At 48.7% G+C, this 68370-nt stretch overlaps 2 protein-coding genes across 2 annotated transcripts in view; one reads left to right on the top strand and one right to left on the bottom strand.

The window, feature by feature from the left end:
• The window catches only part of HSD17B10 (hydroxysteroid 17-beta dehydrogenase 10), a 9850-nt gene extending 6289 nt beyond the window's left edge, over positions 1 to 3561 (top strand). Inside the window, exons 5-6 of the mRNA XM_078876599.1 lie at positions 101 to 209; positions 1480 to 3561. Coding sequence (XP_078732725.1) covers positions 101 to 209; positions 1480 to 1670 — 300 coding nt within the window. The 3' untranslated portion in view covers positions 1671 to 3561. The remainder of the gene's footprint in view (positions 1 to 100; positions 210 to 1479) is intronic.
• Positions 3562 to 7656: 4095 nt separating this feature from the next.
• Positions 7657 to 62986, bottom strand: LOC144947334 (SLIT-ROBO Rho GTPase-activating protein 1-like). The gene is made up of 21 exons (XM_078876598.1): positions 62455 to 62986; positions 34901 to 35096; positions 33838 to 34000; positions 32850 to 32912; positions 31518 to 31646; positions 24657 to 24785; positions 23422 to 23643; positions 22968 to 23069; positions 22209 to 22451; positions 21224 to 21308; positions 18099 to 18126; positions 17131 to 17233; positions 15756 to 15816; positions 14809 to 14886; positions 13942 to 14076; positions 12660 to 12765; positions 10978 to 11217; positions 10309 to 10379; positions 9471 to 9663; positions 8975 to 9152; positions 7657 to 8342 (listed from the first exon to the last, which is right to left on the bottom strand). Exons 1-21 carry the CDS (start codon positions 62525 to 62527, stop codon positions 8073 to 8075), a joined length of 2868 nt encoding a protein of 955 aa, XP_078732724.1. The 5' UTR covers positions 62528 to 62986; the 3' UTR covers positions 7657 to 8072.
• Between the last annotated feature and the right edge of the window lie 5384 nt (positions 62987 to 68370).

Raw genomic sequence — 68370 nt, 5'->3', positions numbered from 1 at the left:
TGGTCGGTCGCGAATGGCGTTTTTAGTTGCAGTGTATACGTCTGTCTCTGCGTGCATCTGCGTGTTTCTGCGCGTCTTGTCGATGTTGTACGATGCACAGGTTGGCCAGGTCGCCTACTCGGCCTCCAAGGGCGCCATCGTGGGCATGACGCTGCCGATAGCGCGCGACCTGGCGCCCCAGGGCATCCGCGTGATGACCATCGCTCCCGGTGAGGCCTCCAGAGCGTGCGCGATCGCATCTAAACACACCCTGTCTCGGAGTTCTAACGTCCACTCCTGGTCGTCCCCGATCCGTACGTCATCATCATCGGCAGCCGTGGTTGAGGCAACAATGATGTCGCGTGTAAAAATTAATTCGCAGAAACATCACGGGATTAGGTGGGTTACCCTCCCCGCCCCCCACCCCCCCCGCCAAGAAAGTCAGCGCATGACTTACAAAAAGTCACGCGCTGACTTTCAGGAAGGAAGTGCCCAATCCGACGTGTCGCCCACAGCCACTTCCAAGATGCCACTTTAAGTCTGAATTCAGATTCACGATTTCCATGGCCACCATGGTCAATCTAATTCCTGGATGAAGGCCTCCTCCCCCAAGCCGTCGCCATCTCTCAACAGTCCTTGCAGTAAACACATTGTCCTGCGGAGGGAGCTGGTAGGAACGTTGGGTTGCTCGGTCAATGGCCAGGGGCAACGACGGCGTGGTGTATTCCGCAAATATGCCCGACTGAGGGCGGGCACAAGCCGGCGTGAGTAGGTTAAACGTTAAGTTTTATAAGGGCACCACGGGGTGACCAGCCTCTCCCCACCCAGCCCCTCCCTCCCCACCCAGCCCCTCCCTCCCCACCCAGCCCCTCCCTGCACGACGGACGGATGGACACAATAATCCCCTGTGGGCTGGTGTAACCAGGAGGTTCCTACCAGTAAGAATCCACCCAGCACGTGCACTTGGACTGAGCTCACTGCTCCATCTCCTCTGCTACGCTTCCTTTTCTGGCTGCCACTCGGTTGTTATGCTCAAACCACCGGCCAACATCCCTTGCCGTCAGAATCAGAATCTGTATTTATCCTGGAGATATCTGATGAGTTATGAAGCCCCCTTTTTCACACGTGTCCAGTTTTCAGTGTGGTGGTTAGCGCGCCGCGCCACGAACCTGGCGACCTGGGTTCGATTCCCGCTCACGGCCAACACCGGTGACGAATATATGAACCAGTCCTGGGCCTCCCCTAGGTCGACTCAGCCTCGAATAAGTAACTGGTGCGCTGTGTAAACAACACCACTAGGGAGACAAAGGCGGCCAGGCGTAAAGCTGGCCACCCACCCTCTCGTGTGCCGTGCTGGCCCTCATAGGTGCTCGCTAACAGCACTTGCCAAATTCTATGAAGGCTATATGGGGGATCTTTGTTTTTTGTTTGTATGTATATCTGTTAATGTGTCTAAATACGTCTGCGTGCTTGTATATGCGCGTCTGTCCATCCTCCCAGGCTTGTTTGCGACGCCGCTACTCATGACGCTGCCCGAGAAGGTGCGCGAATTCCTGGCGCGCCAGGTGCCTTTCCCCAGCCGCCTGGGTGACCCCTCCGAGTACGCGCAGTTGGTACAGTCCATCTTGGAGAACCCCATGCTCAATGGGGAGGTCATCCGGCTGGACGGGGCCATCCGCATGCAGCCTTGACTCGCGAGGGGAGTGGTGAGGAGCAGGTGAAATCAAAGTGGACTTTCCCAACAACCTTGCCCCACTCCTCCATGCGACCCCTTTCGTTCCCCACGCAAAGTGGTACGGTCCATCGCAGAGTTGCGGGCAATGGGACCGCGTGGCCAATCGCATGCGAGCTTTGCAGTCGCGTGGGGCTAAACGAGCTAATTCGACGCGACCGCCGCGAGAAAACGGCAAAGCGGCCGTTACGTCGCGTCCGATTGGTTCGACGGGTACCATGCGATCGCTCCGCTGGCGTGCGTTTGGCCACCTACCGCGCGGTGTGCCGCGGAGATATTTTCATGGTTGCAGTGTCGTAGCAAGTTTGGAACGATTTGGCGGGATTGGCCGGGGGGGGGGGCAGGGAGAGAAAAATAGTTAACTCTGGACAGATTTTTTCTGGGTTACAGATGAAACCTTACTTACAAAACAATAACGATGAAATATCTCGAACGACGCTTTTGATTCATGAAACATGCGTGCGCGTCGCACATTAAAATAATGATTCCGAGCTTCTCACTCGTCGAGGGTCAGCGACTCTGTGGCTCTTGGCGACCCCGAAACACGTCGGCAAGTAAGCCAATCGACAATAGAGACGTGACGGTAATTGTTTTCATAGCTTTATTTACATAATTGCATTGTTTTATCCGGATCATCCTCTCCCCCACCTCAGCCATACCCCGGATGATTGAGAGGTTGCCTCTCTCCCTACCTACCTGTAATTTCAGCCACATTTGTACCAGGCAACAACCTCGTACGTCCAACATTTCGCTTGCTTTTGCGTGTAATTTCACGATTAATGTGCAACTGTGAACTGCTTAGGGATTTGCTCGTAATTGTCACGGGTTACTTTCGTTTCGCGAAATCGCCTTTACGCACCCTCACAAAGGCTTCATTAAATCGTCGATTCTCACTTGTAGAGTTACAAACATTCTAGTGGCTCGGGGTGTCACTGAAAACAAAATATGAATTAAAATTTTGGAGTTCACATCCCATCGAATTGTCAGAAACTCCATTATCAGTCTAAACTGCAATGCGATGTGGGTTTATCTAGCGTCGAAATACGACCACATCTCAAGATGCTGTATCGAATGTGGGCGTGTCTATTTTGTAGGGAAAAAGATGCAGTTGGTTCTAGGCAGAGAAAGGGAATCGGGTCTTGAGTTTCAACTTGAACAGGGCAGAGAGAGTCTGTGTGAAGTCTTGAGTATTTGTGCGATTCCCTGTCTCGGCGAATTGCATAAATCTATGAGTCTGTGTGAATCTATGGGTATCAATTCTGTGGGGCCTATTTTTGCGTGAGTCGACGTGTCTCTGTGAATTGTCGTATGAGTCTACGGGTCGCTACGTGAATTGCTCAGCAACCGCACCTCAACAGCAAGAACGGTCATCCTTGCACCAATTGTTGCCTCCCGGCGGTTTGGTTTTGAGTGGTGCCTCCCATCTGACTGGCCACCATCGATGTTACAAATTCAGTTGGTCGCTGAGTTCCCATTTAATTTCCATCCACAAAGTGCACTTCTCAGCACCAATCGCCGAGTTAAAAAAAAAAAAACGACATCAGTTGCCTTGCAGAGTGCATTTCACAAGAAATCACACACGGTGCGTTGCTTAAACACAACAAATAAATGCTTACCACGTTCCTCGGCTAAGCCCAATTTGGGGGAGAGGTCACGACCCCGAGGTTGGGAACTACTGGAGATATCGTGTGTCAGTCAGTCCGTCCGTCCAACGATTTTGACTTTGCCTTTCCCCCGTGAGCGTCGCTCCATCCATTGGCCGTGGTTCACTTCGCGCCAAGCGTTTCGCGTTCACGAATGATTTGTAAAGAATTCTTACAGATTAATAAAGCGATAAAAAATACTTGACGTGAAATATTCGCAAAGTTGTCTCTTCCTGGGTGAAACGTCGTGAGAATTGTTTTGTTTTATTTTTATTATTTTATTACTTCCCTTCTACGTGACTTTACCGAAAGAACCAAGAAGATCTTCCTGGGTGGTTATTTGTGGATTAGTAATTTACTCAAGATTTCGTCTTGTGTGTTCGACTTGGATAGGGATGCCGACGATGACAGTGGTTCTAAAAATGACGAGAAATCAAGACGGACGCACAACTAAACGCACCTATATACACAATGGCATGAAGTGACGGTGACATCACCACTGCTGCGCTCGTGCCAGGCACGGTGCACTTGGAGGCCGAGCGAAGTGTTGAATGGCTCCCTGCCAGCAGGTTACGGGACCGAGCCGGACTTTACGGGTTAACTGACCGAGATGATTGGCAAATGCTCCCCGCTGCTGGCAAAATGAAGGCTTCCCCCCCCACTCCCCAATCCACCACCATGCCCCTTTCGATGTCACGATGCCTCGCTCCTCAAGCCAGATGCTCGTTACCGCTCCATCTCCTCTCACAGTAAGGGTACAGCGATTCCCTCGTTTAACACGGCAGATGCGTTCCTGGAAAGTGGCGCATTAAGCGAGGAATTGCCGAGTCGCTGGATCACGTTTGCGCTGTTAATTCAGCCTGCAGTCCGTCCCATGTCGGGACAGAAAACTGAGATGAGGGTACGCCACCACCACCGTACCCTCATCATTCCGCGTACTGTATCGTACCGCTCAGCCACGCAACTCAAGAAGTTCGTTGGCGACCGCTCAAAGCGAATTACAATGGGAGCGTCCCGCGTTATAACGGACGCTTTCTGCGCTGTGCGAAGTGTTGCCTTCTGGAAGAACCAACCTCGTCACAGCGACAACGTGTTAAGAGTGTGAACACGTGATAGGCGAGGACTTAACCGTACACAACCAAACGCAAAGATTTTTGGGGACGCGGGCAAACACCGACCCCGTGGACCCTCGTTTCTGACCGTTGTGTTTATTTAAATATCACACTTTGCATTTTGATTATCCCTGAAAAAATCAAGTACGATATTAAAACGGGTCAGTCACAGCCAAAAGAGTCCACACGTTAAGCAGACGTTGGTCCTTGCCAAATATACAAATGTCAGTAATAAAATAATGGTACCTGAAAGCTCTGTATCAAACTTTGTGACTGTTATACAACCTGTTCTGTATCCTCGAACACGATGCCACATCATCATCAGCAGCAGCCTGAGCTATCCGCTACTGGATAACGTCCTTCCCAGCACCGCATTGGTCATGGGGCATGCTTGACCATACTTCACCACGCTGGTCAGTGCGGGTGCGTGAAGGGCGAGGCGCCCGGCATCTCGCCACTGATATCAGTCGCAGGCAGGAATCGAACTCGGGGCTGCTGGTTTCCTAGTGCAGTGCAGTGCAGTAACCACTGTGCTATGCCGTATGCCGATATGAATACAGCCACAGAGTCCCTATAGTCACAGTGTCAACGCGTCCTTCCAATAGGCCCAATGACAATTATCCGTGAATTGCGTTTACATTTCGAGATGCGCACGGTGCAGTTCACGAACGCGGAATAGCAACAGCAGCAACGAAAACCTTGACACACTTTCATCTTGGTAACCGGAAGCCAAGAAAATATTCCGGATATAAATTATCCCCAAGTATCGTTTTTTTTTTATATCGGCGCTTCATAATTAACATTAAGCGGTAACAAAATATAAATCCTTTTACATGTCCATATTTTTGTTATGGGCGCAGACACCCTGACAGCATTCCACCAACAGTGGATACAAAACATGTTTTTATTAATAGACGGCGGCCCTTCGACAGGGCGTTCATGGAATGTGCGGTGGTGGTGATGGTGGTGATGATGATGGTGGTGGTGGTGGTGATGGTGGTGATGATGATGGTGGTGGTGGTGATGGTGGTGGTGATGGTGGTGGTGATGGTGGTGGTGGTGGTGATGATGGCGGTGGTGGTGGTGATGGTGGTGGTGGTGGTGATGACGATGATGGTGGTGGTGAGTGGAATCTATAGGGTCGCCACCTGTCCTGGTTTTTCTCAGGATCGTCATCTTGTGCAGGAGGTAGCTGTTTGTCCTGGGAAATCTGTCAATCTTCCGAGGACATTGAAAGTCGTCGTGGTGTTTTAGTGAGTTTGAGTCTTGATGAAGTTAAGAATACACCCCTCAAGGCAATGCATTCACATGCAGTGCTCTCGCCATTTTGGTAATGACATTCGCGTTCGCTTCACGTGACGGACTCCACGTGTACCTAGCCCGGCACAACCACCGTGGTGACATTACTGACACTTAGTGGCAAATGTTGGCTGTTGTTAATGGCGAGTGGTTATGACAGTGATGGGTGGTGATGGTGAGGAGGGTTACGACCCATGTGGATGATGATGAGAGGAATGCCCCCACCACCCGGCCCATACGATCCGATTAATTGTTTGATTCAGGTCGCGATTCGTTCAATGTGCCGACTTCTCTTTTAAACAGTGGAGTTGTAGCACGTCGAGTGTCAGCATTAGAGGCAAAGACAAAGACCCCCCGTATAGCCTTAACAGACTGTAGGGGCAAGTGCTGTTAGGGAGCACCTATGAAGGCCGGAACGGTACACGAACGAGGGGGTGGGTGGCCAGCACCACGCCCGACCGCCTTTGTCTCCCCAGTGGCGATGTTTACACACCGCACCAGGTACTCATTTAAGGCTGAGTCGACCTAGGGGAGGCCCAGGACCGGTTCAGATAATCGTCACTGGTGTTAGCCGTGAGCGGGAATCGAACCCGGGTCGCCAGGTTCATAGCGCAGCGCGCTAACCGCTACACTACCGCTTCCCATTAGAGGCACGACTTTACTCACATGCACGCGATCAGATGCGTGCGTCTTCAGTTTAAGCATAACAATTCTTAAGTGAATTACGATGCCCCTGGTGGTGGTATCATCCATGGCAATTTTAGTTTTGTAGAAACCACGCTAACAATGACAATGAAGGTGATGACGCTGATAACGACCCTGCCGAAAATGGTGACGACGACGATGGCATCATCGTGCTGGGTGATGACGTTGATGATGATTCTGCTCATCATGATGGCGGATCAGCTGATTCTGCCACTGGCGATTGATGACACTGATTCCCAGAGGTGTGGACTCGAGTCATGTGACTTGGACTCGAGTCAGACTCGAGTCATGAATTTGATGACTTGCGACTCGACTTGGACTTGCATAACAATGACTTTGTCCCACCTATGAGATGTGGACTCGAGTCATGTGACTTGGACTCGAGTCAGACTCGAGTCATGAATTTGATGACTTGCGACTCGACTTGGACTTGCATAACAATGACTTTGTCCCACCTCTGCTGATTCCTTCATCACGACCGTCCACTCGGCGTGGGCCAACAATGACATTTCTGCCCGTGATGCCGATGTTGAGGATGCTGCTGCTGCTGCTCATACGATGGCACCGATGTCAGTGGTGACATCATGCCCACCATCAGCCTCTGTTATCTCTCCCCCTGCTAGGTGTGTCAACGATGATGATGATGTTCATCACAATCATAGTAATAATGATGATGATACTAACAATGACTTCCAAAAATAAAGATGCCGATGATGATATAGACAATGTCAAAGTCGGCGACATCACACCCTCGCTCTCCATTAACATTGTCAACTGGGCAGGCCAACGATGAAGGTGACGATGATGGAGTTGCCCATGTTAATGGTGACATAGACGAAAACGAACAACAATGGAATGCCATAATTACCACCCTCTCTTCACTTCTTCAGCTACCCAACTACGATGATAAAGTCACAATGCCAATAATAAAACTGCTGATGGCAAATAATTCGGACGAGTACAACGCCAATGTAACATAGGCCGGGGGTTCACACCCGGAGCGATCAGCTTCGCGAATCAGATCAGCAGCTGCTCGAAACATCGCAACGTTAAATTGCCCGCGACTGCTTTGTCCACTTCTGAGCAATGAGTTGCTCAGAAGTGGACAAGGATGTGTGAGTGGGTGTGGCTACATAGTACGGCCCTGCCCCTTGTCTGGTGACCCCCCCTCCCACCCACCCGACCCTGGTCAAGATCGTTAAAGTTATGAACTGGTAACGCTCTGCACAGTTGCCTTAGATTCCGAGGCGCGGGAAATCCGAGCGGGAAGGCTCGACGAGTGGGTGATTGTGCGCGGAGGAGGCCATCTCCACTGTGAGCAACCGGATGAGAAACCTCGCAACTGGCAACAGAGACGCAATTCCGTTGCGCGCAGCCAAGTTGCGTGCAACCGATTGCGCAGGCGCCGAGGACGCGGCTTAGCACCGGCCTTCCGCGACTTCCTCTTGCCAGGCGTGCCGACCATAATGACGGCGATGACGATGACAACAGTCGTGAAGTATTATGACATTACCAATGTCAAATATTAAGGTGCTCATCGCGCTCATAATTCTAACCCTGACGACGACGACGACTTAACTAACACCGCCGCCCCCCCCCTGATCACTTCTTCTGCTGACCGTGTCGCCCTGCGCGGTTGACGGCCGATGGCGGCGGTGGCCGGAACGTGGTGAGGCCGGGGGATACGGTGGCGGGGCTGTGGCCGGCGCCTTCGGCCGCCGCGGGGGACAAGGGGAGGGTGTCCTGCACCACGTCCGGCACGGCGAGCGCCGGCGGGAGGACTTGAGCGGAGCGCGGCGTCACCCAACGCTGGCGGTGGAGCGCGGCGTTGGAGGCGGAGGAGCCGGCGTGCGGACGGAAATCCCGCTTGTCCTAACGGGGGAGGAGGAGGAGGGGCAAATTGACAATGGGTTTCACGAGAGTGGTGGCTGTTGATCATTTTGGGATGGTGGCCCCCCCCCCCGCCCTGCCCCCACCCGGCCCCCCCCCCCCCGCCCCGCCGTGGCCCACTCCGCCCCTCCCCAAAATTTTACCCGGTAGGGCCCACTGAGCAAATATAGCTCCGTTTCAGAAGCGACCTGGCCACAAATGATAGCACAACGAAGTGGCTTATCGCATGGAAACATACTCTTAAGACGCGTGTTGTTGATTCTAAATGTGGAGGGACCCAGAGAAAAATCGCACGCGACCACGGGGAGACAGAGACATGCAAGCTCGAAATATCACGGTTGGGATCAAACGACCAACTGCATACCAAGCGGCACCTAATTAAGACCCGTGGTCTGTGACCACCCCACCACCCCCCCCTAGATTCAGAAACTGAATTTTACGTCGTGCGATCGAATCCAGATAAGACACGGATTCGATTCCAGGATTTCAGCATCCTGGTAACATTGGGATGAGTACTCCCACAGAGATACGTCAACACACACCACATTCGGATTAGCCAGTCATTCTTTCCATCATTTTCAATAATCAGAATCTCTGACCACGACTCCACTCACCTTGGCGTCAGGGTTGGCCACTGCCGGCTGCCCCGAAGTGACGGAACGGATTCCTCCGCCCGGCGACTTGGACTCCGGCTGGACCTCAGCATTACCGAATCCGGACTTGCCCTTCCGAGTCTCCGGACTGCTTTTATTCCAGTCCGGGGAAGAAGAGGCGCTGTGTTTATTATCGTCCCTGTAAAAAAAAAAAAACCCACATTACTTTCACGGTCATCACAATTAGCAGGTAGTCGGTATGTCGTTCCGTGGCCAAGCCGTGGCAAGCCGCGGGCAGGCTGCGGCGGGTTCGTTCGATGGTATCCGGCTGCGGCGAGTACATTGCGTGGCAGGCAGGCGGCGGCCACACGGCACGCAGGAAAGCGAGCGATGGAATTCCGCGTCGGGGGGCGTGCCAAGCCACGGCAGGCTCTGGGCGGGCACGCCGGGTGGGTGCCGGGTTGCGGGCGGCGACCCCCGCACCCCACTGCGAGCCGTGGGCGCTCGCCGGGCTCACCACGGCTCGACGTGGCCGGGGAGCTGCAGGTAGTCGTGCGGTACGGCGCCGATGCGGTCGCCCGAGCGCGCCTCCCACCACTCGGCGGAGGTGCGACGGAGCAGCTCCAGCTTGTCGCCCACGCGAAACCCGAGCTCCCGCTCGGAGCGAGCTGCGTAGTCGTAGCACGCCACCGCCACGCACGGGCACGGGTCTAGAGATGGGGGGAGGGAGAACGTACGCAGCACGTACTCACGTGAGCGAGCGTGTGGGCAAACGGGCACACGGACACATGTGCACACATACACGGGTGGGCGAGTATTTACACTAGGAGACATCTCCTTTACCAGTGGCGAAATAGAGTAATAGGTTTTTACCCTTTCAACTGGTACAAAAACGGACACCTTTATTGAGCTCTCAATACTCTGATAGTGCGCTGTTTTTTGAGTTGTACGCCTTTTAGCGTCATCTGGTCCAACACCAATGGAGACTAGGCTCTAAGAAAAGCTGTCTCGAGTGTGGACCAATCAACTTCAAGGACAGTGCATATCATTATCATCATCAGAGTTGTTTCCTTTTGTTTGCATTTTGACTGCTTGTGTTGTGGTTATTGCAAACATGATGCCTTGTATAAAGGTGTCAGTTTTTGTACCAGTTTAAAGGGTAAAAACCTATCACTAGGTGGGCAAGTGTTACGTTTGAGTTACAAATGCACACACATGCACAGACCACACATGGATATGCGTGTGTCCACAGTCAGCAAACGTGTGGTAATAATGAAGATGAGTTGAAGGGGTGAAAAGGTGAGGTGGCAAGGGAAGGAGGTGACGGGGGCGATGAGGTGACGACGGACGCTCACCATCGTCTACGGAGATCTCCTCTTGCGACGTCCCGTCGTCGCAACGTAAACCCTCAGCCGACGAGGAGTCACTGTCGCACATCGACACAAAGTCATCGTCATTGCCGTCATCACTGCTGTAGGCAAGTGCATCGCCAACAAGCGCTACCCTCGCCACCACCAAAGACAAATATCCCTGGTATAGCCTCAACAGAATGTCGGGGCAAGTGCTGTTTGCGAGCGCCTATGAAGGCCGGCACGGCACACGAGTGGGTGTGTGGCCAGCACCACGCCCGGTCACGTTTGTCTCTCCAGTGACGATGTTTACACGCCGCACCAGGTACTCATTTGAGGCCGAGTCGTCCTAGGGGAGGCCCATGACCGGTTCAGATAATCGCCACCGGTGTTGGCCGTGAGCGGGAATCGAACTCGGGTCGCCAGGTTCGTAGCGCAGCGTAGCGCTAACCGCTACACCAACCGCTCCAACCACCACCAGCACCACCGCCGCCCACCACTGCCGCCCATCACCGCCGCAACCACCGCCGCAACCACCGCCGCAACCACCGCCGCAACCACCGCCGCAACCACCGCCACAACCACCGCCGCAACCACCGCCGCAACCACCGCCACAACCACCGCCGCAACCACCGCCGCAACCACCGCCACAACCACCACCGCCGTTCTCCGCACCACATCTCGTCGTCGTCCTCGTTGTCGGGCGCCAGGACGGGCCGGTAGATGGGGCCCGGGAGCTCTCGCGGTGACGGGAAGAGCGCGTGGGCCTCCACCAGGATGAGCTTCACCAGCTCGATGGAGCCGCCCTGGCACATCACCTGGTCGAACTCGGGTGGCACGGGTGCCAGCGTTGGTCCGAAGCACACCGCCAGGTTGTAGCTGTCCATCATGTTCTCATCACGGAAGCCCGACAGGCTGTAGGGCAAGACACGGGGAGGGAGACGCGGGGAGGGAGACGCGGGGAGGGAGACACGGGGAGGGAGACGCGGGGAGGGAGACGCGGGGAGGGAGGCGCGGGCAGGGAGACGCGGGCAGGGAGACGCGGGGAGGGAGACGCGGGGAGGGAGGCGCGGGGAGGGAGACACGGGGAGGGAGACGCGGGGAGGCAGACGCGGGGAGGGAGACACGGGGAGGGAGACACGGGGAGGGAGGAGACGTGGGAGAAGTGGGAGATATCGGGAGGGATGGGAGATATGAGCAGCACACTGCCAGGTTGTAGTTATTCACATTAGATGTTGTTGTAAGATATAAAAAATAGAAACGGATTGTAGTTTTGCTATCAAAGTGTCAAGTGCTCCCCTGCGCCAGTCTGGCTCAACTGTAAACATTTCATAACCGCTTTTGTTTAAACATTGCACACAGCTCATTGTAAAAGTGCAACATTCCAACCGACCTATTAATCACCTGTCAGAATCAACTGACGAGTGTTTTTTAACGTTCTATTAGCCTCCTGTCATAGGAATGTGGAATATCCAGTTCAATCAGGGCAGGCCACCGACAGAGACGAGGACTTAAAACAACGTTCGCTTGAGGATGGAGACACTGTTCCAGCCGACTGGAATAACAAAAAAAAATCACCCAGAATCAGAATATTTATTCGTACTTGATGAATCCGATGAGATATAAAGCTCTTTTTCAGGATTCTGCATCTGTTTCCCAACACGCGTGTTTGTCCTCCGAAGTGTTTCATCGGCGAAATTACGTCAACCGTGGAGATGGAGCGATGAAATCCAGGTGCCCTAGATGGATTGTTCCACTCTGGGCCCGCACAAGGGATTAACAAAGGCTCGGAAAGGTCTTGATCCAGCGGTGAATAGAACATGGACGATGCTGATGACGATGACGACGATCACGATAACGTTGAGGAGGCGGAGACAGTGGAGGACGATAATGACCATGATGATATTGATTTAAAGCTTTCGTGACTGCAGGGATTCAAATTCTTGGTTCTTTCGGTAAAGTCACGTAGAAGGGAAATAATAAAATAATAAAAATATTAAACGATAAAATTATCACGACGTTTCGACTGCAATCATCATCAGGTGTGAAATCCACAGCAAGAAAAAAAATTCACATTTTTATTTTCACATTTTCTTGCTGTGGATTTCACACCTGATGATGATGATTGCTTGTGTTGCAGTCGAAACGTCGTGAGAATTTTATTATTTTATATTTCTATTATTCCCCTTCTACGTGACTTTACCGAAAGAACCAAGAATATAGACCATGATGATATTCAGGAGGTGGCTATAACTGGTATCTTTTGTTAACGTGAAGAGGTAACGGAAGACAACAATCATGGCGATGATGATGAGGATGATGATGCTGATGAGGTGATGACTGTGGCCGTAACTCACTGGTTGAGGAAAGTGAAGAGGTAGCGGAGGACGACGATGACGGGACAAGGGAGCTTGCGGATGAGGTCCCGGAGGTGAGCGATCCTCTTATGATGCTCAGAGATTTCTGGGTAACGAACGCAATCACTGTTAGCGAGCGCCTGTTACCATCGGCATGCTACACAGGTGGTGGTGAGGCAAGACGGTCTTTGTGTAGGTGTGTGTGTTAGTGTGTGTGTGTTATTGTGGCACAGTAGGGGGTACAGGTGGTGCATCGGCCAGTCATCTCACTCAATGGACCCATGGCATCTGGGTGTGTCCCGTGACCTGCCAGCGGGCGTTCGGCACTTGACGTGGCCTTAACGTGCACATAGCCTGGCACAAGCGCCGTGGTGACGTCACCGCCACTTAGTGGCGAATGGCGGTTGTTGTTATTGTGTTGGCATAGTCGGGGTCACATGTGGTGCGTGGGCTAGTAATCTCAGTCAGTGAACCCATGGCACTTGGGTCTGTCCCGTGACCTCCTGCCAGCGGGGATTCTACATTTCACGAGGCCTCAACGTGCACATAGCCTGGCACAAGCGCCGTGGTGGCATCACCGCCACTTATTGGGAAATGTTGTTATTTTGTTGGCATAGTCGGTTGTTGTAGCGTAGCGCTTCACGCGGCGATCCGAGTTCGGTTCCCGCTGACGGCCACCACCAGTGGCGGATGCTTGAACCGGTCCTGGGCCTCCTCTAGGTCGACTCAGACTCAAATGAGTAGCCAGGTGCGGTGTGTAAACATCGCCATGAGGGAGACAAAGGCGGCCGGGCGTGGTGCTGGCCACCCACCGCCTCGTGTGCCGTTCCGGCCTTCGTAGGTGCTCGCTAAAACAGCACTTGCCCCAACAGTCTGTTGAGGCTACAGGAGGAATATTTGTCTGTCAAGACAACGATCCCTCATGTAGCCCACACATTCCGTTTGGGGCAAGGTTCAAACGTCACTCGCCACTGACTCTCACAGAGTGTGGCCGAAAATCAAACCCAGGTCACCGCATTCGTCGAGCAGCCCATTCACAACCGCTATGCCACCACTCCACACAGAACCACTTCGGAACCTCCCCTAGGTCGGCTCAGCCTGAAACGAGTACCGGTGCGGTGTGTGGGATGACACAGGCGGCCGGGCGTAGTGCTGGCTGCATCACCCCCCCCCGCGCCCCTCATGCGCCGTGCGGGCCTTCACGTGTGCTTGATAACGGCACTTGCCACGATGGTTAAACGCTATACGGGGGATATGTTGTGTGCGCGTGTGCGTGTCTTACTGATGCAATCCAGGAAGTCTTGGTACATGTGCGAGGGGAAGAGAGGCTTCTCCAGGCCCCGGAAGTAAGCCTTGAGCACGCCAGCCACGCTGTCTATTGTCCGCCCGTCGTCATCGTCATCCAACGGGTCCTCACCTGGTGAGCGGAATCAGCCACGAAACCACCATCAGCATCTTCTTGGTTCTTTCGGTAAAGTCACGTAGAATGGAAATAATAAAATAATAAAAATAAAACGTAATAAAATCATTCTGTCGACAGACCTGTTTATCCACCTGAGGACGGCTGCTTGCGTTGTGGCCGAAACGTCGTGAGAATTATTTGATTATGTTTCATTATTTTATTATTTCCATTCTACGTGACTTCACCGAAAGAACCAAGAAGATGAATCCCTGCAGTCACGAAAGCTTTAAATCGCCATCAGCATGTGTGACATATGACGTCAAGCCCCCCCCCCCCCCCCCCCGATAACTGGGATCAACCACGATGACCAGAAGAATAAACCACGAAACCACCAGGAACACGCGATAACCGGAATCAACCCAAATAACCGACATCGAACGAGAAACCCACCATCAATACGTGATATGTAACGTCAACCCCCATAACCGCAATGAACCCCGAAAACCAACATAGAATTATGAAGCCACCATCATCAGCATGCGTGGAACGCCATCAGCCCCGATTCCGGCCATCCACGGCAATGATCGACATTTCCTCAATCCTATCAACCACCAGCCCCGGATAACCGCCACCAACCCCAAAAGAACCGAAATCAACCCTCAATGATCGCCATCCCACAATCCCTTCTCCCACCATCCACAACGTCGATCGACCCCGATATCCGGATGGTGGCGCTGCATGTCGCACCTCTCTCGAACGCCGATTTGATTTCGGTCATCTGTGTCAGCGATCCCGATATGCGGAAGATTCCCTCGTGGTGGAGCCCTGCGGAGTCAGAATCGTGAGCGTTAGAACGAGCGTGCGAGCTCTCGCACAACCATCACGTCACCGCTACACCACTCTACCGCCGTTACAGCAATCACACCACCGTTACACCATCTTAATACCACTCACCCCACCTAAACACCACTCACACCGCAACTACCCACACACAACACTGTTACACCATCGTGATGACACTCACTCCACCGTTAGACCACTCATGCCACCGTTACAGCAATCACACCACCGTTACAGCAATCACACTACCGTTACACCATCTTAATACCACTCACCCCACCTTAACACCACTCACACCGCAACTACCCACACACAACACCGTTACACCATCGTGATGACACTCACTCCACCGTTAGATCACTCACACCACCGTTACAGCAATCACACCACCGTTACACCATCTTAATACCACTCACTCCACCTTAACACCATTTACTCCACCGTTACACCACTCACACCACCGCTACACCACTCACACCGCAACTACACCACTCACACCACCGCTACACCATCGTGATAACACTCACCCCACCTTAACACCATTCACTCCACAGTTACACCACTCACACCACTGTTACACCATCGTGATAACACTCACTCCACCTTTACACCACTCACACCGCAACTACACCACTCACACCACCGTTACACCATCGTGATAACACGCACTCCACCGTTACACCACTCACTCCACCGTTACACCATCTTAATACCACTCACCCCACCTTAACACCACTCACACCGCGACTACACCACTCACACCACCGTTACAGCAATCACACCACCCCGAACCCACTCACACCACCATGATAACCCCGTCAATCCGTGGTGAGGTATACGGCGTGGTGTCGTACCGTGCAGATTGATGTAGCGTACACAGCTCTCGACCACCATGGGCACAGGCTTGTTAGACTCCTGGTGAAAACAAAGTTCAAAGTTCATTTATTAGGGATAGCCCTGTGAGCCATTCGGCTCTTGAATCGGGTGCAACCGCAACAAACAAAAAACAAAAACATGAACAAGAAAACATCTTAAAGTGAATATGTGACTGAGTGCAAACAGAAAATCCAAGAAAAGACAGCAAAATATTGCAGAAAAAGCACCGTACACCAACGCTGTGCAAAAATCCCAGTGGGATGCAAGTCAAACAACAACAACCACAAGACAACTTAGATTAAGGCCATCAGTCTAACTCCGTACTACAACAAACAAACATGGCCAAACCAAAACACTTTTCAAAAATCACCAAAATAAAGCCATAAAAGGAATGAAACAGTGATCATAGGAACTGTGACCGAATTTTCACAATAAACGACATCAACAACATGTACCACCAAAACCCTGCAGCCACAGCTGGCTGCATGAGTCACTCCACAACAGCAGGAGCATCAGTCGGAGTATCAACATTTTTCAATGCACCTTTAAGATCAGCACACTAAATCAAAACACAGATCATACTTTGCATACTTTGGGAAGACACCAATTCATATAAACACCGACTGCTGCACGCAAGAACACGTGACAATTCGCAATGATTCTCGTTACACTTGTTTACCCGTGACAGCCTCACTTTTCAGGAGGCTCCTGTCTGTGCCAATATTCCCCCCCCCCCCATCCCAAGCTCTGCGGACCTCTACATATGAAGGTGTTATCGGCCAATTAACGAGGATTTACTTGCCCCAACAGCCCTGGGGCAATAAATCTCGATTGGAAACGAATTTCAGGACGACTTTTTGCGTCCAGTTTGTCGTCCTTCCCCCGCACCTCCGATCAGCACGTTTGGCTACGTACGGTGCGAAAGAAGTTCAACGTACACACACACCTTCTTGGTTCTTTCGGTAAAGTCACGTAGAAGGGAAATAATAAAATAATAAAAATAAAACATAATAAAATACAATTCTCACGACGTTTCGGCCACAACGCAAGCAGCCGTCCTCAGGTGAAAACCAGGTCTGTCGAGGCGACAACATTCAGACGCTGTCTCCCCGACAGACCTGGTTTTCACCTGAGGACGGCTGCTTGCGTAGCTTGCGTTGTGGCCGAAACGTCGTGAGAATTATTTTATTACGTTTTATTTTCATTATTTTATTATTTCCCTTCTACGTGATGACTTTACCGAAAGAACCAAGAAGATGAATCCCTGCAGTCACGAAAGAAGCTTTAAATCGGTACATCCATACGTCAACGCGGCAGATCCGTGTTCGAGGCGAGCAAGGTCTCCCCCCTCACCTTGATGTACGTCTCGAGGTCTCCGTTAAACAGCTTCACGGCCACCCGCGAAGCTGGCCGGTGCCTCCGGATCTTCTGCGGCTTTGGCGGGATGGACGGAGGCCTGAACCGGCGATGGCAAGCGAGGGCAACGTCACACACGTGCGCACAGATTGTTGCAACTTTCCCAGCGTGCCTGTGGCCGCGAGGTGCCGTTCGTGCCACCGCGCACAGAATCAGAATATCTTCTTGGTTCTTTCGGTAAAGTCACGTAGAAGGGAAGTAATAAAATAATAAATAATAAAACATAATAAAATAATTCTCACGACGTTTCGGCCGCAGCCGTCCTGCTTGCGTTGTGGCCGAAACGTCGTGAGAATTATTTTATTATGTTTTATTATTTTATTACTTCCCTTCTACGTGACTTTACCGAAAGAACCAAGAAGATGAATCCCTGCAGTCACGAAAGCTTTAAATCGAATTAGAATCAGAATGGTTCTTTATTCTTAGGGAATCCGATGAGCCGTGAAGCTCTTTCTCACACGTGTTCAGTAGGGGCACGGGGTCAGAATGGTTACAACAACAACAAGCAAAACACGATAGGAGTGCAAAGTACAGGAAGGATAAACCAATCACACAAAAAAGCGGAGCTATAGTTTTAATTTTACGAGGTAAAACCAACTGAGCTATTAGCTTGTTTTTCAGAAGCGACCCGGCCACATACGATAGCTCAATGAAGTGGATTCTCATTTGGAAATTGCCAGCAGCCAAAAACTCTGAACGCATGTCGATTGTAAATGTGGAGGGAAAAATCCGCGTGGCTACGGGGAGAGAGGACACTCAAACCAGGCGAGGTAGTTAACATTTCACGGCACTTGACCCAAGGCCACACGGGTGGGGGGGGGGCGATCCTTTGTGAGCGATTGGATGCCATGTGCAGAACATTTGAGAAAGCGAGCGACTGAAAGGCACAGTTGGACAGTACAAACCTTGATCCGGAGTTTTCATTTTCCTTACCTGCGGGTAAAATAAATCGCACAAAAACACACACACAAACGTTAGCCCATCCAGCAGCGGATCGGTCTGCGGGCATCAGCGGCGCAGCAATTCACCATGCTCGGCGATTCAGGGCGGGCGATTCAATGTAACAGCAGCAGGCCGACACAGCAGCAGGCTGGTGATGATGATGAGAGAGAGACACGCAAACTCCAAATATACAGCAGCAGCAGGCGTCAGAGTCGAGATCGAACCCACGACCTCCTGTACACCAGGCGAGGTAGTTAACATCTCCTAGCCACTGTGATGATGATGATGATGAGAGAGACACGCAAACTCCAAATACGCAGCAGCAGGCGTCAGGGTCGGGATGGAACCCACGACCTCCTGTACACCAGGCGAGGTAGTTAACATCTCATAGCCACCTTGGCGCCCCAAAAACGGTGTCCTGCTAACCATTACACCTCATTCACGTGCTACGAAGAAGGGCCATTTGGCCAAAACGTCACCGACTATATATTTTTCCTTTTAAGGCCACGCACATAGTGTCATGGACAAATGTGTTGAGTTTTTTTGTTTGTTAATTACAACTTAATATCCATCGTGAGCTCCCCTGCCCCCAACTCAAGAACTCAACAAGAGCCCCCACACAAATCATTGCCTCATTGCTTCCCCCCCACCCCCCCTTCCACTTCCCTTTGCCACATTTGCATTCGTGTCATAAACGCTTCTGTTTTTCGATTTTAGATGCATTTTTTTTTCGCACAGAGGCCGAAGTCAGCGGCTTATAGCTTGGACGTCACGAGCGCCGGCCAAAGCTGCAGGAAACACTGATTGCTCGTAGAACGGCGGCGATAAAAGAAATATTAAAACGATCGAGATTTTATGGCAAAGGACACAGAAAAATCTCACCCAAACCCAACCCATTCTCTGCTGATTTTGTGCAGCGATAGCTAAACAAAAACACGAGGAAGTGAAAGGGGGGAAATAATTAAATTAATCTTGCACGAAAAAGCGGAAGGAAGCGAGAGACATGTTTTGAAAGAGGAAAGGTTACGGTGGGAAAAAGTGAGGCCGTGGCAATGAATGTGGCGGACTGCCCGCAGGGTGACGAGTCTACGCAAGACAGTTATACGATGCAATGCGGAGTTGTACAGCGTACAAACGTGCAGAAACAGCGTAAACAGAACGTGCAGGCTTTCGCGACTGACATACCATTCATGATAAAAAATGTTGGGTCAGAACGCGCGAGTAAAAATGTGTGTCGTATACCCTCATAATCCGGCACAGCCAATTAATAAAGTCGTCACGTGATGAACAAACGTGCAAACGTACGACCGCTTCAGACCGCCGGTGATGTGGGAGGGCAATTCCACACCGCTGAACAATTGGGAACGACGCTTCGCTGGTAGCACGCATTTATTTTAAATCGGGGGGAAAAGAAAGAGGCATGAAGGATCTAACATTTTTAGATCACCCCGGCAGGGTGGTGGTGCAGTGGCAACTCGTGTCCGTGTTTGACTTCCGACCCGGGGTTTGTATGGGCCACCACTTTTTCCGCGTGGGGTTTTCTCTGGGTTCCCCGGTTTCGTCCCACAGCTAAAAAAAAAACCCCATGCCATTGGCCAGACGAAAAATCAGTTTAGCACGTGACCAAATTTATCCATGAGAGGTTTTTTTGGTTAGATCGCGTAAATATAAATGTTGTTAAACCCGCCACCACACGACACAGCCAATACCTACGATAATCGCCCAGGAATGTCTGTCCTTAACACGCGTGACGTCCCGCGTGGTGGTGACAGGTTTCACAACACACATTTATATTTACGTCATCTAAGCCAAAAAAAACCTCTATTATGGATTAATCAGCAAATTACTCAATTGAGATTACACACACACAGCAACATTGCCCCCCTTTACTGCAAAAACACTTGGCAGGACCCTCCTGAACAAAGATCTCGAGACCCAGCGAGGCTTTGCTGGGTAAATAAGCATTGTAGTGGTAGTAATAATAGTAATGTTATCTATAAGAGGTTTTTTTGGGGGTTAGATCGTGTAAATATAAATGTGTCGCTAAACCCGCCACCACCACCGGGCACAGCCAATTAGTAAGGTTTGTCACGTGATCAAAAAGTGGCAATTATTTACTATTCATGGTTCTTTCGGTAAAGTCACGTAGAAGGGAAATAATAAAAAAATTTAAATAAAACATAATAAAATTCTCACGACGTTTCGGCCACAAAGCAAGCAGCCGTCCTCAGGTGAATAAACAGAGCTGTCTCTCTGTGGCCGAAACGTCGTGAGAATTCTATTTTATTATGTTTTATTTTTATTATTTTATGATTTCCCTTCAACGTGACTTTACCGAAAGAACCAACAATATGAATCCCTGCAGTCACGAAAGCTTTAAATAAAACTTCTTTACAAGTTCAGCACACCGGTGTGTTGGAGAGTAAACCCACGACATTTACAATTCGGGCGCCGTGACGTTTCGCCGCTAATTACAACGGGCATCATCAGGCCACAGCCAGAGTTGTGGACAAATCCTCCTCCTGTTTCGGTCTTCAAGAGGGATAAGCGTGATGTCATCACTTGTTGTGAGCCAATCAGGTGCGAGGACCAGAGGAGGGGGGGGGAGGGGTTAATTTATACTGGTAGAAACGAAGTGGACCAGACCACCAATAAATTAATGTGTCCGTCCGTCCGTCCGTCCGACTGTCCGTCTGTCCGACAAGATGGCCGCCCGCTCCCCCTGCGATCCGTGAACTAAATGAACTAAACAAGATGGCCGTCGCATCCGGCGCAGCCAATGACATCGCCTGTTGCAATCCTTGCTCTGTGGGCGCGCGAGTCAGTGGGGAGGGGGGTGTGGACGTCATCGCTCACCCCCCATGCACAAATCATTTTCTTTTTAACTCCTCTATACTCGGTCGATATCCCTGTACCGGTATTAGTATTATTCCTACCAGCCCACCCCGCAGGGTCCTGTTTCATATGAATGACAATGGAAATATCTATTATTGGTTTGATTATTCACAGTTAATAAATCCCCAAGGCAAGCTTGTGGTGTGAGGAAGAAGGGGTAAATGTGGGCGGTGGGTGCCGAGCCAAAGCGTACCCTTGCCGAGCGCGCGACTCATCAGCCCGTGCTTTGCCTCCAGTTTCGTAATGATGCCGTTCATTTCCATAAAACTCTGCAGCTTCTGCGGGGTACAAACATCATGGTCGTAAAGTACAACGGTGCCGATGGTGATAGTGGCGATGAGGGTGGTGATGAATGTGGAAGCGATGAGTGTGGTAATGATAGTGGTGATTATGATGATTCGTAATCAACGTTTTTGGGTTTAGTTCGCGTTATTTATAAATGTGTCGTAACCCTCCACCACCCGACACGGCCAATCAGCAAAAAAGTGTCACGTTGACAAAAGACAAAATAGTTCACTGCTTTAGCCCACCGGTGTGTTGAAGCGTGAAACCACAACATTTACAATTTTTGAGTATGACGTTTCGCTGGTAATTGCATCGCAAAAGCCTACGTGTTAAACTGATTATGATGATGTTGGCAACATTGAATGTCGTGGCGATAATGAAAATGGTCGTGGCAATGAAGGTGGAAATGGTGACGGCGGTGACGTTGGTGATGGTGGTGAAATTTTGAGCAAAAAATATCTCATTTACAAGCAAAACTCCATTCCGTGTCTCCACAAATGTAGTCCATCGGCCTATCGACCTCCCTTGCCTCACCACATCAACAGGCAGGCTTGTCAAATTCTACATTTGAAGCTTTCGTGACTGCAAGGATTCACACTCTTAGGTTTTTTCGGTAAAGTCACGTAGGTAAAAAATGAAAACATTTATAAAAGTAAAATAAAAAATCACGACGTTTCAGAGGCAACACAAGCTTCCGTCTTCAGGTGGAACCGTCACAGCACGCTTGCTGTATCAAGCAATGATGATGGAAGGCTTGTCAAACAAATACGGCTGCTGGTGCTGCTGCTGCTGCTGCCGGGTGACCAGATGTTCATGGCGTGTGTGCATCTCAATTCCAGGGGAGTGGTGGTGGTGGGGGGGTGTCATTTCGTTGCCCGTCAGACTGCACTCACGTCGACGTAGAAGTTCTCCATATCGATCTGCTGCTTGCGCCGAGCGATGAGCGGCAGAGGCGAGGGCGACGCCGGAGCCTGCGGGGTCCTCCCCCCCCCGCCCTCGCCCACGTCTCCACCATCTGGGTCCGTGCCCCTGGGCGTCTGCTCGCCCACCCGGAACAGCCGCGCCATGTCGTAGTCCTCCTCGTTGATGAGGAATTCCTTGAGAGACTTCAGAGTGGCGTCCATCGTCTTCTTCACCTGCGCGCAGACGGGATATCGCGACGGCCGGTGATGGTGGCGATGGTGGTGGTGATAGTAGTTCAAGTTCATTTCAAGTTCATTTATTAGGTATAGCCCTGTGAGCCATTCGGCTCTTGAATCGGGTGCAACCGCAACAAACAAAAAACATGAACAAAAAACATCTTAAAGTGAATATGTGACTAAGTGCAAACAGAAAATCCGAGAAAAGACAGCAAAATATTGCAGAAAAAACACCGTACACCAACGCTGTGTGCAAAAATCCCAGTGGGATGCAAGTCAAACAACAACAACAGTGGTGGTGATAGTAGTGGTGGTGGTGATGATGGTAGTGGTGGTAGCGATGGTGGTGGCGATGATGACGGCGGTGGTGGTAATGATGCCAGTGGTGGTGATAATGATGATGGAAGTGGTGGTGATGGTGTTAGTGGTGATGATGATGATGATCGTGGTGTTGGTGACAATCACGACTCAGACACTATGAAGACATCGATGAACACAACCGCTCATTCCCACCTCTTCACACTCGAGTTTATTTTTCCCGAGTTTTGCCCTGACACTGTGGAATCGTGAGTCAAGGTCTTGATGCAGGCGATCCTGAGCGGTGATTTGAGAAACCTGTAACAGACACAGCCATGCAGACAAGGCACACAAAACAAAGACACACGCAAGTCAAACCTCCCAAGACGCAACAAAAACAACAGCCGCCATTCGCCACTAAATGGCGGTAACGTCACCAAAGGGCCTATAGGTCACAATTACATTGTATACGTCACAATTGCATTGTATACGTCACAATTACATTGTATACGTCACAATTACATTGTATACGTCATCTCATACCATACCCCCTATCACGAGCCCTATGGCTGTCGTCACCTCCACACAACTGACCACCGCTCTCCACGCCGCGTCGTCCCCCATCGCTCCCCGTCGTCGGCCGGCACAACCTCGTCGCCGCCTGCCGTACCTCGTCGCCAGCGTGAGCCAGGAACATGAGCTTGGGTGGCACGGCCTTGTCGAGGCCCGTGGCCGCGAGGAACTCCTTGCGGTCGCTGCGGCTAACGAGGCCGTTCACGGCGAGCTCGACCGTGTCCAGAGCTCTCGCGCGCGAGTCCGTGAGACAGAACTCAGCCGAGAGGTAGCAGCGCAGAGCGCCGTTCAGGCCCTCGTAGAAGCCCACCTCGTTCAGCTGGGGAGGGAGACGACGGCGGTGATTGTGGTGTGAGAGGTGTTCCAATGGTGTGTGTCGTATGGCGTGGTGAATGTGTCGCGCAATAGCAATAACGTCCACAACGTGATGACGACAACGCAGATGATAATGTCAAGATGATATAATCGTCAATAATTATAACATCATCAATGACATCTACGATGATGTTTGATGACGATGACAAATTCAATAACGTCTGCATCGATGATGATCATAACGACGATGTTGATGACGATTTAAATGACGATGTCAACATCTGTCTTGATGCCCAATGATAACGACAATGACGACGACGATGATGGTGTCAACAAATCCTCCGACGGCCACGGCGATGATTATTTACGATGACGATAACACGACCAACGGTTCATTACGCCGACGACACGAACCACAGCTCAGGCAACAGAGTCAGCGTCGATGACGACGATTGTGATGATTGGGTTTTTACCCTTCTATCTGGCAACAAAACTGACACCTTTTTTTTACAAGGAGTCATGTTTGCATAGACCACAATACCGGCAGTCATAATGCAAACAAAAAACACAACTCTGATAATATATGCACTGTCCTTGAAGTTGATTGGTCCACACCCGAGACAGCTTTCCTTAGAGCCTAGTCTCACATGGTGTTGGACCAGATGACGCCAAAAGGCGCACAACTCAAAGACAATGCACCATCAGAGTATGAGAGCTTGGGGCAAGCATTTACACCATTGGAACCTCATTTGCCAGTAAAAATATGATAATTGTTTTTTTACCCTTCTATCTGGCAACAAAACTGACACCTTTTTGACAAGGAGTCATGTTTACATAGACCACAATACCTGCAGTCATAATGCAGTTTTGTTGCCAGATAGAAGGGTAAAAAACCAATTATCATATTTTTACTGGCAAATGAGGCTCCAATGGTGTAGACGACGATTGTGTCGATGATGCCGACGATCGCGTCGATGACGACTACGTTGACAAGGACGTTAGTGGAGTGAGTCTCACGTCAAGGAGACGGTGCAGGTCCAACGTGTAGTACTGCTTGAGTGCCGTTTCCGCCGATCCCAGCGCCAGCAAGTAATCGTTCCGCTGCCTGGCAGTGGCGAGCTTGCTCTGGATGAACTTATCCTGCCACTGCGCACACACACACGGGCCGGCACAGGGCGGACTCAGCGAGCACCGACTGTGGCTGGCAGGGCACACTCAGCAATGTTTTTGGGGAAATCAAATTTTATGAAAATTTTTTTTTATCCAGATTGAAAACTCATTTCTTTAGAGCTGCTTTTGGTGTGTTTAGTTTGTTGTTCTTCCCCCGCACTTCCGATTAGCACGGTGGGCTAAGTAGGGTGCGAAAAAAGTTAAACATACATACATACATACAATCGGCAAACTTCTTGGTTCTTTCGGTAAAGTCACGTAGAATGGAAATAATAAAATAATAAAAATAAAACATAATAAAATAATTCTCACGACGTTTCGGCCACAACGCAAGCAGCCGTCCTCAGGTGAAGAACAGGTCTGTCGAGAAGACAGAGTCTCATTCAGACCTGTTCTTCACCTTAGGACGGCTGCTTGCGTTGTGGCCGAAACGTCGTGAGAATTATTTTATTATGTTTTATTTTTATTATTTGATTATTTCCATTCTACGTCACTTTACCGAAAGAGCCAAGAAGATGAATCCCTGCAGTCACGAAAGAAGCTTTAAATCGAAATCGGCAAACTGTACTAGATAAAAAAAAACGCTGCTGCCAGACCACTCACCCGCACACAGGAGCACGTCACCGCAGCGTGCCGATCACCTCACTGGCGCACAATGCAATCCTGGATCGAATTCACAATCACGCTCAGCGTCTTCAAGATCCTCCAAGCACTCTCCCCTGCCTACTCCTCACCCTCTCATCTCACTCCACTCCTCTCCGCGCGCTCCCCTCTCCAGCAAATCAAGGATTTGTGCCCAAATCCCCCAGTCGGCCTTCGCTCAGTCGGAGGTCGTCCATTCTCCTCTGTTGCATCCACAGTCTGGAAGGCTCTTCCACAAGCCGCCCGTGCTGTGGGCTCCCTGCCCCTGTTCAATCACAGGCTCAATACCTTCCTCCTCTGCCTAAGGCTGACTGCCTCTCTCTCTCTCTCTCCCTCGGACTCACAGAGCCCTGTGACTGACTGCCCCTCTCTCTCTCCCTCGGACTCACAGAGCCCTGTGACTGACTGCCTCTCTCTCTCTCCCATTGACTCACACAGAGCCCTGTGACTGACTGCCCCTCTCTCTCTCCCACTGACTCACACAGATGTGACTCTCTCTCTCCCTCGGACTCACACAGAGCCCTGTGGCTGACTGTCTCTCTCTCCCACTGACTCACAGAGAGCCCTGTGACTGACTGCCCCTCTCTCTCCCTCGGACTCACAGAGCCCTGTGACTGTCTCTCTCTCTCCCTCGGACTCACAGAGCCCTGTGACTGACTGCCCCTCTCTCTCCCTCGGACTCACAGAGCCCTGTGACTGACTGCCCCTCTCTCTTCCACTAACTCACACAGAGCCCTGTGACTTACTACCCCTCTCTCTCTCCCACCGACTCACACAGAGCCCTGTGACTGTCTCTCTCTCTCTCTCCCACCGACTCACACAGAGCCCTGTGACTGTCTCTCTCTCTCTCTCCCACCGACTCACACAGAGCCCTGTGACCGACTGCCCCTCTCTCTCTCCCACTGACTCACACAGAGCCCTGTGACTGTCTCTCTCTCTCCCACCGACTCACACAGAGCCCTGTGACTGTCTCTCTCTCTCTCTCCCACCGACTCACACAGAGCCCTGTGACTGACTGACTCTCTCCCTCCCACTGACTCACACAGAGCCCTGTGACCGACTGCCCCTCTCTCTCTCCCACTGACTCACACAGAGCCCTGTGACTGACTGACTCTCTCCCTCCCACTGACTCACACAGAGCCCTGTGACTGACTGCCCCTCTCTCTCCCACTGACTCACACAGAGCCCTGTGACTGACTCCCTCTCTCTCTCTCTGACTCACACAGAGCCCTGTGACTGACTCCCTCTCTCTCTCCCACAGACTCACACAGAGCCCTGTGACTGACTGCCTCTCTCTCTCTCACTGACTCACACAGAGCCCTGTGACTGACTCCCTCTCTCTCTCCCACTGACTCACACAGAGCCCTGTGACTGACTGCCCCTCTCTCTCTCCCACTGACTCACACAGAGCCCTGTGACTGACTGCCTCTCTCTCCCACTGACTCACACAGAGCCCTGTGACTGACTCCCTCTCTCTCTCCCACTGACTCACACAGAGCCCTGTGACTGACTGCCCCTCTCTCTCTCCCACTGACTCACACAGAGCCCTGTGACTGACTCCCTCTCTCTCTCCCACTGACTCACACAGAGCCCTGTGACTGACTGCCCCTCTCTCTCCCACTGACTCACACAGAGCCCTGTGACTGACTGCCTCTCTCTCCCACTGACTCACACAGAGCCCTGTGACTGACTGCCCCTCTCTCTCTCACTGACTCACACAGAGCCCTGTGACTGACTGCCTCTCTCTCCCACTGACTCACACAAAGCCCTGTGACTGTCTCTCTCTCTCCCACTGACTCACACAGAGCCCTGTGACTGTCTCTCTCTCTCTCCCACTGACTCACACAGAGCCCTGTGACTGACTGACTCTCTCTCTCCCACTGACTCACACAGAGCCCTGTGACTGACTGCCCCTCTCTCTCTCTCACTGACTCACACAGAGCCCTGTGACTGTCTCTCTCTCTCTCTCACTGACTCACACAGAGCCCTGTGACTGTCTCTCTCTCTCCCACTGACTCACACAGAGCCCTGTGACTGACTGCCCCTCTCTCTCTCTCACTGACTCACACAGAGCCCTGTGACTGTCTCTCTCTCTCCTACTGACTCACACAGAGCCCTGTGACTGACTCCCTCTCTCTCTCTCTGACTCACACAGAGCCCTGTGACTGACTCCCTCTCTCTCTCCCACAGACTCACACAGAGCCCTGTGACTGACTGCCTCTCTCTCTCTCACTGACTCACACAGAGCCCTGTGACTGACTCCCTCTCTCTCTCCCACTGACTCACACAGAGCCCTGTGACTGACTGCCCCTCTCTCTCTCCCACTGACTCACACAGAGCCCTGTGACTGACTGCCTCTCTCTCCCACTGACTCACACAGAGCCCTGTGACTGACTCCCTCTCTCTCTCCCACTGACTCACACAGAGCCCTGTGACTGACTGCCCCTCTCTCTCTCCCACTGACTCACACAGAGCCCTGTGACTGACTCCCTCTCTCTCTCCCACTGACTCACACAGAGCCCTGTGACTGACTGCCCCTCTCTCTCCCACTGACTCACACAGAGCCCTGTGACTGACTGCCTCTCTCTCCCACTGACTCACACAGAGCCCTGTGACTGACTGCCCCTCTCTCTCTCACTGACTCACACAGAGCCCTGTGACTGACTGCCTCTCTCTCCCACTGACTCACACAGAGCCCTGTGACTGTCTCTCTCTCTCCCACTGACTCACACAGAGCCCTGTGACTGTCTCTCTCTCTCTCCCACTGACTCACACAGAGCCCTGTGACTGACTGACTCTCTCTCTCCCACTGACTCACACAGAGCCCTGTGACTGACTGCCCCTCTCTCTCTCTCACTGACTCACACAGAGCCCTGTGACTGTCTCTCTCTCTCTCTCACTGACTCACACAGAGCCCTGTGACTGTCTCTCTCTCTCCCACTGACTCACACAGAGCCCTGTGACTGACTGCCCCTCTCTCTCTCTCACTGACTCACACAGAGCCCTGTGACTGTCTCTCTCTCTCCCACTGACTCACACAGAGCCCTGTGACTGACTGCCTCTCTCTCTCCCACGGACTGTATTGTATAGCCATGCTCGCTCTTCCTGTGCAGTGTCTTGATACTGCGGTCGGATTTAATCGCCATTGAAATGTCTCACTTGTACGGAGGTCACAATGCGTGTGATCAAATCGCCCGGAATGCATCCCATCTCATCAGATCTCAGGAGCGAGGCACGCGTGAGCCCCGAAAGTGCAGCAAAATCTATTTGCTGTACTGTACTTCTATGCTCCTGCATATATGCTCTCCCGCATTCATCAACCCACACTGCCGAGCATGGTACAATCATGTACCACCCCCCCCCCCAATCATCTGCCCTGCAAGGCCTCATCCAGATAATGGCTATACATGGCCGTGAGATCACGTGACACCATGGGGATGGAATTTTAAAGAGAAACAAGCACACTGACAACCCCCCCTCCTCACCAACCCTGTGCATTGCAGGCGGTGGCGGAGGGGTCAGGTCGCCCGTTCCCACGGCCACTGGTGAAACGAGACACCTACGACGGAGGGGGTGTGGTGCTTACTCACGTAAGCATGCAATCATTCGCCCATTCACTGACCCTCTCGCTCGCTCACCATATCATTCCTCACACCTCACTCGCACGCACGCACGCACGCTCACTTGATCATTCGCCCATTCACTCACTCACTGGCTCACTTGATCATTCGCCCATTCACCGACCCTCTCACTGGCTCACTATATCATTCCTCCCACCTCACTCGCACGCACGCACGCACGCTCACTTGATCATTCGCCCATTCACTCACTCACTGGCTCACTTGATCATTCGCCCATTCACCGACCCTCTCACTGGCTCACTATATCATTCCTCCCACCTCACTCACTCGCTCGCACGCACGCTCACTTGATCATTCGCCCATTCACTCACTCACTGGCTCACTTGATCATTCGGCCATTCACTGACACTCTCGCTCTCTCACTTTATAATTCGACTACTCACTCTCTCGCTCGCTCACTTTAGCATTCGCCCACTCACTCTCTCGCTCACTCGCTCATTTTAGATTTGCCCACTCACTTTCTCGCTCACTCGCTCATTTTAGAAATCGCCCATTCACTCACTCTCTTACTTTATCATCGCCCATTCACTAACTCTCTCACTTTATCATTCACCTATTCACTCGCTCGCTCACTTTATCATTCGCCCATTCACTCACTCTCTCACTTTATCATTCACCCATTCACTCACTCTCTCACTTTATCATTCACCTATTCACTCGCTCGCTCACTTTATCATTCGCCCATTCACTCACTCTCTCACTTTATCATTTGCCCATTCACTGACTCATTCATTTATTCACTCACTCACTCAAGTCCCTTATATAATAATTGCCCTTTTCACTTGCCTATTCAATACATCTCCAGATGTATTTTGTGCGTTTGAGTGTACTGTGCGTGTGACGCGCAAGATGGGCGAATGTGCATCGGCATGGTGACAATCGTGAGCAGGCTGCTGCTACCAGCCCAGTGACCCAAGTTCCATTCCCAGCCACGGCTACCGTCAGTGATACCCGAACCGGTCCTCTGCACTCCCGAATCACTAATCCACACCGACACAGCGTGGTGAAATATGGCGAAATGCCCCCTTGTCCAACGCAGCTTGGGTTGCCCTTCATCCAGCGGCTGACAAAGGACCGTACATGTGTAGTGTTGTAAAGGACGGACTCCTAAACTTCTTTATGGCACACACTGTTTATCATCTTAATACACAGTCCCTATCACACAAAGGGGTATATGGTCCCCTCACCCGTTACCCTGAGGAGGTACAGCCTCCGGACCTTGCAGGCTATCTAATCTCCCTGCTCTCCCAGCGTCCTCTGGCTGGACCTAGGGGATCTCTCCCCGACCACTGGTGACACTGAGCCCTAGCCCTGATAAGGGCTGGAGGGCTTGGTCCAGGGTCCTAGATGTCTTCGGCCGACTTGGGTCTTCGTGTAGCAGAACTGGCCAAGAGCTCTCAGCGCTCCGGCTTTTATACCTGTTCGTGGCCGGGTTGTCCAATCCCCGGCCACCTTGTGGGACCCTCCGATTGGTCCTTCCCAATCTGGCGTTTGCATCCTACCTCTCCCCATTTGACCCTGGCCGTTTGATTGAGTGGGAAAACCTTGTTTACGATCCGCACTCTCACAGCTTGCGAAACAGCGAGTAGTTAACACCACTACACATTTATAATAATTTAAACCGCACAGTATTCACACACTCTCGGAGAGAGATGGAACAATTCAGAGGCGCGAGGAACCACAGACAGGCGAGGAACGCAGCAGCCAAGCGATAAGCCGGCACTAAATCCCTCTCAAACCCCCCTAAGCTCTGCCGTCCTCTATATATTAAGGTGTTATCGGGCAAGTACCAAACATGCGAGGGAGAAACACTCTATCCCACACAAATGGAACATGTGTAGTTCCACATTTGCTGTACCGCATTCCCCTGGCAAGGCAAAGCATGGCACCTTCCTGGAAGCAGGTGGAAAGGGATTTTCACAACGTCTGTGTGACCCACCAACCCTCGCAACTCCCCAGTGCTGGATTACAGGACACGTACGTTAGCCGCCGCCACCGCACGGCTAAAACATTTTAACGCAAAAAAAAAACTAAAAGCTTTTCACCGTTAAATTTCCTTCACGACGACGACCGTGACGACGCGCAGAGCTTCAAGCCCCGTCGATCCTCGCCACACGATAAATAAACATTTGCAATGCGACGCTAAACACGAATTGCAATCCTCTTCCTGATCTTCCACCTCGGGGTCCTCCTCCTGGTCTTTCCCCGCCTGGTCCCCCCTTCTGATCGTCCCGTCCTCCTCCTGATTTTCCCGCTCTTTCTGCTTGCTGCCAACTGCTTCACCCTCCCCTGCAGTCCCGCAACTCCCTCTAGACCCTGACAATCTGACCCCTCCCGGCACCTGCGATTAGCACGGTTGGCTACGTACGGTGCGGAACACGTTCGACACACAGATGGCGGTGCGGCCTTGCCGCGGAGCCCGTACCTTCTCCCGGTTCTTCTCGTTGCGCTTTGCTCCGCTCTCTCCCTGCTTCTCCTCGCGCTTCAGCACCTCCTGAAGCTTGGCTTCTGCCACCACGCTCTCCGAGTGGAAGGTGTGGTAGTCGCGCATGCTCTGGACACGGACGGGCGGGCGACACGCAGCGTATGAACAACAAACGCCGTCGCGGGGCGGAAAAGGAGCGTGTCCTGGGTATCACGCGGGCGCATAATCCGCGCGCTTCGTGTTATCGCAACTCGGTCTGCGTGAGTCTACGGGTCTTTTTAAAAGACTGTTGGGTCCCTCCCACGGTTGCCTGTTCCGCTCCCCCCCATCAACCAGAACGCGTTCAGGTGCATGGGCCTGGCGGAGATTTGCGTGCGGTTGTTTTTGTCGCCAAACGGTCTGCAGCGGGCCTTTGTTCTTGTGTACAGAATTTTTTTTTGTAAAAAAATAAAATTTGTTGTGGGTCCCTATGTGAGTCTATGTGTAGAGGAGCAGTGGTAGGAAGTGAGGAATCGGCAGGAAAGGGTGGGATGACGTCATAGCTTGACGTCATGTATCCAGAGGGGCAAGGTACTTCGGGGGGGAACCCGGGGTGAGGGGCGGGGTCGTTGTGGGTAGCTAAGGGAACGGAAAGACACGCCGAAATGGAAAGACACGACGCTCAGCACCGAGTCCCTCGTCCGAGGAAAGAGTGGGATTAGTGGGGAGCTTAGGTTAGATTTCGATTTAAAGCTTTCGTGACTGCAGGGATTCATCTTCTTGGTTCTTTCGGTAAAGTCACGTAGAAGGGAAGTAATAAAATAATAAAAATAAAACATAAAACACATTCTTCACCTGAGGACGGCTGCTTGCGTTGTGGCCGAAACGTCGTGAGAATTATATTATTATGTTTTATTTTTATTATTTTATTACTTCCCTTCTACGTGACTTTACCGAAAGAACCAAGAAGATGAAGCTTAGGTTAGGACAGGCCAAGGAGTTAAGCGGGTACCGGGACGGTCCACGGGAAGGACCAAGTGTAGAGGTACCTACCTCTGCTCTGATCCTGTGATCCTGTACGTGAGCGTGGTAGTTAATAAACTGGCAATAGCCCTTACGGAGAAGCTCGTCACCGTGCGAGTTTACACCTCTACAAATGTATCGCACCGGGTTGAGACCCTCCACTCATGACACTGGAGGACCCCGGTGCAATCACTGTGGTTGGGCAGCCGAGACCGAGACTAAAATCCTGGATTCCGGCGGTGACGGTTCAGCGTCTTTGGAACTCAGTGTGTTCCTCAGCCACCCCGTGACGATAAAGAGTTGAAACGGAACCGACGACGATGAACGCACCCCGTTGAGTTCTTGCAGGGTTTTGAACAGTTCATCTTGCACCTTCTGAATGATCTCCTTGCTCTGAACACGGCGAAACACAACAATGACAATGACGGTATTCAATAAATAACAGTAATCATCAACAGCACATAATAATAATAGGGTTTTTCCACATTTTTTTTTTCTGGCGACAAAACTGAGACCTTTTTCAAGAAATCATGTTTACATTAACCACAATACCTGCAGTCAGAATACAAGGGTGGGGGGGGGGGGGGAAACCCTTGTCAAAGCCATCTCTCTTCGGCATACCTCAGCAACTGTTTTCGCTGTGGTGGTCCCCACCTGATGAAGGACGCTTGTGTTGCGTCCGAAACGTCGTGTTTTAATTTAGTTGTTTTCACTTTTTTATTTTAATTTGTATCTTTTATTTGAAATTTTTATTTTATTTTATTATTATTTTCTACCCACATGACTTTACCGAAAGAACCAAAGAGTATGGATCCTTGCAGTCACGAAAACTTCAAATCTAGATGATCACCATGTCGATGACGATGACAATAATACCCTTGACCATGATGATGCAGTCAATTAAAATAACAATTATGATGACCATGATGACAATGAAAACAACAATGACGATGACGACGATGATGACGTTGAAGATAATGACGTGTTATCGTTAACACCGAGACAAAGATGATGACAAGTCTGACGCCAATAGACGTCGACGATAATGACCGCGACGATGACCGTGTGTCAATCAGAGGTCACAAACGGGTTTTGATTCCTTACCCGTACCCGTACCCGGCCGCACCAGGGTCGCAAACGGCTACCCGTACCCTACCCGATACCCGGCTACCCGTACCCGGCCGGGGTACGGGTAGCCGGGTATCGGGTAGGGTACGGGTATCGGGTACCCGGTTGCGACCTCTGGTGTCAATGCTGCCGGTGACAATGAACAACAATGATGACGACGGTGTGGATGGAGCTGCCGCCGTCACCCTGCCTTGCGAAGGAGGCGTGTCGAGTCCTCGTAGCTGTACGTGAGTCGGGGGACCACAGCGGAGTTGTACAATGTCGCCAGCTGCATGTGGTCCGCACTCTCGCGCTGAGCCTGCTCCAGCATCAGCTGCCAGCATGTGAGCGGCGTGGGCAGCCCACAGCCCTCGCTGCAGCAGCAGCAGCAGTAAGGATGAGAAAAGAACAAAAGCATAAGTGCCATTGCCATCGTCATGATTGTTCAGTTACTAAACAAATGGTTTATCACGTGGAAATTTATAGCAGCCAAATACTCTAAACTAAACCCTCCTCCTCCTCACCACCACCACCTCCTCACCGCTCACCCCTAAGGAGAACACGCAAACTCCAAATATACAGGTGTCAGGGTCGGAACCGAACCCACGACCTCCTGTACACCAGGCAAAGTAGTTAACATCTCATAGCCACCGTGGCACCCATCATCATCATCAGCATCTCCTTACTGGCCATTTCCATCAGAGATGTGTAATGGAGGCTCAAAATAAGCCGAATAAAATCCTAGTTTTCCACGCTCATGCTCAACTCCTTATACGGGCAAAGGGCGGGGTGACCTGAGAAGTAGTTGGGGCAGGCAAGGGGGTGAGTGAGGCCTACGCGCAGGAGGCGGGACCTACATCGGTAAGAGTGAGGAGGAGGAGGCTGCTCACTGTGTGGGCAGGGATAGTGACGGAGTGGGAGTGGCTATATAAAAGTGTGCGAGGCTGACGGAGCGAGGGTGGGGCTAGCAGCTCGCCACAAGTCCCAGTGGAGCCTCCCAGACACGTGGGAGCATCGGGGACTTGAAGAGAAACCCGACGGAAAGGAAGGCTGAGAGAGGTCCAGAGGCGAGGAAGGGTTAAGGGGATCCCAGGAGCAGAGGTCGCAACCGGGTACCCGATACCCGTACCCTACCCGATACCCGGCTACCCGTACCCGGCCGGGTACGTGTACGGGTACCCGTTTGCGACCGTGGTGCGGCCGGGTACGGGTACGGGTAAGGAATCAAAACCCGTTTGCGACCTCTGCCCAGGAGGGAGAGGGGGGCACCTCACCGGAGCAGGGTGTCACGTGACCCTGGGCGCAGGCGGGCTGCAAACCGCTCGGCGAGGCGGTCGAGCGAGCGTGCGTACTCGTTCTCGATGTCGGCGCGACGACGCAGGAACTCGATGGAGTCGGAGAGCATGGCCAGGCGCAGGTCGGCGTGGTGCTCCAGCGTGTGCACGTGCTCCGCCAGGGAAGACCGCAGATCTGGCACGTGGCAAAGACAAAGATGATAATAATAATAGTTCAATTTGTAACGCGCGCAAATTTGCAGACGTAGTGGCCGCAACTCAGAGGCGCGGAGCCAAGCTCAGAGTCGCTCGAAAGCTCGTGGTTGTAGAGGTGAGTTTCTAAGTGTCTCTTGAAGGAGGCGATTGAGGTGATGCTGCGAATGTGCAGAGGGGTGATGGCGTTCCAGACTGTTGGGGCTGCCACCGAGAAGCGGCGCATAGCCGTGACCATCCTGGATCTTGGTATCAAGAGGAGGTCGTGAGTCGCGCCGCGCAGGCATCTGCCGTGTGCTGAGCTGCAAGTTGTCAATAATGAAGAAAGGTACGGCGGGCAGGCGAAGCCTCGACAGACTGTTGATGGGAAAAGTTTTTGAGTCGCCGCCTATGGAGGTCGGCATGGCACACGAGGGGGTGGGTGGCCAGCATCGTGCAAAGGCCGCTTTTTTTTCTCTATCCTAGTAGCGATGTTGACACATTTCACCGGGTACTCATGTGAGGGTAAGTGGAGCGAATGGAGGCCCAGGACAGGTTCAGATCAACATCACTGGTGTTGGCCGAGGAGGAATTGAACTTGGGTCAACGGGTTAGTAGCACTACACGCTAACCACTCCCTACCGCTGCCCACAAGCACAACACAAGCACAAAGACAAAGATCCCCCGTGAAGCCTCAAGACTTTTGGGGAAAGTGCCGTCGGCAAGCACCAATGAAGGGCGGCACAGCACGAACACATCTTCTTGGTTCTTTCGGTAAAGTCACGTACAAGGGAAATAATAAAATAATAAAAATAATAAAACGCTGTCTTCCCGACAGACCTGTTCTTCACCTGAGAACGGCTGCTTGCGTTGTGGCCGAAACGTCGTGAGAATAATTTTATAATGTTTTATTTTTATTATTTTATTATTTCCCTTCTACGTGACTTTACCGAATGAACCAAGAAGATGAATCCCTGCAGTCACGAAAGCTTTAAATCGAAACACAACACAGCTTCTTCAAGCACAATGAAGTAGGGCCACTGCCCGAAACATTGCCTCTTGTATATTTTCCCTTTGAAGACGACACTGTTATTGACGAATGTGTTCAGGTGTTGGGTTATTTGTGCTTGTGCACCATTGCCAACACAGCAGCGGCATAAGGAATGTTGTCATTCCAAGATATAGTTGAACTTATTCAGTTACGAGAATAGGTGTTCCCTTTTTTTCTGGCAACAAAACAGTTGTGTTAAGATGTTAAAACACCAAACTGAAACCTTTAACAAGGAATCATGTCTGCATTAACCACAATACTTGTGGTCAAAATGCAAACAAAAAACACTCCGATAATATAATATATGGCATTGTTTTTGAAACGTATTGGTCCACATCAGAGACAGCTTTCTTTTGAGCCTAGTCTCAAAACGGTTTTAGACCAGAGGATGCCAATAGGCGTACATCACAAAGACAATGCACCATCAGAGTAATGAGAGCTCGGGGTGAGCATCTACATCATGGGACCTCCTTTGCCAGTACCAAAATTAGAGAATAGGTTTTCCCCTTTTTTCTGGCAACAAAACAGCTGTGTTAAGACGTTAAAACACCAAACTGAAGACCTTTTACAAGGAATCCTGTCTGTATTTACCACAATGCTTGTGGTCAGAATGCAAAGAAAAAAAACCATACTCAGATAATATCTGGCATTGTCTTTGAAACTGATTGAAATTGAAAGTTTGCTCTTTTCACATCTTAACACCCGTTTTGTTGCCAGAACAAAAAAGGCGAAAACCTATTCTTATATTTTGGTACTGGCAAAGGAGGTCCCGTGATGTATTCAGTTACAGTTCAAAGTGTCTCGAAGAAAAGGGTCGGTGACAAATTGACCTTCCACATTCCTACGGCAGGGCCTGGTTTAGTGCAGCGACCAACCACTGATTGACTCACACACAAATGGTGCCTTATTTGTTGTTGTTGTTGTGTACAAACCCTTGAAAGTACAACTGGCTGAATGAACAGTTTGCGTTGGAAAAAAAACGTGCAACAGTGAGTGGGCGTGGTCTACGGCACACTGCAGCCAATCACACGCGAGTGGTGGGGTGGGGGACGTGGCTTACGGCACACTGCAGCCAATCACACGCGAGTGGTGGTGGGGGGGAGGGGCCTACAGCACACTGCAGCCAATCACACGCGAGTGGTGGTGGGGGGTGTGGCCAACGGCACACTGCAGCCAATCACACGCGAGTGGTGGTGGGGGAGGGGCCTACGGCACACTGCAGCCAATCACACGCGAGTGGGGGAGGGGCCTCGCTGCCCTTTGAAAAAAGGTGCCCAAACCAGTTCTACTGGGGTGCATTCCGCAAAACAAGTGTCAAGGCAAGATCAATGTAAAGTGTGTCAAAATACATATATATACCGTCGGGTCAGCAATCATGCCTGAAATTCCACCACTGATGTCCTCTTATTTCACCCGCCCCCCCATGTGTGCAGATACTACTGGCTATATTGCATGTAGGGTGTGTGTAGGCATATATTGCTATAAAAAAAACATTTATATTTTTTGTGTGGGGGGGGGGTGGGGGTCCACATTTGTTGGAACCTTGTTGGATCAACTTTTTTGCTCCACACATCTGGAGGACTGGCGGGTCCACGTTCTATAACTGTTTGAATCAGGCCATTTCTGAAAGGCTCTTATCATTTAGTTGTTTGTTGTAGTACAGAGTTAGACTGATGGCCTTAATCTAAGTTGTCTTGTGGTTGTTGTTGGTTGTTTGACTTGCATCCCACTGGGATTTTTGCACACAGCGTTGGTGTACGGTGCTTTTTCTGCAATATTTTGCTGTCTTTTTTTACATTTTCTTTTTGCACTTAGTCACATATTCATTTTAAGATGTTTTCTTGTTCATGTTTTAGTTTTTTGTTTGTTGCGGTTGCACCCGATTCAAGAGCCGAATGGCTCACAGGGCTATACCTAATACATGAACTTGAACTTGACGGACAAAGGGGACAAACGGAGCATCGGGCTTTCATAATATCACCGCACTAATTTGCGTTGGCAGTGCTGCTCCAGCACAAATAACAATGGCTCGTCAACAGATCGGCCAGAGAGACAGAGTGGATAGTGAGAGTTGGAGTGACCTTCAGGGTTGGCGGCCACTGCGCTCTGCTAAGACTTTGACAACTGCTTACAAAAGGCGTTGTTCTGTGTTGAAACGACTCAACATCGCAAAGACAGGCGCAAAGGCGGTGGCGCTGTAAACCTCAGAATTAAAAACAAACTGCAAATTGCAATTTAAGGGGGAAGACAGAGGAGTTGGCTGATGAGTTTCAGAGTCTAGCAGTGGGGGAGGGTGATGGAGGAGTGTGATGGTGAAGGAGTGTGATGGTGATGGAGTGTGATGGAGAAGGAGTGTGATGGAGAAGGAGTGTGATGTAGAAGGATGGTGATGGAGAAGGAGTGTGATGTAGAAGGATGGTGATGGAGAAGGAGGGTGATGGAGGAGTGTGATGTAGAAGGATGGTGATGGAGAAGGAGGGTGATGGAGAAGGATGGTGATGGAGAAGGAGTGTGATGTAGAAGGATGGTGATGGAGAAGGAGTGTGATGTAGAAGGATGGTGATGGAGAAGGAGGGTGATGGAGGAGTGTGATGGTGATGGAGAAGGAGGGTGATGGAGAAGGATGGTGATGGAGAAGGAGTGTGATGGTGATGGAGAAGGATGGTGATGGTGATGGAGAAGGATGGTGATGGTGATGGAGAAGGATGGTGATGGAGAAGGATGGTGATGGTGATGGAGAAGGATGGTGATGGTGATGGAGAAGGAGGGTGATGGTGATGGAGATGGAGAAGGAGTGTGATGGTGATGGAGAAGGATGGTGATGGAGGGTGATGGTGATGGAGAAGGATGGTGATGGAGAAGGATGGTGATGGTGATGGAGAAGGATGGTGATGGAGAAGGATGGTGATGGTGATGGAGAAGGATGGTGATGGAGAAGGATGGTGATGGAGAAGGAGTGTGATGGTGATGGAGAAGGAGTGTGATGGTGATGGAGAAGGATGGTTAGAATGACGGTGACGTTTGGGGGCTGGTGCTGTGGTAACAGGATTAATGTGACTGCGAGGTGTGTAATGCATGTCCGGGGTGAAGGGTTAGAATGTAGGTGTGGTTCAGTGGTGGTGGTGGCGGCCTTGGGACACCTGCGGAGTCACGACACTTTACAAAAGCGAGACCTACATTACAACGCACACTCAAGAAAAATACAGACCAAGTGAGAAAAAATGGAACAGACGCTTTGAGATATTAGGAAGTATTGATGCAAATATGAATGAGGGAAACAGACAGGGTGACGCTCTTTCGCCAAAGTAACTATTTACATCTTCTTGGTTCTTTCGGTAAAGTCACGTAGAAGGGAAGTAATAAAATAATAAAAATAAAACATAATAAAATAATAGTGAGAATTATTTTATTATGTTTTATTTTTATTATTTTATTACTTCCCTTCTACGTGACTTTACCGAAATAACCAAGAAGATGAATCCCTGCAGTCACGAAAGCTTTAAATCGAAATTTAACTATTTACAGCGACGTTTGAATATTTTTTTTTATCTTCCAAATTTTACTCGCAGAAGTGAAGACGTACAAGTTGATGCTGACACCACGAAGCATCTGAGATTATTGATGACATAGTCATTATAATGTCCAATGGGGGCATGAATAGCAGGAAGTGTTAAAATGACATAGGCAAGGGTTGCAAAATAACGCAGAGAAATTTGTGGAACTCCAACTTCCTCTTGGCTGCGACGTGGTTAGGAAATGTCAGGGCAGAATGTGGGTTAATTAACTCGTTTGTGCGATCATTTGACCATTATGCCTTTTGTGTGTGTGTGTGCTGGATTTTCTCCAGGTTATCTGCTTGCCAGCCACGTGCAAAACACTCCTCTGTCAAAAAATAAATTGGCCAAACATCCAAAATGTCGCAGGACACTTCTGAAAAATCATTGGTGTCATGGTGAGCCTTTCCTTTACATGGAAACATTTGCAATCTCTACATTTTGACCAATCATAAGGCATGTGATGCGTGTAGAACGTTACGGTTAGGATTAGGAAGAGGGCTGTAAATTGACAGAGCGGGTTATCAGGATTACGGTTCTGGGTTATGCTAAAGGGTTGGGTTACGATGAATGTGACAAGATAATATTACGCCTGTGTTTGGTGCGGCGGTGCAGTGGTTTTGCGCTACCGCATTCACCGCTGATGTTAGCTGCGGCTAACATCAGCGGTGAGTGATATGCCGGTCCTGGCCACTCTCAATTCACCGAACCCTGCACTGACCAGCGTGGTGAGATTTGTCCAAACAACCCCAACGAAATATACAGCTTGCAGAGAGGCCTTCATCCAGCAGTGGATGTATCGTGGCTGATGACAATAGTTCTCATAAGGATGTCCTCCCACTGTTCTGCATGGGTTTCTTCTGGGTTCTACTGTTTCCTTCTCATCAGTAAAATAAACAAACCAAAAGTCACCTGAAACTTGCTCAATTTAGAATCACAGGTTGCAACATCGGCCCATACTGCGAAAACTTGGCAGAACCCTCCTGAATAAGAGTCTTGAGACTAAGCGAGGCTTTCCTGCGTAAACAAGCATACTCATGCAAGGTAGGGTAAAGGTCAAGATTAAGGTACAAGATTATAGTAGCCGCGAGTGTGAATTAAGGGTGAAGGTGTGTTTGAGGGACAGGCAGGCACAGCCAGACCGACTGTACGCAAGCCCAACTTTGCCTACCCTCAAGCAAGCCCGTAGAAGTATCCAACACCTGAGCTATCAGTTGCGTTCAGCTTGGCTGCATGCAACGAAATCGCTTGTATAGGGACGACTCTAAATGCCAGTTTTGAGCGGTTACTCATTTGCTTTAATTTTTCTGGAAGACTTTGCAGTTTTTTCCTGGATTTTTCTGTTTGCGCATAGTCACATAGTCACTTCAAGATCTTCTTGGTTCTTTCGGTAAAATCACGTAGAAGGGAAATAATAAAATAATACAAATAAAACATAATAAAATAATTCTTTCCAACAGACCTGTTCTTCACCTGAGGACGGCTGCTTGCGTTGTGGCCGAAAAGTCGTTAGAATTATTTTATTACGTTTTATTTTTATTATTTTATTATTTCCCTTCTACGTGACTTTACCGAAAGAACCAAGAAGATGAATCCCTGCAGTCACGAAAGCTTTAAATCGAAATTCACTTCAAGATGTTTTCTTGTTCATGTTTTTGTTTGTTACGGTTGCAACCGATTCAAGAGCCGAATGGCTCACGGTGCTATACCTAATTAATGAAACTGAAACTGGTTCACGCACTGCGCCTTTTAGCACTACGATCACTAATCGTGTGCACTACGCACAACCACTCAAAGGAGTTGGCCAAACATCCAAATGTAGGGCGACAGAGCTTGGGCGATTGTTGGCGCCAGTTCTGGCTGCCTTCCCGCTCTGGTTTTCCCGCGCCTCGGAATCTAAGGCAACTGTGCAGAGCGTTACCAGTTCATAACTCTAACGATACTGACCAGGGTGGGGGTGGGGGCAGAGGTCGCAACCGGGTACCCGATGCCCGTACCCTACCCGATACCCGGCTACCCGTACCCGGTACCCGTTTGCGACCCTGGTGCGGCCGGGTACGGGTAGGCCGTGAGTTACTGGTGAGTCACCGTTTGTCACTCATTTCCCAACGTCTTGGCTCTTCTCACAATTCAAGTTCCTAGAATCAACCCACCCGCACCTGCAACATGGCTTCATCCCAGAGGTCGCAATCGGGTACCCGATACCCGTACCCAGCCGGGTACGGGTGTAGGGTACGGGTACGGCCGGGTACGGGTACGGGTACCCGTTTGCGACCCTGGTACGGCCGGGTACGGGTACGGGTAAGGAATCAAAACCCGTTTGCGACCTCTGGGTGGGGGTCACCAGACGATGGGCGAGGCTCTGTTGTGAGGGGCGTGGCTCTGTTGTGAGGGGCGTGGCCATGCACTGTAACCACACCCACTCACGGTCATCGTTGCACAACTATTAGCTCAGATGGGCGCAAAGCAGTCACGGGCGATCGAGTTGCGTGGTTTCGCGGACAGATCTGGTTGTGAAACCGGTCGGATTCGCCGTATGACCATCAGACCTTGAAAGCTAAGCAAGTTTGAGCCTGGATAGTGCTTGGATGGCAGACGAACAAGTATGTAGGCAGGGATTGTAAGTGCAGCAAAAAATTGTTTTAATATATATACACTGGATTCAGTTCTGGGTCTCCCCGCCCGCACTCTGCACCAACCAACACGAACCAGGTTGGTGAAGTATGATCAAGTAATTCTCACTCCCTGCACGGCAAGGAGTGGGCCCTCATCCATTGAAACAATTTTCTCCTTGTACGCAGACCCACAAACTTACACAAAAGTCCCCTAGATCTCCAGGTTTCCATAGTTTATACAACGCGTACACATTAATTGTCTCTTAAGAGGTTCAAACTTAACTGAGGAGTCGGGGGGGGGGGGGGGATTTGGCAGACCACCATTCCGACTGACCCTCAAAATAACTAACATCATAACTCTTCATCGTATTTTTTACATACTAATGACGACCGCTTGTGTTGCGATCGAAACGTCGTAGTTTTTTGTTATTTTCTTTGAACCTATTTACGTGACTTTACCGAAAGACCCAAAGAATATGAATATAAAATAAAGGCCATTGCCTGAAACGTTGCCCATTATGTGTTGAGTTTTATTGGTTAAATGTGCTTGTGCATGCCTACCCATCTGCCAATGCAGCTGCATCACCAAATAATTGGTCTCACATCAAATACAGACATAGATCCACCACAATATTTGCTGCGCAACGCATTACGAGCATGTGTATAATACTGATTTTTTTGCGCAGAACAGAATCCCAAATTTTAGATGGAGTTGTTCTTGGCAATAACATCTCGTAAACCAACCGCATTTGTTTAACAAGCCTGGCTCTGCTGATGAGATTCGGAAGGTTGAAACCGGACCCCGAGTTTCGCTCGCTTAAATAAATGCCATACTCTTAGGTTTTTTCGGTAAAGTCACGTAGGTAAAAAATAAAATTAAAATTAATAAAAGTAATAATATAAATAAAATAATAAATCACGACGTTTCGGAGGCAACACAAGTCTCCGTCATCAGGTGATCGAAATGTATCTTGATACAGTAAATTTAGCTGTGGCGGTCCCAACACGAATTGGATATAACGTGATCAAGATACAGTAAATCTAGCTTTGACGGTCCCACCTGATGACGGAGACTTGTGTTGCCTCCGAAACGTCGTGATTTTTTATTTTATTTCTATTATTTTTATTATTATTTTTATTTTTTACCTACGTGACTTTACCAAAAAAACCTAAGAGTATGAATCCTTGCAGTCACGAAAGCTTCACATCTGGAATAAATAATGCCATTGAATAATATCGGTCTGCAAATCCCAATCGACTGTGACGGAACAAAACAATAGTTTTGTTGATACGTCTAGACAAAGAGCTGGATTTTGCTCAAACAGTCTGTTCTCCTATAACGCTTTTTCACAACACGAATTGGATATGACGTGATCAATGTATGAGAGGACACGTTTTTTCACAACGCGGATGCGAATTGGATATAACGCGATTGAGTGAATGGAACTCCGTCGCACGAATGGACATAAGCGGTTGTGCGGCTGCCAAGGCGGGATGCTGCTGGATGCTTCGAGATGCTATCCTGCAAACGCATCTCACGTGTTATCACGGACTGCACTTTACCCTACGTTATACATTACTTATTACAACGCAATTTATTTTCCAAAACGGGTGTTTTTCAACTACTGTACCGCGCTTTCGGAGAGAACAGATTGTACTTTATACCATTGGAACCTCATTTGCCAGTAAAAAATATGATAATTGTTTTTTAACCCTTTTATCTGGCAACAAAACTGACACCTTTTTAACAAGGAATGATGTTTGCATTGACCAAAATACCTGCAGTCATAATGCAAACAAAAAACATAACTCTGATAATGTATGCACTGTCGTTGAAGTTGATTGGTCCACACCCGAGACAGCTTTCCTTAGAGCCTAGTCTCACATGGGTTGGACCAGATAACGCCAAAAGGCGCACAACGCAAAGACAATGCACCATCAGAGTATGAGAGCTCGGGGTAAGCATTTACACCATTGGAACCTCATTTGCCAGTAAAAAATATGATAATTGTTTTTTTACCCTTCTATCTGGCCACAAAACTGACACCTTTTTTACAAGGAGTCATGTTTGCATAGACCACAATACCTGCAGTCATAATGCAAACAAAAAACACAACTCTGATAATGTATGCACTGTCCTTGAAGTTGATTGGTCCACACCCGGAGACAGCTTTCCTTAGAGCCTAGTCTCACATGGGTTGGACCAGATAACGCCAAAAGGCGCACTTCGGTTTGAGGGCAACGGCGGCTGATGGCCTCTGTGCCCCACCATGGCCCTGCAAGTCCCGATAACAGCGACAAGGAGCAGGAGGGAGCTTCGCTACTTCCCTGTGTCGCTTTGCCAATTTTAATTTTTTACACACACACTGCAAGCGATCGCTTAACGCGTGTTCACACGAGAGCGCGTTTTCACCATCACGCGGTTCCTTCCAAGTAGGGAACAAATTTTCGCATAACGCGGAATGAGGTGCTTACAACGCGGTTTCTGAGTGGTTGATGGTGAACTAATTTCTTGAACTGTATTGCTGAACGGTATGATACAGCACGTGGAATGATACAGTAACACGGCGGCATACTCTCGGCTATTTGTCTCCGACATCTCACTGTGTGCGCGCAGTACATTGCATCTCGGCGAACTTCATCGGCACATTATTTGTGGAGAAAATGTTTTCGCTTAACGCATTTTGTCGCTCACCATGGCACCCTTCAGGAACGCATCTACCGCGTTAAACGGGGACTTGCTGTATTTAAAAAAATAACTGCTGCCGAATTAAATCGGAAAATAAGACACTCTGAAACGTAAGACGCACCCCCCCAAACTTATGCTCGCCGTTCAAAAAAGTTACACAAAGATGGTCACACACAAACACACACAGGTACGTGCAATGTATTACACTGGTCAACAAAAACAAAAATTCTGGCCTGGACTTTTGCAGCTGTTTTAGACTAATTTCAGGGTGCCGATTCCAAATCTGATCTCAGATTTGCTCTATCACATCTCATTTTTATGCTATTGGCATACCCCATTTTCATTGATTTTACCCGAAATTAACTGTCACTTATGATTGCAAGTTGTTGCGAGTCAGTGACTGCTTTAGTGTTAAAATATGGTGCTGTATTTTTAGGATAGTGTGTTTATAATATAATTTTATATAGATATCCACATTTATTTAATATTTTTCTTCTGCAGTTTTTATTGAAAATGCAATATTTGATATCTCAAAAACCTGATGGGATAGACAAAAACTGATGCCAGATTTGGAATCAGCACCCCAACATTACCTTAGAACCGTTGGAATACCTTATGCCAGAAAAATTGTGTTGACCAGTGTTATAAGAGCTGTCCCCCACCCCCCTCTCGACACGTGATGTAAACTAAGGGGGGGGGAGGGTGGGGAAGGGAAACGCGTTTTATCATCCTGTAATAAAAGACTTGACCACGATCTCTGGCTCAGTGTCCTTTATTTGGTCCGTACTGTATTACCCACACGGCTGTCTCTTCTTTGCTCAGTCCCCACAGTGCCGACTCCGATGTCTCTCTCTTCTCCACCAGCAGCCCCTCTGTTGGCCTCTGTCGCTCCTGTAGCCCCCACAGCAGCTCCGCTGCTGTTACTCACTCTCAGCCCCCTTGGCTGTAATCGCTGCTGCTCTTCTCGCTCTTGCTTACTCCGCAGCTCTGACAGCCTCGTGCTGTCTCTCTCTCTTCGTCGCTCCTGCGACTCTCTGCAGCCACACCGCTGCCTCTAACACACAGCCTTCCTGGCTGTACTCTGGGGTTGGCTCCCGCTGGCCGGCGGTGCCCCCCTCCTCCCGTTCGCCCGCGTGGCCTCACTCTTTTCCATTCACAACCCGACTGACTTCTCTTTCCGGTTTACCCACTTAAGGACCCCAACCTTTCACCCACGTCACCTGGCTCCGCCTCCCCGTGACGTCACATCCGGAAGGTCGCTTACGCCCGCATTACAATCCGAAAGATACGATAACGTTTTTTTGTTTGTTAACGGTTCTGTGGCATCCAAACTCGGCAGCGTTGCGTCAGCACGCCGTTGCCCACTGGGAAACTGCATGCGGCGGCAGCAGCGTGGGTGAAATTTAAATTTCGAATCTGTAAAAAATGTTTCGTGCTCCTTTCGTAAACCACCACTTGCACTCAAGAAGTCGTATTGAAAGCGACCAAGTGATTTCCAGCTCAAATAGACATCGTACTTATGTCCTGTTTACAGCTTTGAGCAGGATATGGACATTCTATATTCCTAGGGCAGGGGAAATTCTATCCATAGGACAACTACCGTTGACTTAGACACAAGCTGGTATCTATTTTATCGACCCCGGAGGAGTAATGGGCTGAGTCAACCTCCAACCAGGATTTGCAATCTTTCAATTGCAAGCCGCTCACTCATCCGTTGATCCACCTGGGCCCAGTCATGTCCAGAGCCGGAATTTCGTTTTGAAACTCTAAAACATCTTGTGATACGATTCAATTGTTACGCTAAGTAAATACACATTTGTCGCTGTTATCATTGCTGATATGGGTGCTAATGACGACGACCGCGGTGGTGGTGGCATGACGAGACAACATCCAGCAGTGGAAAAACCACATTTAACAACGATAATGATGAATTCTAGATTTGAAGCTTTCGTGACTGCAAGGATTCATACTCGTAGGCTTTTTCGGTAGTCACATAGGTAACAAAATAAAAATAATAAAAGTAATAATAGAAATAAAAGATGTATTATTTTATTTTATTAAAAAAATAAAATTTATAGAGGTAATAATGGAAATAAAAGATTTATTATTTTATTTTATAAAAAATAAAATTAATAGAGGTAATAATGGAAATAAAAGATGTATTATTTTATTTTATAAAAAATAAAATTAATAGAGGTAATAATGGAAATAAATGATTTATTATTTTATTTCTATCATTATTTCAATTAATTTATTTTTTTATTTTTTACCTACGTGACTTTACCGAAAAATCGGTGCACAAGCGGCGATGGCAAAACTCAAATTTCTGCTCAGCAATGGAAATCTTGCGCCACAAATTCACCCAGATTGTCACGTAAATCAGCCACGCTTACCCAACACACCACAAGCGGGGGTTCACGAAAAGTCCCTCTTTTTAAAGCTTTCGAGACTGCAGGGATTCATCTTCTTGGTTCTTTCGGTAAAGTCACGTAGAAGGGAAATAATAAAATAATAAAACAAACATTAAAAAATGCAATTCTCACGACGTTTCGGCCACGACGCAAGCAGCCGTCCCCAGGTGAAGAACAGGTCTGTCGGACACTGTCTTTTCGACAGACCTGTTCTTCACCTGTCTTTCCGACAGCCCTGTTCTCCACCTGAGGACGGCTGCTTGCGTTGTGGCCGAAACGTCGTGAGAATTGCATTTTATTATGTTTTATTTGTATTATTTTATTATTTCCCTTCTACGTGACTTTACCGAAAGAACCAAGAAGATGAAAAGTCACTCACTCGGCAGAACTCTGCACAGCACCTGCTCCAGGACGGTTTCTCAACTGCAGCCCCACACGTCCAACCGCAGACAATCATTTTTCTTTCGACAATCGCAAATCTTTTCCATTGACATGCGGATTTCTCCAATGTGGCCGTCTGGAACGCTCTTCCTTCCGATATTAGGAAGCCACTGGAGCTATGCACTTTTAAATCATCTAAATTTAAAACTAATTTCTTTACAACTGCCTTTTATGTTTAGTTTGTTGTCCTTCCCCCACACCTCCAATTAACGCGGTTGGCTACGTACGGTGCGAAAGAAGTTCAACACACATACACATACACACCGCATGAACCTGATGATACATGTTTATTATAATAATTCAGTACGATTGATACCGCGAAGACTCAATGCTTCGCAGACATAGCCTGCAGTAGTTTCACAGCGGGAGGGCAATGCACGTTCGTTCGCTATACACTACACTATACACTACTACACACTACTATACACTACACTATACACTACAATACACTACACTATACACTACACTATACACTACAATATACACTACACTATACACTACTACACACTACTATACACTACACTATACACTGCATTATACACTACACTATACACTACTACACACTACTATACACTACACTATACACTACATTATACACTACACTGTACACTACTACACACTACTATACACTACATTATACACTACACTATACACTACTACACACTACTATACACTACACTATACACTACACTATACGCTACTACACACTACTATACACTACACTATACACTACATAATACACTACACTATATAATGCTAAACTATACACTACTACACACTACTATACACTACACTATACACTACATTATACACTACACTATATAATGCTAAACTATACACTACTACACACTACTATACACTACACTATACACTACATTATACACTGCACACTGCTAAACTATACACTATGGCACATTACTACACCAGACACTACTGCACACTACTACACGATACAATGCATTATACACAAAACTATACACTACTATACACTACACTATACACTACATTATACACTACACTATACACTGCTACACTATACACTACTACACACTAGTACACCAGACACTACTACACACTACTACAAGATACACTACTACACTATACACTACTACACACTACTATACACTACACTATACACTACATTATACAATAGACTATACACTACTAGACTACTACACACTACTACACGATACACGACTATACTATACACTGCATTATACACTACACTATACACTACTATACACTACATTATACAATAGACTATACACTACTAGACTACTACACACTACTACACGATACACGACTACACTATACACTGCATTATACACTACTCTATACACTACTACACACTACTATACACTGCATTATACAATAGACTATACACTACTAGACTACTACACTACTCTATACAGACTCTAGAATTCCCAGGCATTCCCAGGCCAGCTGAGCGACATCGTTCTGCCAGTAGTATGTCCTGGGCTGGCTCCTGGGTCTTCGTCCAGTGGCAATGTTGCTACGTGTAATCCCAGTTGAGCAATTTGCAGATAATTTGTTTTGCGGCAAATTTTGACCGTGACGATTGGTAACGGTCAACCGATATCAATTAATCGATTGTTATCGATTCTTGAAGCTCATGAAGCGTCCACGGATTGCTGATTCACGATTCATACGTGCTTAAAGGGTTCATGGCCGTTGGTCAAGGGCAATGACGGAATGGCAGTCAAAAAAGGGGGGGCATGTTCGAGGTTTACATCTGTCACAGAGATGGAGCGATAAAATCAGTTTACGTGCAGATGCTAACTGGATTGACTGATGATGATTAATCACATTATCTTCACATGAAATTACAGTTTTATTTAAATTTGTATTATTTTATTACTTCCATTTTACGTGACTTTACCGAAAGAACCAAGAATACATGAAGTGGGTTCATGTGAAGTCAGTCATTGGCAGAGGTCGCAACCGGGTACCCGATACCCGTACCCTACCCAATACCCGGCTACCCGTACCCGGCGACCCTGGTGCGGCCGGGTACGGGTAGGCCGTGAGTCACTGGTGAGTAACCGTTTGTCACTCATTTCCCAACGTCTAGTCTCTTCTCATAATTCAAGTTCCTAGAATCAACCCACATGCGCCTGCAACATGGCTTCATCCCAGAGCTCGCAATCAGGTACAGGTACGGGTACCCGTTTGCGACCCTGGTGCGGCCGGGTAAGGGTACTGGTAAGGAATCAAAACCCGTTTGTGACCTCTGGTCATTGGTGACTGGGGCTAAATCCATCAAATCACTCGACTGGAACATTCGGTTTAATAGCGGTTGTGTGGCAGAAACCCAGAGAAGAACCCAGAATCTCAGCCGTGCTGAATTTAGCGACTCTCCGGCATCGCCAATTTGAAAGCTGTGGCCCAACACAGGGTGCCTTAGTTTGGCTTAGTGAGTCAAAGGTCATCATCAGCCACTGCTGGATGAAGGCATCCGCAAGCGGTCGGCCATTCCTTGTGATCCTGCAAAGTAACGATCCGATAGCACCGGCAAGAGCTGATCCATCTCCTCGGTCGCCACCCTCTCAGGCGCAATCCACCCCTTGGCTGCCAACACGTCATTATTCTTGCCATGACGTGTCATGCCCAAGCCCCCTTAGCTTTCTTAACAGTTTAAATTATGTATTTCACCTGCGTACAGTATGTCCTCTAATTCAAGTGTTACTCGTTCCGTCTCTCAATGTAATTCCAAGCATGCATCCCAAAGTCATTATCATCATCATCAGTAGTTATGATGAATCAACACGTGGATTAAAGGTTTCCCAACGCCGCCACCATCTCTCACAATCACCACCGTGATGTAACAATCCACCCAGCACCCTGCACAAGCTCATTGTCCCCATCTATAAACTAAAAACTAAACTAATGTTTTTTACCAGGTAAGGCCCATTGAGCTATGTAGCTCTTCTTCTTGGTTCTTTCGGTAAAGTCACGTAGAAGGGAAATAATAAAATAATAAAATAAAACATAATAAAATAATATTTTTACGTTTTATATTCATTTTTATTACTTTATTATTTCCCTTCTACGTGACTTTACCGAAAGAACCAAGAAGATGAATCCCTGCAGTTACGAAAGCTTTAAATCTAAATCTATGTAGCTCTTTTTCAGAAGCTACCTGGCTATCACAAATGATAGCTCAACGAAGTGGCTCATCATCGCGTGGAAATCTACAGCAGCCAAATACTCTGAATCGCGTGATGTTGATCCTAAAAGTGGAGGGGAAAAAACCGGAGGACCCGGAGAAACATCCACACTACCACGGGGAGAGAGACACGCAAACTCCAAATATACAGTAGCAGCAGCAGGCGTCAGGGTCGGGATCGAACCCATGACCTTCTGTAGACCAGGCGAGGTAGTTAACATCTCCTAGCCACCGTGATGATGATGAGAGAGATACACGCAAACTCCAAATATCATCACGTGGAAATCTACAGCAGCCCAAATTCTAAACGCACGTTCATTAATGTGGAGGGGAAACCCTGGAGGACCCGGAGAAAAATCCACGGTGAGAAAATACAAACTCCAAAGATGCAGTTGTCGGGGTCGGAATCGAACCCACGACCTCCTGCGTACCAGGCGAGGGAGTTAAAACTCGACAGTCGGTGTCCCAAAATACACGAAAGTATTTAAAACAGTCAAGAAATGTGACGGTGATTTGAAGCTTTCGTGACTGCATGAATCCATACTCAAGACTGTTTTACAACAGTCTGCCTCAGCAGCAGACCATGCTTAATCACCTGATAATGGACGCTTGTGTTGCACCCGAAACGTCGTGATGTTTTATTTTATACCTACGTGACTTTACCGAAAGAATCAAAGCGTATAAATGTAACGGTGTATCGTACTGAACCCTTATAAAGCCCCGACGACCTTTGACTCAGACAAGATCGCAGTGCCACTGCAAATAAGGAAGTTGTGTCACTGCCAAAAAGGGAATCTTCGTGTGTGTTAGGGCAAGTACGAGTGTGAGTGTGTATTGTGTGTGTGTGTTACAAGTGTGTGTGTGTTACAAGTGTGTGTGTTAGGGCAAGTACGAGTGTGGGTGTGTATTGTGTGTGTGTGTGTTACAAGTGTGTGTGTTACAAGTGTGTGTGTGTGTGTTACAAGTGTGTGTGTTAGGGCAAGTACGAGTGTGTATTGTGTGTGTGTGTGTTACAAGTGTGTGTGTGTGTGTGTTACAAGTGTGGGTGTGTTGTGTGTGTGTGTTACAAGTGTGTGTGTGTGTGTGTATTGTGTGTGTGTGTGTTACAAGTGTGTGTGTTAGGGCAAGTACGAGTGTGTATTGTGTGTGTGTGTGTTACAAGTGTGTGTGTGTGTGTTACAAGTGTGTGTGTTAGGGCAAGTACGAGTGTGTATTGTGTGTGTGTGTGTTACAAGTGTGTGTGTGTGTGTTACAAGTGTGTGTGTTAGGGCAAGTACGAGTGTGTATTGTGTGTGTGTGTGTTACAAGTGTGTGTGTGTGTGTGTGTTACAAGTGTGTGTGTGTGTTACAAGTGTGTGTGTGTGTTACAAGTGTGTGTGTTAGGGCAAGTACGAGTGTGTATTGTGTGTGTGTGTGTTACAAGTGTGTGTGTGTGTGTGTTACAAGTGTGGGTGTGTTGTGTGTGTGTGTGTTACAAGTGTGTGTGTTAGGGCAAGTACGAGTGTGTATTGTGTGTGTGTGTTACAAGTGTGTGTGTGTGTGTTACAAGTGTGTGTGTGTTGCAAGTGTGGGTGTGTTGTGTGTGTGTGTGTTACAAGTGTGGGTGTGTTGTGTGTGTGTGTTACAAGTGTGTGTGTGTTAGGGCAGGTACAAGTGTGGGTGTGTATTGTGTGTGTGTGTGTTACAAGTGTGTGTGTGTTGTGTGTGTGTTACAAGTGTGTGTGTTAGGGCAAGTACGAGTGTGTATTGTGTGTGTGTGTGTTAGGGCAAGTACGAGTGTGGGTGTGTATTGTGTGTGTGTGTGTGTTACAAGTGTGTGCGTGTGTGCATGTGTATCGAGAGTTCAATTTGAATGTGCAATTGTATCGATGGAAGGTGTGTTGTTGTCTTGGTGTGGTCTAGGACTGATCATTGTTTTTTTACCCTTTTATCTGGCAACAAAACTGACACCTTTTTTACAAGGAGTAATGTTTGCATTGACCTGCAGTCGTAATGCAAAAAAACATAACTCTGATAATGAATGCACTCTCCTTGAAATTGATTGGTCCACACCCGAGACAGCTTTCTTAGAGCCTAGTCTCACATGGTGTTGGGCCAGATGACGCCAAAAGGCGCACGTTTCCAATGGTGGTTCCAATGGTGGTCTCGGACTGTTGTTGTTTTGCTGCCTTAGCCCAAGCTTGCATTTCGTGGTGAAACATCGGCAGGATGTCATCACATTTACCCCGCCTATTACAGGAACGAAACAAGAGGATTTCTCCACAAATATGGCTGTCGCCTGACGAAGCTGGTTGTAATTACTGGCGAAACTTCGTACTAAGATTGTAAATGCTGTGGCTTTTCTCTCCAACACACCGGTTAGTGCTGTACTAGTGCAGTGACTAACTTGGAGACGCTAAGAGTTGGAGGCACTTGTTTTATTTAACGAGCATCCTCAGCACAATACACACCCTACGCTGGTACACACTCTTCTGTCGCTCGCTTGTACACAACTCTACGTGGGTTGATCGCCTACACACACCGCGAGCCGTCTAACTCCGACGGCGCTGAACCGAGACCGCCAACTACCGTCCAGCAGCGCAATGCCGAGTGAAGACGACAACGACGAGACGACAGCCACGATGGCGACGATCTTCAACGGCACGACGGAAGGGGGGATCCCACTCCATACGACAGCCCCGAGCTCCCGCTCAGGAATCCCTTTTATTCTCCCAGCGTGGCCTCGCTCCGCCCCGGACACGCCCCCAGTCTAGAACCTACCGGCGTGTCCCCGGGGCTTCCCCCACGTGCCCTTTCTGTAACCTTTCCCCCAGATATCCCCTCTGGTGTATCACGTGGCCTGCTGACGTCAGCGCTGCTGTAAGCCGCCAGCAGCCAGTGCTATGCTGCTACATTACTTATATTGGTAGGCACCACCTGGTTCCACAAACCCACAGGGGATTATTGTGTCCGTCCGTCGTGCATCCAAAAACGGGAGGGGTGGGGCTGGGTGGAGAGGGGAGGGGCTGGGTGGGGAGGGTGGGGAGGGGCTGGGTGAGGAGGGTGGGGCTGGGTGGGGGGTGGGAGGGGTGGGGCTGGGTGGGGAGGGGCTGGTCACCCCGTGGTGCCCTTATAAAACTCAACGTTTAACCTACTCACGCCGGCTTGTGCCCGCCCTCACAGTCGGCCATATTTGCGGAATACACCACGCCGCCGTTGACCCTGGCCATTGACCGAGCAATCCAACGTTCCTACCAGCTCCCTCCGCAGGAATGTCTTTCTATGCCACTGCACTAGTAACGAATCGGCACGTTCTGTTTACGTGACAAACCTTACTAATTGTCTGTGTCGGGTGGTGGGCGGGTTTAACAACACATTTATATATTTATGCCATCTAACCCAAAAAAACCTGTATTCTAGAGGAATTGTTGTACTCGTATACTTTTGTTCGTGACTTGCGAAGTTTTTTTCTCTCCAGTATTTTGCGCTCCTATCGTTTGCTTGTTTGTTGTAACTTGCGGATTCCTCCAGTTATAAATAAAGACTCTGATTCTCAGTTATTGTGATGTATTTTCCTCCTTGTCTGTGTGTGTTGTGTTTGAGTGCCTTGATGTTTGTTGGACGAGTGTGTGCGTGTGTTTCTTGGACGAGTGTGTGTGTGTGTTTTTAAGAGGGAAGCGATCGTGTAGCGGTTGGTGCCAACATCACTCACGATTATCTCAACCGGTCCTGTGCCTCCCCTAGGTCGACTCAGCCTCAAATCAGTACTTGGTGCGGTGTGTAAACATCGCCACTGGGGAGACAAAGGCGGCTGGGCGTGGTGCTGGCCACCCACCACCTCGTGTGCCGTTCCGGCCTTCATAGGTACTCGCTAACAGCACTTGCCCCAACAGTCTGTTAAGGCTATACGGGGGATATTTGTCTTTGTTGTGTTTAAGAGTATACACGTGTTCTTTTACACGCTCTGTTGTTATTATCGTATCCTCAAATCTTGTGACTCAATTTTCACCCACTTCCCAATGTGGTATCGACTGCAAACTTGGTAAACGTATGTCATACTGATGACAATACTAAATTCTATCATAAAAAAAAAACATTTTAAAACATTATTTTACACGCTTTTTTATTAACTCTATCTGTTGTATCCTCAAATCTTCTAACTCAATTGTAACCCACTTCCCAATGTGGTATCGACTGCAAACTTGGTATACTTATGTCATACTGATGACAATACTATATTATATCATACAAAATAAAAACAATATTTTCAAACCATCTTTTTTTTATGTTATGTTTTGGCTTGGGTGTAATTGTCCACGCTCAACTAACGTTGCCTGTAAATCACTACGGAGCCCGTTACGTTATGGCAAGCTTTGCGGCCACTTCCTGGAGTCGTGGAGTTTTGCCATTACGAGTACGGTACATTTCATGAAAGCGTGTTAAAAAAAAAGTAGTTTTTAATATTACTGTACTTATTTCGAGACATTGTGTGTTTGACTATCTGATATTTCTTGACAGAGTGCGACAGTGTGTGTGTGGTGTAGACATGTGTTGTTTTTGTAATAGTTGGTGGGTGTGTTGTGTGTGTGCGAAAGTGTTTCTTGAACGTATATTGACACGCGTATCTCGAGACAATGTGTGTTGTGTTAATACGTTAATTGAAAGCGTGAGTGTGCATGTAGTCGCAACAGTGGCGATATGTTAACTACCTCGCCTGGTGTACAGGAGGTCGTGGGTTCGATCCCGACCCTGACGCCTGCTGCTGTATATTTGGAGTTTGCGTGTCTCTCTCTCATCATCATCACCACGGTGGCTAGGAGATGTTAACCACCTCGCCTGGTGTACAGGAGGTCGTGGGTTCGATCCCGACCCTGACGCCTGCTGCTGTATATTTTGAGTTTGTGTGTCTCTCATCATCATCACGGTGGCTAGGAGATGTTAACTACCTCGCCTGGTCTACAGGAGGTCGTGGGTTCGATCCCGACCCTGACGCCTGCTGCTGTATATTTGGAGTTTGTGTCTCTCTCATCATCATCACGGTGGCTAGGAGATGTTAACTACCTCGCCTGGTTTGAGTGTCCTCTCCGTAGCCACGCGGATTTTTCCCCTCCACATTTATAATGAACATGCGTTCAGAGTTTTTGGCTGCTGGCAATTTCCAAATGAGAATCCACTTGGTTGCGCTATAATTTGTGGCCAGGTCGCTTCTGAAAAAGATCTATATAGCTCAGTGGGCCGAACCTGGTAAAATAAATAAAAAGTTCAGTTTGTTGAGATAGTGTGTGTTGCATTTCTCTAGAGCATGTAAGTTTGTTTTATATATAGAGAGCTGTTTTCAAGTGAGTGTGTGCTTTCCACGTGTTTCTTGAGTGTGTGTGTTGAAGAGTGTGTGGCACATGAGTCGTGTTTCTTTAGTCTGTGTTTTTATGGTGTGCGTGTTTTAGTGTGTGTGTTTTTTATGGTGTGTGTGTGTTTTTATGGTGTGTGTTTTTACGGTGTGTGTGTGTTTTTATGGTGTGTATTTAGTGTGTGTGTTTAGTGTGTGTGTGTTTATGGTGTGTGTGTTTTTAGTATGTGTGCGTTTTTATGGTGTGTGTGTGTTTTTATGGTGTGTGTGTTTTTAGTGTGTGTGTTTTTACGGTGTGTGTGTGTTTATGGTGTGTGTGTGTTTTTACGGTGTGTGTGTTTTTACGGTGTGTGTGTGTTTTTATGGTGTGTATTTAGTGTGTGTGTTTAGTGTGTGTGTGTTTATGGTGTGTGTGTGTTTTTAGTATGTGTGCGTTTTTATGGTGTGTGTGTGTTTTTACGGTGTGTGTGTGTTTTTATGGTGTGTGTGTGTTTATGGTGTGTGTGTGTTTATGGTGTGTGTGTGTTTTTATAGTGTGTGTGTTTATGGTGTGTGTGTGTTTTTATGGTGTGTGTGTTTATGGTGTGTGTGTGTTTTTATGGTGTGTGTGTTTATGGTGTGTGTGTGTTTTTATAGTGTGTGTGTTTATGGTGTGTGTGTTTTTTTATGGTGTGTGTGTGTTTTTATGGTGTGTGTGTGTTTTTTTATAGTGTGTGTGTTTATGGTGTGTGTGTGTGTTTTTATGGTGTGTGTGTTTATGGTGTGTGTGTGTGTTTTTATAGTGTGTGTGTTTATGGTGTGTGTGTGTTTATGGTGTGTGTGTGTGTTTTTAGTGTCTGTGTTTGTGGTGTGTGTGTGTTTTAGTGTGTGTGTGTGGGGAGCGGTGGTGCAGCGGCTAGCGCTACACTGCGCTACTTAACCCGGCGACCCGAGTTCGACTCCCGCTCACGGCCAACACCAGTGACGACTATCTAAACCGGTCCTGGGCCTCCCCTAGGTCGACTCAGCCTCGAATGAGTACCCGGTGCGGTGTGTAAACATCACCACTTGGGAGACGCATGGGGCTGGCCACCCACCCCCCTCTCGTGTGCCGTGCCGGCCTTCATAGGTGCTCGCTAACAGCACTTGCCCCAACAGTCTGTTAAGGCTACACGGGGGATCTTTGTCTTTGTTTTACCAATGTATAAACAAACGGTAACCGTGACAATTACAGAATCTGTGTGTGTCAGTGTTTGGTACGTTTAATAAGCGTGGCGTTTCAATAACACTCGTGTATGTAATGTGATGTATGACTAAATTAATCATGTGTGAGCGTCTTATTACCACTGTGGGTGGTCTCAGGTGAGTGTGTCAGGGTGAGTGTGTCAAGGTGAGTGTGTCAGGGTGAGTGTGGTGAGTGTGTCAGGATGAGTGTGTCAGGATGAGTGTGTCAGGGTGAGTGTGGTGAGTGTGTCAAGGTGAGTGTGTCAGGGTGTGTGTGTCAGGGTGTGTGTGTCAGGGTGAGTGTGTCAGGGTGAGTGTGTCAGGGTGAGTGTGGTGTGTGTGTCAGGGTGAGTGTGTCAGGGTGAGTGTGTCAGGTGAGTGTGTCAGGGTGAGTGTGTCAGGGTGAGTGTGTCAGGGTGAGTGTGTCAGGGTGAGTGTGTAAGGGTGAGTGTGTCAGGTGAGTGTGGTGAGTGTGTCCAGGTGAGTGTGTCAAGGTGAGTGTGTCAGGTGAGTGTGTCAAGGTGAGTGTGTCAAGGTGAGTGTAGTGAGTGTGTCAGGGTGAGTGTGTCAGGGTGAGTGTGGTGAGTGTGTCAGGGTGAGTGTGTCAGGGTGAGTGTTTCAGGGTGAGTGTGGTGAGTGTGTCAAGGTGAGTGTGTCAGGGTGAGTGTGTCAAGGTGAGTGTGTCAGGTGAATGTGTCAGGATGAAGATGGTTTAGTTAAATTTTACGTTTTTCGGTGATGTGTTTGCTTTTCATGGACTCTGCACTCCTATCGTGGTTTTACTTTTTTGGTATTGTTTATTGTGACGTTCTTACCCGGCCCCGACCGGACATCTATGGTGAAAAGAGCTTCATAGCTTATCGGATTCCTCCTGCAGTACGAATACATTTTGTGATTCTGAGCGTCGGGTGAGTGGTGAGGAGGTTCATCGTGAATGTCACGGCCACCCCGAGGAGTTAAGTGCCCAGCATTGTGTCATAACCAAATACAGATACACTATGAGACATCTCCTTTACCAGTGGCAAAATATAGTGATGGGTTTTTACCCTTTCAACTGGTACAAAAACTGACACCTTTATACAAGGCATCATGTTTGCAATAACCACAACACAAGCAGTCAAAATGCAAACAAAAATAAACAACTCTGATAATGATATGCACTGTCCTTGAAGTTGATTGGTCCACACCAGAGACAGCTTTTCTTAGAGCCTAGTCTCCATTGATGTTGGACCAGATGACACCAAAAGGCGTACAACTCAAAGACAGCGCACTATCAGAGTATTGAGAGCTCAGGGTAAGTATTTACACCAGGGGTCCTCAAACTTTTTAAACAGGGGGCCAGTGCCCACCACCGCAGCCCAATGAGTGCTCACCAGCGCAGCCCAATTAGTGTTCACCAGCGCAGCCCAATTAGTGACCATGGGCCGGATAAATGTCCTCGGCGGGCCGCATGTGGCCCGCGGGCCGTAGTTTGAGGACCCCTGATTTACACTATGAGACCTCCTTTACCAGTGGCAAAATATAGTAACAGGTTTTTACCCTTTCAACTGGTACAAAAACTGACACCTTTATACAAGGCATCATGTTTGCAATAACCACAACACAAGCAGTCAAAATGCAAACAAAAATAAACTCAGATAATGATAATGATATGCACTGTCCTTGAAGTTGATTGGTCCACACCCGAGACAGCTTTTCTTAGAGCCTAGTCTCCATTGGTGTTGGACCAGATGACGCCCAAAGGCGTACAACTTAACCTATCACCAAATACAGGTAGTCCCCGAGTTACAATGGGGTCCGACTTGCGATATTTCGATCTTACGATGGCGATAAGACAAAATTGTTAAATATTTAAAATTTCGTACGTACGATACAGAATGTAAAAAGTTTATTTATTTATTTTTATAGCAGGTAGGATTGTTTCCTGAAAAAACTTTCTATTAAATTGCAGTTCATATAGGTAGGCTAAGAATTGCCCTTGGCTTTTTTTGCTTTACATTTTACTGCGCAATACAGTATTGCAATTAATAAATACACACACTATATAGTTTATACAGTACGGTACTGTAAATTGCTCTGTTTCGCTAAATTATCACCATTCTTTAAGACTCCTGGGCAGGCTAGGCCATCTTCAACTTACGCTATTTCCGACTGACGATGGGGCCGTCGTAACGCATCTCCATCGTAAATAGAGGACTGCCTGGAGTCAGTTTCAGCCATCAAGTCACATCACGTGCCATTAAGAAGGGTCCATTGCCCGAAACATCGCCGATTTTACATGGTTCCTTTAAAGACCACACACACAAATTGCTGCTGTTGATCAGTGTGTCGAGCTTGAAGTTACACAGACAGTAACAACAACACGATTTTAACTCGCCCTCAACTTAGGAATGTGGAATTTCCGCCACTTGCACGGGGTTGTTGAAGGATGACCACGTTATGCCACTTAAATACTCGTGTGACGAGGAAATAACTTTGACTACTGACCTTTAACCTGTTAGCTGTGAACGCATTCACTACTGTCCTGTTAAACAAGACATACATCTTAACAATTACACACTCCGTCTACCTGGGTACGGGTAAGGAATCAAAACCCGTTTGCGACCTCTGCTTCATAGGTGCTGCTCGCTAACAGCACTTGCCCCAACAGTCTGTAAAGGCTACACGGGGGAACTTTGTTTTGTTAGGTGGGGAGCGGTGGTGCTGCGGTTAGCGCGCTGCGATACGAACCCGGCGGACACTTTTGAGTTCGATTACGACCACCAACACCAAGCGACGATTCTCTGAACCGGTTTCCTGTGGCTCCCCCCTAGGTCGACTCAGCCTCAAATGTGTACCTGAGGTGCGGTGTGTGAGTAAACATCGCCGCTCGGGGAGACAAAGGCGGCCGGGCGTGGTACCGACCACCCCTCGTGTGCGAACCGTGCCGACCTTCATAGGTGTTAGTCGCTAACAGCACTTGCCCCAACAGTCTGTAAAGGCTACACGGGGGAACTTTGTTTTGTTAAGTGGGGAGCGGTGGTGCAGCGGTTAGCGCGCTGCGATACGAACCCGGACACTCTTGAGTTCGATTCCCGTTCACGGCCACCAACACCAAGCGACGATTCTCTGAACACCCCCTGTGGCTCCCCCCTAGGTCGACTCAGCCTCAAATGAGTACCTGGGGTGCGGTGTGTAGTAAACATCGTCGCTAGGGGAGACAAAGGCGGCCGGTCGTGGTGTCGACCTTCAAATGTGCTCACAGCACTTGCCCCGACAGTCTGTGACTTTGTGCAGCCTTCAACAGGAGCTCGCTAACAACAACAACAACAGCTATAACCTCGTCTGTACAACAGTGTGCATGGACAACGTCTAAATAAGTTGTAGCGATGGAGGAGGAGGAACGCGCCGATTAAAAGTGCGGCGCGTACGAATGCTTAAATAGACGCATCGTGACGAGTGTTTGTGTTGTGTGTGTTGAGTGTGTTGTAGTTTGTGTTGTGTGTGTTGTGTGTGTAGTTTGTGTGTTGTGTGTGTTGTGTGTGTAGTTTGTGTTGTGTGTGTTGTATGTGTGTGTGTGTTGAGTGTGTTGTAGTTTGTGTTGTGTGTGTTGTGTGTGTAGTTTGTGTTGTGTTTGTTGTGTTGTTTGTGTAGTTTGTGTTGTGTGTGTAGTTTGTGTTGTGAGTGTTGTGTGTGTATGTGTAGTTTGTGTTGTGTGTGTTGTGTGTGTGTTGTGTGTGTTGTGTTGTGTGTGTTGTGTGTGTAGTTTGTGTTGTGTGTGTTGTATGTGTGTGTGTGTTGAGTGTGTTGTAGTTTGTGTTGTGTGTGTTGTGTGTGTAGTTTGTGTTGTGTTTGTTGTGTTGTTTGTGTAGTTTGTGTTGTGTGTGTAGTTTGTGTTGTGAGTGTTGTGTGTGTGTGTGTAGTTTGTGTTGTGTGTGTGTAGTTTGTGTTGTGTGTGTAGTTTGTGTTGTGAGTGTTGTGTGTGTGTGTGTAGTTTGTGTTGTGTGTGTGTAGTTTGTGTTGTGTGTGTTGTGTGTGTGTTGTGTGTGTGTGTGTAGTTTGTGTTGTGTGTGTGTAGTTTGTGTTGTGTGTTGTGTGTGTGTTGTGTGTTGTGTGTGTAGTTTGTGTTGTGTGTGTTGTGTGTGTTGTGTGTGAGTAGTTTGTGTTGTGTGTTGCGTTGTGTGTTGTGTGTAGTTTGTGTTGTGTGTGTTGTGTGTGTTGTGTGTGTAGTTTGTGTTGTGTGTGTTGTGTGTGTTGTGTGTGTAGTTTGTGTTGTGTGTGTTGTGTAGTTTGTGTGTGTTGTGTGTGTTGTGTTGTGTGTGTGTAGTTTGTGTTGTGTGTGTTGCTTGTGGTGGAGACTTCTTGAGTGTGTGTGGGTAGCCAGAGAGGACAGACACAGAGAGACGGAGGAGATGGAGCGATGGATTAAATCGGACGAGTGTGGTGGTGGTAGTGGGGTTTGGTGGTGGTGGTGTTGGGGGGGTTTGGTGGTGGTGTTGTGGTGGTGGTGGTATTGGGGGGGTTTGGTGGTGGTGGTGTTGTGGTGGTGTTGTGGTGGTGGGAGGGGTTTGGTGGTGGTGGTGTTGTGGTGGTGGTGTTGTGGTGGTGGTGGTGTTGGGGGGGTTTGGTGGTGGTGTTGTGGTGGTGGTGTTGTGGTGGTGGTGTGGTGGTGGTGGGAGGGGTTTGGTGGTGTTGTGGTGGTGGTGTTGTGCTGGTGGTGTTGTGCTGGTGGTGTTGTGGTGGTGTTGTTGTGCTGGTGGTGTTGTGGTGGTGGTGTTGTGGTGATGGCGGGGTACGAGAGAGGCCTTCATCCAGCAGCGGATTGACCATGGTTTGATGACGACGATAATTATTAAAAAACAACAACAACAATGTCGACACACGTTATGAATCTTGTGTTTCCCACCTTTCATTTGAGCCTCGTGTTGAGCGAGAAGTTCCTTGCCGGAGTCTCTCATCTTGTAGCGTTGCTGGTTCATGACGACCAAGATGCACGAATTGTACAACTTTTAAAAGCTTTACAAACTCGCTTGGAGCCGAGTTGTTGTTGTTGCTGCTGCTGTTGTTGTTTGTTGCTGTTGTTGTTGTTGTTTGTTGCTGTTGTTAAAACTTAGCCGACCGCTTTCTTTTTCACACCCCCTTTCGCGGGATCGCGACTTAGAAAAAGTAGAATTGCAGCTTTAAAACAAATAAAATAAATAAAAAATGTGTTTCACGTCACCTCACTCACTCACCACCCCCCCCTTAAAAGGGAGGTCACAAACCACCAACGCAGGCGTTGCGCAATCCCCTCGGCCGAATCGATTAAACAAACTCAAAGGAGGAGGCGGGAGGAGGTTAAACAGCAGAGTTGTTGACCTTTTGCTGGCAATGGTTGTCGTTACAATGCGACGCTTCGTAACGCGGTTCAGCAGCCGCCGCCTTAGCAAGCGGCAAAGGGGCCGTCCATAAATGACGTCACGCGATTATGGGCGATTTTTGACCCCTCCCCCCTCATCGTCACGTGACGTCACAAAAAGTTCGACCCCCCCCTCGAATATGACGTCACAAAAAATAAAACATGCTTCAAATCGCTTTAAGCTATTGTCATTGTAGTGCGTGTTTAATGTGGCGCTGCACTCTGATGTTGTAGGAGAAAACATTTATTTAAAAGTCAATTTAACTAAGTAGAACGTGTTGTCTATATTTATTTAAAGTTGCGCATTTTGATGTGACGTCACATTTCTAAAACCCCGCCCCCCCATCGTCACACATCGTCACAAATGTCTGACCCCCCCCTCCCCCCTAGGTGTGTGACGTCATTTATGGACGGCCCCAAATGTTATAGGAGGGGTCTCATAATTATCATGAGAATGTGTCGAGTAACGTGCATAAGCCGCTAACATTTCTTGAATGTTTAAAGTACAGAATTAACGAATAAGCTCGCCACTTAACTCCGTATCTAATATTATATTGTGTGTCCGTAAATCGTAGGACACTTGCGATGATGATGATGATTATCGTGGTGGTGGTGGTGGTGATGATGATGTGGATGAGGAGATTTTACTGGTAGGAACGAAGTGAACCAGCCTACAATAAAATAATAAAAATAAAACATAATAAAACAATTCCCTTCTACGTGACTTTACCGAAAGAACCAAGAAGATGAATCCCTGCAGTCACGAAAGCTTTAAATCGAAATTCAGCCTACAATAGATTATATCGTCCGTCCGTCCGATGTCCGATTAGGTTTAGCAACATCGCCCCCTACTGCAAACACTTGGCAGGACCCTACAAAAACCTTTAGACTCAATGAGGCTTTCCTGGCTAAACAAGTGTAACATTCCCTTATAATTCCCTGAGATAGTTTTTAATTAAATCATTTAAATTAAAAATTAACTCACAGCGGCCGAAAGCCTACAGCTATAGGCCTAAAGCCTAGAACTAGGCCTCAAACTCTCCCTTCGTATCGTACCCCCGCCATTTCATTTTATTATAGCCATTCATGTGTTCGTTCCTACCAGCCCACCCCGCAGGGACCTGTTAATAGTGGTGGCGTTGCTACTGGTAGGAACCTCCTGGTTACACCAGCCCACAGGGGATTATTGTGTCCGTCCGTCCGTCGTGCATCCAAAAATGGGATGGGTGGGGCTGGATCGAGAGGGGTTGATGGGGAGGGGCTGGGTGGGGAGGGAGGGGCTGGGTGGGGAGGGTGGGGAGGGTGGGGCTGGGTGGGGTGGGGAGGGTGGGGCTGGGTGGGGGGGTGGGGGCTGAGTGGGGAGGGGCTGGTCACCCCGTGGTGCCCTTATAAAACTCAACGTTTAACCTACTCACGCCGGCTTGTGCCCGCCCTCGCAGTCGGGCATATTTGCGGAATACACCACGCCGCCGTTGACCCTGCAGGCCATTGACCGAGCAACCCAACGTTCCTACCAGCTCCCTCCGCAGGACAATGTGTTTCTGATGATGTTGGCATCTGGACCACCCTGTATAATCGAGATGATTGAGGCGATAGGTAGCATTGCGTAATGTTTTTTACATTATGTTAATGCAAACGGTGTGGTTGACGGTGATGTTGGCGATGTTAATGCAATGGTTGGAATGTAAACTATGATGGTGAATGTGATAGTGATGATGACGACGTAGACCGTGGTGGTGGTGTTTGGTGGTGTTCATAGCGATGGTGACAGAAGGGATGGATGGTGAGGTGGTATTGGCTGGGTGATGACAAAGTTTGTTTCTTCCCAACCTCGCCACTTCGTCGCGGTTCCATTCCGCACACGGCTCGTCCTGGACGGTTTAGGGGAGGGGGTGAGAACAACCAACGTACTTGTCGCCGCCATGAGAACGTGGAATTTCCACCGCTGGCTCACGCGCCGACATCGAGGGCGAATTGCGGCCCCTCGTGGTCGTTCGAGGTCTCGATCGAGCTCGCTTTGTCGTGCGACAAAGGGGGAACGAACACACAGGGAGATAAGATATAGACAGATTGGGGGCCGTCCATAAATGACGTCACGCACCTGGGGGGGGGGGGTCAAACATTTGTGACGATGTGTGACGAGGGGGGGGGGGGGAGAAATGTGACGTCACATCAAAATGCGCAACTTTAAATAAATATAGAATAGTTATAACACCACTACTACATTCGAGTGAAGCGCCACATTGAATACGCACTACAATGACAATAGTTTAAAGCGATTTGAAGCATGTTTTCTTTGGGGGGGGGCAGGCAGAGCTTTGTGACGTCATATTTGAGGGGGGGGGGTAAAAAATCGTCCAAAATCGCGTGACGTCATTTATGGACGGCCCCTTGATACTTTGCAACGAAACCCAAGATCAACCCCCTATAGCCTTAACAGACGGTAGGAGATGTACACAAGACAAAGATCCCTCGGGTAGCCTTAACAGACTGTTGGGGCAAGTGCTGTCAGCGAGCACCTATGAAGGCCGGCACGGCACGCGAGGGGGTGGGTGGACAGCTACCACGCCCGGCCGCCTTTGTCTCCCCGTTGGCGATGGTTTTTTTTACGCACGATGCCGGGTTTACTCATTTGTGGCCGAGTCGACCTAGGGGAGGTCTTGGACCGGTTCAGGTAATTATCGCCACCGGTGTTGGCCGTGAGCGGGAGCAGATGACGTCACTCCACATGGAGCACCCCCCCTCATTAATAATCATGAGCGGGTGACGTCACTCCACATCGAACACCCCCCCTCATTAATAATCATGAGCGGGTGACGTCACTCCACATGGAGCACCCCCCCTCATTAATAATCATGAGCAGGTGACGTCACTCCACATGGAGCACCCCCCCTCATTAATAATCATGAGCGGGTGACGTCACTCCACATGGAGCACCCCCCCTCATTAATAATAATTAGCGGGTGACGTCACTCCACATGGAGCACCCCCCCTCATTAATAATCATGAGCGGGTGACGTCACTCCACATGGAGCACCCCCCCTCATTAATAATCATGAGCGGGTGACGTCACTCCACATAAAACACCCCCCCTCATTAATAATTATGACCAGGTGACGTCCTCCAAATGGACCCCCCCTCATTAATAATAATTAGCTGGTGACGTCACTCCACATGGGGTGGGGGGGGGCGAGGCGTCTCCTCCCCCCTCCTCGGCGTCAACTCACAACCCTCACTGCAAAGGCAGAACCCTCACGTCACGTGGTCTCCGTAGCGCTGTTGAGACATCAAAGTAAAAGGGACGTCACGATGAACAAGGAATTATCACTTTTAAATGAAATAGGTCTGTGTCACCGCGCCCTTACAAATTGCACACGAATTGATGCGATGGATATGACGTCGCGCTCTGCTTTTCACTTGCAAGCTTCAGATTTACTGCAATACGCCTGTCCTTGGACGGGCTACAGGCTAGTGTACATATATAATAGGCGACGTTTTAGGCAATGGTCCTTCATAGCACAGAGAGGTCAGTAGATGAGAGAGAAAAAGCAAATAACACGAGTTGGAGACTAGATGTTTATGCCGTGGGGCCTGATCAGAATCATATTATACAGGTTTACCCTCGCTTTATGCCGGTTCGGTTTGTGCGATTTCGCGTAAACGCTGCTATCCTATTTCTACCTATTATATTCTTGGTTCATCTTCTTGGTTCTTTCGGTAAAGTCACGTAGACGGGAAATAATAAAATAATAAAAATATAACATAATCAAATAATTCTCACGACGTTTCGGCCACAACGCAAGCAGCCATCCTCAGGTGAAGAACAGGTCTGTCTTTTCTGTTCTTCACCTGAGGACGGCTGCTTGCGTTGTGGCCGAAACGTCGTGAGAATAATCTTATTATGTTTTATTTATATTATTTTATTATTTCCCTTCTACGTGACTTTACCGAAAGAACCAAGAAGATGAATCCCTGCAGTCACGAAAGCTTTAAATCGAAATATTATTGGTTCTTTCGGTAAAGTCACGTAGAAGGGAAACAATCAAACAATAAACAAAATTTATACTTTTATTATATATGAATCCCTGCAGTCACGAAAACTTTAAATCAAATTCTATTTCTACCTATTTCTCCCCACATTTCGCTCTGAGACGTGTGAATTCACTCGACATGAGGCTATACGTTGGGACGTGTGACAACATTGTATTTGTGTGATGCGTGCGCCTCTCGGCAGGCAGATGTCTCCCCGTGCGGTTTCGCTTTGTGCGGCCTGTTTGTGGAACGCATCTACTACTACCGCATAAAGCGAGGGACACTCATGTATTGTAATAACATGGGGTGGCTGCTTGGAGGCAAGAAAGACGGACGGTCACGTTTTTAAAGCACGTGTGGGGTTGTTCGAAGGCCGTAGCCATGGAGTCAACATTGGGGGGGGACCAAATCTAAATTCTTTGGTTCTTTCGGTAAAGTCACGTATAAAGATAAAATCATAAATTAAATAATAGCATACGACGTTTCGATTGCAACACAAGCAATCATCATCAGGTATTAATGAAATAGCAACAAAAAAATCTAACCAGAAAACTATAGACAGACATATTAGCAGACAGATATCACCAAGATTAAGATTGAACCAAATCTAAACTTTAAAACGAATTTCATGCCATTTCCTGCCTAAGATATTTAACAAATTTCACTAACACATGGGACGGACTTTTTATTTATTTTTTTACAATAATGTCTACTAGTGTATTGTATTACATTGCTCTGTTTTTTCTTTTTTACCTTTTCTTGTTTCATGTATGTAATGGCAGAGATTGGGGATTAATAAAGTACAACCATAACCACAATCATATCAACATGAATCTATTTTATAGCAATATATTTGGGGGGACATTTTGAGCATATTTGAATATTGGGGTTGTTCGTTACAGTTGAGAAATGTTTTCTGACGGGCGGATTTTTTGTAAATAGGGCGTGCGAATAGTTTCGCCAAGAGGAGCTCTTGGGTAACAGACAAAGCCTTCTTTAGTCCTCAAAAAGTATGGGATTGAAAATGAAATATATTGTTTAATTCTTATTATATGTGGATATACAGAAAAACAGAGTTCTGTCTCATGTATATTATACGTAGCGTGTACAGTCTGACCTCGGTAATTAGCAACGTGTTTAATCATTAACCTGAATGTTGAACTTTAACCCGAGATACGTCAGCAAAAGCCCTGCCACTCCGTAAACGAGATTGTTGCACACGTACAGTCAGTTTTCACGACCCCTTCCGTCAATCCACTGCTGGATAAATGCCTCGTCACAGGCTTGCAAGTGCGGTATGAAGCCTGCAGTTACGGTACCCATTGTACTACCACACGCTATTGGTAAGCGCCTCCCCTCTTAGCCAACACGGCATTTAAGTGCAGGACCAAA

Source organism: Lampetra fluviatilis, chromosome 44, assembly GCF_964198595.1.
Source record: "Lampetra fluviatilis chromosome 44, kcLamFluv1.1, whole genome shotgun sequence".
Classification (NCBI taxonomy): domain Eukaryota; kingdom Metazoa; phylum Chordata; class Hyperoartia; order Petromyzontiformes; family Petromyzontidae; genus Lampetra; species Lampetra fluviatilis.
The sequence above is the reverse complement of the archived record's forward strand: the minus strand, read 5'-3'. Positions and strand labels throughout refer to the sequence as shown.

Excerpts from the sequence above, each read along its gene's own strand:
- LOC144947334 (XM_078876598.1), bottom strand. The coding sequence starts at position 62,527 with ATGAACCAGCAACGCTACAAGATGAGAGACTCCGGCAAGGAACTTCTC. Across the intron at positions 14,077-14,808 it reads CAAATCGGCGTTCGAGAGAG|GTGAGGACCCGTTGGATGAC; the intron begins GTGCGACATGCA and ends TCCGCTCACCAG. Across the intron at positions 12,766-13,941 it reads AGACTTCCTGGATTGCATCA|AAATCTCTGAGCATCATAAG; the intron begins GTAAGACACGCA and ends TTCGTTACCCAG.